This window comes from Lithobates pipiens, unplaced genomic scaffold (genome assembly GCF_037356315.1).
Source record: "Lithobates pipiens isolate NorthernLeopardFrog02 unplaced genomic scaffold, aLitPip1_a1.2 Scaffold_22, whole genome shotgun sequence".
Classification (NCBI taxonomy): domain Eukaryota; kingdom Metazoa; phylum Chordata; class Amphibia; order Anura; family Ranidae; genus Lithobates; species Lithobates pipiens.
This window is the reverse complement of record NW_027507784.1, coordinates 11,934,303-12,006,391: the sequence shown is the minus strand read 5'-3', so window position 1 is coordinate 12,006,391 and position 72,089 is coordinate 11,934,303. Positions and strand designations below refer to the sequence as shown.

The following is a 72,089-nucleotide window of genomic DNA, read 5'->3' as shown; positions in this document are numbered from 1 at the left end:
CTGTAGGTCCAAGAAATATCTCCTAAACCTACACGGTTTAGGAGATATTTGCTGATAGACAGTGGCGCGCAGGCGCACTGAGCGCACCACTCTCAACGGCGATATGCCACGAGTGGCGGCTCCCGTGCGCATGCGCGGGAGTGACGTCATCGCGGCTTCGCCGAATGACAGCGGCGGAGCAGCGAGACTCACCAAGAAGATGGACTACAGGGGACAGTGGTGACATCGCTGGCTCCTGTTTCAGATAAGTGACACATAATGGAGTACTATGCGATGCGATGCAATGCAATGCATAGTAGTCCATTATGCTTTACCTTTGCAGGGAATGAAAGAGGAAGTAAACTCATCAGGGTTTACTTCCTCTTTAAGGAATATATTCTGGTGGTTAGATTCACTTTATTCCCCTTCATTCGACTTCAACTTTCTCACTGTGGTATTCCCAATCTATTGCTCAATATATCTCCTAGCTAGAGGCCTCCTATTTTCACTTTCCATTCCTCACTCTTCTCCACTTTGTTTAGGAGTCACATCTGGTCCATTATTATTCATACATACATTCTAATTATTATTATGGTTATATTCATAGAGACATCAATTATTTTTATTCCTAGATGCTCCGGGTTGACGAATCACACACTATCACTAATTGCTACATGGGGACCAACCCCACCACTATATACCACACCCATTGTCCTTGTAAATATTGGGTGGACATCTATTCATCTTCCTGTCCCCCTCCCCCTATACTTTTTTTTCAGTCAGAGTGGGGCTTATTACACATATATTTATTTCTATAGATACTTCTGTCGCAACGACTCCTGATGAGTGGACATATCCACGAAACGCGTTGAGCCTCATTGATGCCACAACTATATTATGCCTGAAACTTTATCTACCTAGCCATTACTCATGTCTGACGCTGTGCCTGATTTTTTTTTTTTTCATGTTTAAAGTTTTTATTGACATTTCAAGGAAAAGACACCAGGCTAACAGTAATCAATGAGAAACAACGATAGTGAGACACTTGGTTACAGTACATATACACGGTCGGTTGGAAATGAGAGCTGAACAAATAGCGTTGGTAATATGGTGATATGGGATTCTGTGAGACAAAGGGAGGAAAGGGCTCCATGGGATCAAGTAGGTATGGTTCAGAGGGTGTCAGGGCTGGCTTAGCCCTTCCTCCTCTGGGCTGGCCGCTCAGCTGTCGGCTAATTGCCAGCTCTCTTCTCTTTCCACAGTTACCAGCTGTTCCCGATGATGCTCGTCTGACCTGCCTATTTAAAGCCTTCCAGCTCACTTTTTCCTTTATCTTCACATTGGTCACAAGGAACCATCTCCTGCTGTTTGTTTCTAAGACTGGCTTGCTGACATTCCTCCTGGCTTCTTATCCTGCTTGCGGTTGCTCTCCTTGGATCCCTGACTTCTGACCTGGCTGATTACCCGATCTGGTTAACGAACTTTGGACTGGCTGACTACCCGATCTGGCTACTGGACTCTGGCTATGCTTGACTATGCTTATTTCTATTTACCTTTTATTTTTATTAATAAACAAGTGTGATTTGATTGTACAGGAGGAGTTTCCTCTGACCTGTCCCAGGCGAGATCAGTTCCAAAGCATGAGTTTGTCCTTCGTGGTATGGGTATATTGGGTACAAGAGGTTCCATACTGTGTATATTGTCAGAAGAATGACTGATCATCCTTAAGTTGTCCACATTGATCGGTTTCTAATGGAAGGTCGCTCTAGATTCAACCGTGGTATATGAGAGCGAGGGGTCCTAAGCCTGCGGACTCATTGAGGTTAACACTAGTTTGGAGGGAGGCACTGGCATCCTAATAGAGGAAAAACAAGGAAGATACCAAATAGATATCAAAAGGTCAGACTTTTAAGGCATGGAAGCAAATAAGAAAGTAGCAAAAATAGTTTATCAAAGAATATACAAACTCATAACAATGTTCAAAATAATATAAAAATCATATAAAATTATACAATTTGTACTTTGAGCCCCTGTACGTCGATTCTACGCGTTTTGCCGTAAAGGCTTCCTCAGGACACGGAATAAAGGGTTCAAAGACATAGCAAGAGAGAGAAAAAATAAATCTCACTATCTGAAATGAGATATATCAGAGTTAAAATTCAAAACAATGCATATATATATATATATACAGTATATATATACTTTCCATTGTATGTCACATTTATAAAGCATGTGCTCAACTATCCAGGAAGCAGAGAGGCAAACATAATCAAAAACGATGGAAGAACAAAATTTGAAAATACCTTCAACTAGGCTGCGCCTCAAGTACAAATGTCATAGCAACACGGACAAATCCAAATGTGTACATCCTAATAGAGTAGAAAGAATAAGGGGGGGAAATGGAAGGAGAGGGGAGAAAAGGGGTAGGGGTTCCATGGCACGGCAGGAGGGCTCCCATCGAGGAGCTCTGCCAACTCATGAGATGAAAAGGAAAAGTGGATAATGCGCCAGAAGCAGGGGATAGGGCCTAAGTTGGTGAGATGTGTTAACAAGGCATAAGTAAGGACTCGTCAAAGTCTGGGGGAAGATAATGTTTTACCCAAGGGATCCATAGCTTCTTAAATTTCTTGACCTTATCTTTTTCGATAGCAGTCATTTTAGCAAAGATAAGGGCCCTATTCATTCTGTGTTGCTTCAGCCACAACCAATGTTTGCGTTTTCCATGCTTTAGCAATAGTCTGTTTGGCAAGTGGTGAGTTGGGTCAGTAGTTTTAATTGATTGTGAGAGAGTTCTATTGGCTTTAAATTTAAGAGGGCGGTAGCCAGGTCCATTGTGACTGCCATCTCAAGAGCTTTGGAAGCCATCTTGAAGATTTCTCTCCAGAAAACTTGAGCTATTAAGCACTGCCACCAGATATGCATGTGGGTGCCAAAGGCTGCGCAGCCTCAGAAACAATTTCCCAGATACGTCAGAACATACTTTGCAATTTTGGCAGAAACTAACTACCAGCGTGCTAGGACCTTGAAGTTGGCTTTGACTGCTGAGCAGTTAATGGAGGAAGATTTGGTATTTAGCCATATAGCAAACCAGTGAGCAGTTTCGAAAGTGCGTCCCAGATCTTGGGCCCATTTAGTAGTGTATTCAGGTGGGGGGTTGTCAGAGTTGTTAATTATATTTTGATACAAGGTCAATATGAGACCTCTGATGTGTGGGTCGCTTTTTCAAATGCGTTCAAATTGAGTAAGTTGAGTTAACTGAGAACCCGTTCTAAGATATGGGGTATAGAAGTTTTTAATTTGCAGATATTGGTGCAGTTCCATACTGTGGAGTCTGAAGGTCTCACATAAGGTGGGAAATGTCAAAAATCCATTGTGAGAGGTTAGGTGGTTTAATCTGAAGATATTAGCTGCGGACCATGCTGTGAATGCTATCGGGGACTCCCAAGCTGGATAGAAAGCTGGGTTTCTGAGAAAGGACAAGAGAGGATTATGTGGGGACTGGAGTTTGTGAGTGTTCCTAAATTTGTGCCATATGGATAGGGAATGTTTAGTGATAGGATTGGCAATTCCTGTTCTATCGTTAGGTTGAAGCCAAAGCATGTTCGCTACCAAGAAAGGGTCACAGTCCTCTGAATCAGTCGCAACCCATAGTGGTGTTTCGGTGGTTGTGTGGTACTTGGGGAGTTAGGCCAACTGTGCAGTGTTGTAATAGGCAGAGAAAGTGGGTATGCCTAAGCTTTTGGAATGCAAGGTTTTTTGTTCCCCCATATGTAAGTCATTACTCTTCTTTGCACTAGTCGTAAGAAGTAGGCCGGTAGTGGAATGGGGAAGACTCTAAATAAATAGAGAAATTTCAGTAGGATCATAATTTTCGTGGCATTGATTTGTCCCAACAAGGATAATGCCAAGGTAGACCATTGTGACATAAGTGTAGCAGCGTGTCTCAGTAAAGGCAAATAGTTTGCCAAGAAGACATCAGCTATTGAAGTCATCATTTGTATCCCTAAGTAAGGGAATTGGTGGGGTACCCAATTGAATGGTAAGGAGGCTTTAGCTTGCTGGGGTTCTGAGCATGATATGGAGATGTTGAGTGCATTTGATTTCTGAGGATTAATTTGTAAGTTGGAGATTTAGCTAAACTTGTTCAATATCAATAAAAGATTAGGGGTAGAGGTGTGATGATGCATCTTGAATATGAGGATGTCGTCCGCAATGAGGGAGAGTTTATTGTGGTGGCCTCCTAGGTCTATACCCTTGACATCAGGGTCTGTCCTGATCAGTTGAGCCAGTGGTTCTATAAGGAAGGCAAATAGCAATGGGGAAAGGGGGCAGCCCTGTCTGGTGCCTCTTTTGATGTCGAACATCGCAGATTTATAGCCTGCATACTTAATGTAGGCTCCGGGCTCGTTATATAAAGAGGCAACCCAAGTTAGGAAATGGTCCCCAAAGCCCCACTTCTGCAAAGTAAAATGTAAGTATGTCCATGCCACTATATCGAAGGCTTTTCTGATGTCAAGGGGTAGAAGGTAGTTAGGTATTCGCCTAGTTTTAGCGCCATGGGCTAGTAAGATGGCGCGTCTGATATTGTCAGAGGCTTGGCATGCCGGCATGAAGCCTGTTTGGTCCTGATATATCAGTTGTCCTATAATGGGATTCAGACGGGTCCCAAGTATTTTGCGGCTAGCAACTTAATGTCTAAGTTGAGGAGGGAAGTGGGCCAATAGTTTGACCAGGTGGAGAGGTCCAATTTAGGTTTGGACAACATGGTTATTATGGAGGTCAAAGTTTCGTTTCTAAAGGAATGCCCAATCAGCAGTGAATTGAAGGCCTTAGTTAATATGGGGGTCAGAATGGGTGAAAAATTCCTGTAATAGGCTGCTGAGAACCCATCAGGTCCTGGACGCTTGTTGGGTTTCAATGCTTTAATGGCGGTCAAGACCTCAAAGTCTGTGATCGGGCTTTCCAATAGATCGAGTTGTTCTTGTTGGAGAGATGGGAGGGTAATGCGGGAGAAGAGGGTTTCCAGAATTGGACTGGAAAACCTCTAAAATCTTAACAAGGTTGCTGGTATAGATGTGATTGGCCATTTTTAGACGTATGGTCGATCTGGGGTGTTGGATTGGCCTCAGAGTGCGTGCCATGGGGGTGTCAGGTTTGTTGGCCTTAAGGTAGTTTTGATGTTGTCTTTTGCAATAGATTTTCTCAGCGGAGTCAGTGAAGAACAGGTCAAAGTCTAATTTGGCCCTCTCTAAACATGGATTAGTATTAGGGTTGGGGGAGGCTTGAAATGCTATATGGCATGCATTAAAGTTGGTTTCAAGTTGATGGAATCAGAGTCATCTGTCACGTTGGTGGTGATATAGTCTTTAAGGGCCACTTCAATATCCATTCGATGTATCAAAGGATGTGTTTGAGACAGTCACAAGTGGACATGGACGATGAGGCCAGCGGAGTGTTACAGCTGAAAAGACATAGGCAGGGGTCTGTGAGTAGGACTATTTGCTGGATCTTGTCAATAAACTTTAATATCTGGTTCCAGAAGGTAGCAATCTCTTGACAGGTCCAAAGTCTGTGGAGAGAGGGGTCTACAGTGCTTTGTCGAAATGGGAAATATGCTAGATGAGCAATTTTGGATTGACAACAGACTTGTACTTGGAGGCCTGGTGTGTGATGAGATTGCAATAAATCTCTGAAATGGCCTCTGGTTAGCAGGGCATCGATAAAGGATTGTTGGCAGGGGTTTGACGTGGGAACCTCTGTCAGGTTTTTGCACCATGCCAATTACCCTCTTTCTCCCCATGTCCTGCCCCTGGTATAGTAAAAGTTTGCCTATACTGTGACTAGTATGGTACCAATTCCCCCTACCTTTTTTGTCCCTGGTATGATGAAGCGGCAGCCCCGCTCTTTAACAACCAATAATTGCCAGCATTCTGCTCTTAATATTTCAGATGTTAGCGGGGAAATCCCGCTGACAGCTGAACTGAGCCAGAAGGTATCGTTTTTGGGTATTGGTGCATTTGCAAGAATACTGATACCCATGCAAATGCTTAGTATCGGTATCTTTTCAAACCTCCTAAAAATAATAAATACTGTGAGCCTCATGGGTCTGAAAGTAAATACGTTTCTCCTTAACCTCCCTGGTGGTATTCCCGAGTTTGGCTTGGGGTGAGAGTTCAGTACCAAAAGCGGTAACCCCAAGCCAGACTCGGTATCGCATCGCAGGGTCCATGTAGAGGTTACTTACCTTGTACCCTGGATCCTGCGATGTCTCCCCGCTGTGATCTGCGAGCCGCCGTGTCTCGCTCGATTCACAGAGCCAAGCTCCGTTCTCCTTGCGAGCATTGCGACACACAGGGACGGAGTTTGGCGCCAAATTCAAAAAGTAAAAAACACAGTATAGATACAGTACTGTAATATGTAAGATTACAGTATACTGTATCAAATAATTACACTTCCCCTTTGTCCCTAGTGGTTTCTCCAGTGCCTTTTCCTGCAGTTTTATATTATAAATACTGTTCTTTCTGCCAGGAAACTGGAGATTGTCCATAGCAACCAAAAAATGTCTGTTTACGTCTAAAGCAGTTTTAGACCAGCTAGAAAACAGCGATTATAAATTAGAATCACTTGCAGAATTGAGCGATAGTAATTTGTGGGGAAATCCGTGATCAAACACTAAAAGTAATGACAGCGACAATTTTGCAAATGAGCACATTTTAGAGTTTTTGATTTGATTACATTATTGAATAATTTTTATTATTATTATATTATAATTTATGATTTTGTGTTTCAAACTTTATCATACCTGGGATGTCTGCTAGGCTTTGCTTTAAGTGAGTTATTTCTAAGAATTACAGGCCTACAATATGCAGCACTGACCCCCGAAGGAGCGGCTGATTTGATTTGGGCTTATCGTTTACCTCCTCCACCTTGTAGCTCGTGGTTCTTGTCTAGGGGGTTCCTGAGGTTGATGGCCCAATAACTGCGGAGACCGACACTTGAATTCCTTTTTGGAATTTTTATTTGCTTAAAACGTTGAACAGAAACACAGTCTCTCAGTTGGAAATAGAGGGCAGGCATGTACTTGTCATAGGGATTATAGGGAGTTTCCCGGTGGGCCGATGGCTTAGTGGGCCGGTTTCAGTGACAACCAGTGGCATCGCTGGGGGGACGGGACTTTTGGGGCTATAGCCCCAAATCTGGGGCCCATAGCCCCGAGTCAGTCCAGGAGTCCCCAACCACAGGGTCCCGGCCCACTACCTGCCCTCTTTCTTGTGACCCTGATGTAAGGAGGGGCTCTCTGGGGACCCTGATGTAAGCCGGAAGCTCTCTGGGGAATCTGATGTAAGGGGTTGGCTCTCTAGGGACCCTGATGTAAGGGGAAGGCTATATGGGGACCCTGATGTAAGGGGAGGCTCTCTGGGGACCCTGATGTAAGAGGAGGCTCTCTGGGGACCCAGATGTAAGGAGGGGCTCTCTGGGGACCCTGATGTAAGGGGGCTCTCTAGGGGCTTTTTTGCGCAATTGCGTACAGTTTATTTACTGTTTTTTGCGTGTTTCCAAAATTAAGTGGGCCGGTCTGCATGAAGTCCAGGGCCAATTTTTTGTCCAAGTCCAGCCCTGATAGAGGGTATAGGCATGGAATAGCTCAGGCACTTTGAAACTGCTGGCACTTAATAAAAGTCTCTCTTTAGGTAATCCAGGGAGTAGACACTGGATATTTCCACTGTCGGATAAGTCCTGGTTTTAGGGACTTAGCAGCCGACACATGAATCAAACTTAGCAAAGTCTCTGCCACAGACTTGGTTGCAAACTTTTAGGTGAACATAGAAAAGTCTCTCACAGGAATTTAAGTGTAACAGAAGGATAGGAATAGGAACCTTCTTGTGATACCAGTATCTTGCAGCCGGTCCGGCGATACCGTAAGAAATGTGGATTCAATTAGTGTCCATACAGTTCAACATCCAGGCTCTTACCGAGCAGCCAGCCTTGTGCGTGACCCTCTTCGGAAGAGTCCTCCCTGGTTGCAAGACGAGTTGCTGGGCCTCTCCAAAACCCGAGACAGCACCGGACCACTTTAGAATCCTCCTTCCAGTTACTGTGCCTCGGGCTAACCAGTTCCGAGACTCGGAAATGGATGGATCCGCACCCCAGGCCATGAGGGCCTCTGGGGGCTGGTCAGGAGGACCAGGACCATGGAGTCAGAACATACTTCTGTACCGGAACCCAGAACCACGTGACTTCAGCACCTTAAGTACCATCTCCTGGAATACACAGCGAGACAACGCACCCACTGATTGGCTCCAAGAGAGAGATTGGTACCCAATGCATCCAACCAGACTGCGTTCTAATGCCTGTCATAGGTGTTAACTGCACCTATGACCAGGCAGAACAACTATAGTCTTGGGAAAAAACTCAATTTACAGACATAGCGCATACTCTTCAGGAGTACCGGCGCAATAAATATAAAACGCCAAATTTCCATGCAAAATAATTGTACCGCTTTCAGCATCAAAAATCTGAAATAATCGTACCGCCAGGGAGGTTAACCATTGCCGAAAGCAAAAAAAAAAAAAATGCTAGTCTTTGTAATAAGTGTAGTAGTACTCCCATAGAAGCCGCAGGAATATTGTCCAGGTTTCCCAAAAGTTCTGCACCACAGCCAGGCACACAACAGGTCCATTCACATAGTTCTTCAAGGACCAGCCTAGAGGATGTTATTTTTGTTGTTTTTATTTTTTGGAGAACTTTGAGGGAAGTGATGGCATACTCAAGAAACAAGAACTATGTACAACTCAGTAGTTGGTATATCTTTTTAAACAAGATATAATGAAGTCCAGGCTTGTAACAAACTGTAGTACCGTATATACTCGAGTATAGGTGGACTCGAATATAAGCCGAGGCCCCTAATTTACCACAAAAAAACTGGGAAAACTTATTGACTCGTGTATAAGCCGAGGGCGAGACATGCGTCCATCACTGTTTCCATCACTGTGTCCATCCCTGTGTCCATCACTGTGTCCATCACTGTGTCCATCCCTGTGTCCATCCCTGTGTCCATCCCTGTGTCCATCACTGTGTCCATCACTGTGTCCATCCCTGTGTCCATCACTGTGTCCATCCCTGTGTCCATCACTGTGTCCATCACTGTGTCCATCCCTGTGTCCATCACTGTGTCCATCCCTGTGTCCATCACTGTGTCCATCCCTGTGTCCATCACTGTGTCCATCACTGTGTCCATCCCTGTGTCCATCACTGTGTCCATCCCTGTGTCCATCACTGTGTCCATCACTGTGTCCATCCCTGTGTCCATCACTGTGTCCATCACTGTGTCCATCCCTGTGTCCATCACTGTGTCCATCCCTGTGTCCATCACTGTGTCCATCACTGTGTCCATCCCTGTGTCCATCACTGTGTCCATCCCTGTGTCCATCACTGTGTCCATCACTGTGTCCATCCCTGTGTCCATCACTGTGTCCATCACTGTGTCCATCCCTGTGTCCATCACTGTGTCCATCCCTGTGTCCATCCCTGTGTCCATCACTGTGTCCATCCCTGTGTCCATCACTATGTCCATCCCTGTGTCCATCACTGTGTCCATCCCTGTGTCCATCACTGTGTCCATCCCTGTGTCCATCACTGTGTCCATCACTGTGTCCATCCCTGTGTCCATCCCTGTGTCCATCCCTGTGTCCATCACTGTGTCCATCCCTGTGTCCATCCCTGTGTCCATCACTGTGTCCATCCCTGTGTCCATCACTGTGTCCATCACTGTGTCCATCCCTGTGTCCATCACTGTGTCCATCACTGTGTCCATCCCTGTGTCCATTGCAGCCTACCTGTGTCCTGTGCATGCCTCCGTGTGCCAATCTGCAGCCTCTTTGTCCTTCTGCAGCCTCTGTGTCCTTCTGCAGCCTCTGTGTGCCATTTTGCACCGATCTGCATAAATAAAAAACATACGGCGGCCATGCCAGGATTGAAAAGCCGCACCTCTCCTCGTCTGTGACAAGACGGCGGCCATTCCACTGTTCAAAAGCCGCACCTCTGTCTGTGATAGGCGGAACACTCAATTTCCCAGCAGTCTGTTGTCCGCCTATCACGGACATCCTCTCATCCTCGTCCGTAGTATGAGGATGAGCGGATGTCCGTGATAGGCGGACCACTGACTGCTGGGAAATTGAGTGTTCCGCCTATCACAGACAGGGAGGCGCGGCTTTTGAACAGTGGAATGGCCGCCGTCTGTCTGCACGACACGCTGATCGGGTAGGCAGACGGCGGTGACTCGAGTATAAGCCGAGGGGGGCACTTTCAGCCCTAAAAAAAGGGGCTGAAAATCTCGGCTTATACTCGAGTATATACGGTAAGTAGTAGTAGTTAGAGCCACAAAAGGCAAAATTCCTTTAAGTAGAAGATTATCTGGACAAAGCTCTTCAGGACACCAGCTGAACTACAGACCCACTGCCGGCTTTACAGCACCAAAGAATTAGCAAAAGCACAAGGCCCCCAAGATCTCTCAGTATCTGTATACTCACAAGGCCCAAGGACAGATGGTAGCCTCCTTCCAAACTTCCAAGTGGCACCTTCCCGTGATACCAGACGGACCTTTAGCAGACAGCTCCCCTCAGTAAGCTTCTTCTTAGCACCTGGGTCTCAGCATTCATCCTCTCAGGCCGCCCACCTGAGGCCTCTTCAGCAGCAGGTGCTTGACCCTTGTATAATAGATGGGCTACTATCCCCTTATTGTAACCAATATATCTCAACCACTGCTACGTCCCCATAACCCCCCAGAAATTGAGACCACACCAATCTGGAGTAAATAATTGGCTGTAGCAGCCAATTAACTTTATTATTAAATATTCAAATAAATTAACATCAATAAACCTGTAATATCAGTTAAATGATAGTGTTTTATTCCTGCGCTACCACTGGTGATCTATCAAATGTCAGGGGCTGCTGCTACTACCGGAATGGATCACACCGTATCCACTTAATATGAAACTAAAGATATGTTGGTATTGCGCTGCCCCTATATTAAAGAGGAGGGCCGGTTATACGAAAAAAAAAAAAAAAGTCAGCAGCTGCAAACACTGCAGCTGCTGACTTAATCAACACACTCACCTGTCCAGGGCGCCCGCGATGTCGGCCGCCCGAGGCCGACCAGTCCCTCGGCTCTCGGGTCCCGGCGCCGCCATTCCTTGTAAGGGAAACAGGCAGTGGAGTCTTACGGCTTCACTGCCCGTTTCCTACTGCGCATGCGCGAGTCCCGCAGCTACTGCGCATGCGCGAGTCCCGCAGCGCTTTCTGAATGGGACGCGCTGTGTTCTGGAACACACAGTTCCCAGTTCCCAGAACACAGCGCGACCCATTACCCAGAAGACGCCGCGACGAAGACAGAAGACAGAAGATCTCCGCGGAGGAGGAAGAGGAAGATTAGGAGAAAGTGCCATTTCTGGTAAGTAAAAAAAAATAATTTTTTTCATTTTTTTTTTTTTTTATATTTTTTTGTAATTTTTAATATTTTTTTTGTTTTCAGGGTGGCCCTCCACTTTAAATAACCCTCCGAGGGTGATAAGTATAATGCCTAGTTACATAAATCAATAGTGTAATATAAAAATAAATATATATATAAATGTCTACTGAATAATATCAAAAAGTGCAAAGTGCTACATTAAATAAAATAAAATAAACACACCACAGAGGTGATAGAATCCAAATAAATGAAAATCAAGTGAACTAAGGTAAGTAACTAAAAACAGTCTCTTAAAAAAAATTACTATTTTGATAAAGTGCAGAGAAAATGCAAAAAAAAAAAAGAAAATGCAAATGCTCTACAGAGTCAATTGAAAACCTCCACGGAAACACAACTGCTTCAATTGAGCGCAAAGCCAAAAAAACAGTGAATTGATCATAAAGTGCCAAGTGCGTCTTATAAATGTGCAAATAAGTAAACACTCTCCGGAGGTGATATAAGTGAACCACCCTAATAATAAAACAAATGATATACAAGAAAATAAGAAAGAGTATACCTAGACCAAAAAGAGGGTACCCTCTCCTGATCACATGGAAATAAACTTTAGAATAAACAAAAAAATATATATAGTAGTAAACGCACTACAGAGCCGGCTGTAACATACGTTATATCAGAATGAATCCGGCCTCTATAGATTAAATATACATATTGCAATCCATCAAAAAGAAAAAGATATAAATATTCAAGTCCATAAATAAACAACGGTCTCCTTTAAGTGCAAGTGCTTTGTGCAAACTTGTGCAAATTCAACTGAGGTGCGGATCTCCCAGTGCTTAAAGCGGGAGTCCGCCGGGACTCCGCGTTTTTTTTTTTTTTTTAAAAAGCCAGCAGCTACAAATACTGCAGCTGCTGACTTTTAAAATAGTGACACTTACCTGTCCAGCGTGCCCGCGATGTCGGCACCCGAAGCTGATCTCTCGATCTTCTCTCGGGTGCTGCCGCCGCCATCTTGGGTATGGGAATCAGGAAATGGAGCCTTTCGGCTTCATTTCCCGGGCTCCCTACTGCGCATGCGCGACTCGCGCTGCGCAATAAGGACGGTCCCCGATGCCTCTGGGATCTGTGTGTTTCCCAGCAGGCAGCGGGGCACTTGCGGAAAGGGGCGTAATCTACGCCCCTTTCCGCAGAGAGCTATCCCGGAAGTGGGTGCAGATACCTGTACTGTACAGGTATCTGCACCCCCCTCCCCCCTGAAAGGTGCCAATTGTGGCGCCGGAGGGGGGGAGGGTACTGATGAGCGGAAGGTCCACTTTAGGGTGGAGCTCAGCTTTAATCCCGCTGTGATCACACTTTAGTGGGCAGTGGCCCCTTACCTATAGCAAGGAGGGATTCGCATAAAGGTATATAGATTTCTTTATATGTCTTCTCTCCTGGTAAATTCGGTCACCTTCTCCTTTAAATTTTGGTATTTAAAAATCCCCATAGGCGACGCTTCCAATTTTTTTACTGGTTACATATTTTGGGTTACAGAGGGCTAGAATTATTGCTCTCGCTCTAACGTTCGCGGCGATACCTCACATGTGTGGTTTGAACACCGTTTTCATATGTGGGCGGGACTTACGTATGCGTTCGCTTCTGTGTGTGAGCACACGGGGACAGGGGTGCTTTAAATTTTTTATTTTTATTTTTTTATTAATTTTTTTTTTATTTTTTTAGTTTTACACTTAAAAAAATAAAAAATAAAAAATTGATGACTTTTATTCCTATTACAAGGAATGTAAACATCCCTTGTAATAGGAATATGGCACGATCAGACCTATTTACAGCGAGATATGGGGGGGTCAATAAGACCCCCATATCTCACCTCTAGGCTGGGAAGAATAAAAAAACAAAAAACAAAAAAAAAAAACGATCCTGGCTTCCTAGCCAGATCGACGCCGTTAATTTGAATACCGAGGCCGGGCGTGACGTCATAACATCGCGCCCGGCCTCCGAACGATCATAGAGACTCCGGGGACGATCTAGTCCGCCGGAAATCTCTATGGTTACTTGCTGGGGCCGGCGGATCCTGTGACCGACTCACCGAGGGAAACGGTGAGTCGGTAGAAGCACCGGAGGGCGGCGGGAGGGGGGGGCGTCGCCCGTAAGAACGATGAAGCGGCGGAACAGCCGCTATGATCGTTCTTATGGTGTAGAGAATCGCCGGCTGAAAATGGCAATATCTGAATGATGTCTGTGGCCTGGGGCATCATTTAGATATAACCACTGAAAGCCCATGACGTCAATAGACGTAGTGTGGGAACCAAGTGGTTAATAACAACAACAAACCCCGCAAAGATTAGGGAGGTAGGGTGGGAAGCTCGCTCCTCGTGACCAGACTGAGCTTGTGGAGGAAGCCACTCCCCCCCTCTAACTGCCTAATTCTCCGCCCTCTCAGCTCTGTTCCCATCCCCTCGTGACCAAAGCCTGACTCTTAACCCCCTAGTTAAAGAGAAAGTAAACCCTGATGGGTTTACTTCCTCTTTGATTCCCTGCAAAGGCAAAGCATAATGGACTACTATGCATCGCATCGCATCGCATCGCATCGCATAGTAGTCCATTATGTGTCACTTACCTGACACAGGAGCCAGCGAAGTCACCGCTGTCCCCTGTAGTCCGGCGCATCCATCTTCTCAGTGGGGTCTCGCAGCTCCGCCGCTGTCATTCGGCGGAGCCGTGATGACGTCACTCCCGCGCATGCTTACGGGAGCCGACACGCGCGGCAGCTCCATTATTGGAAATGCCAAGCTCAGTGCGCCTGCGCGCCGCTGTCTACGGCGCATGCGCCGTACACAGCATCGCCTGTCTTCGGGCAAATATCTCCTAAACCGTGTAGGTTTAGGAGATATTTCTTGGACCTACAGGTAAGCCTTAATCTAGGCTTACCTGTAGGTCAAAGGGGTTTGTAAAGGTTTACAACCACTTTAACTCCATCATGCCCGCCCTGCGCTTAGTATTTTCTTTACTTTTTGCTCCGGGCTCTCTGGAGAGGGATCAGGCTGAACTGATCCACTCTGCGAGAAGACCCAGAGCTCTGTTTGCTCCCAGAAATATATGCAGTCTCCTAGCATGCCTTTAGAGCCTACCTCTCTGGGATAGGCCAGGGCTGCATCTGTATTCATGCTGCCATCTGCATAGCTCCACACCTATCATCCAGAAATGTTGTTAGTTACCTGGACACAGAGGGGGATATCAAGCACACTGGCAGCAGAAGAGCACACAGAGCAGACCTAGCTAAACAATCATAGCTCACCAACTAGAGTGAGCCAAACCGTGCTTTTACCTTACCAACTCACGACCACACTGACTTCAGTAAATGTATCTATCAACTAACACTTATCGAACTATCCTAGCACCTACCTAGGAGGGTGCTACATAAGTGTCAGAATATTTTAGAAGCCAGTTCTTATGAATAACAAATCATTTATACAGGGCTTTTTTTATCTCAGAGAATAGGTGCAGGAACTCAACCATGCCCGCCACACTCACATACCTGCCAAATGGCATCGAATAATAGCTCTTCCCTCTGCATACAACCCCTTCCCTCCACTGCCCTCATTTTCTCCCCCCTCCTTAAGATCTTCACCATCTGTCATATATCTCCCCCCTCCTTAAAATCTCCACCATCTGTCATATGTCTTACCTTTGTTACAATATTAAGCTGAAGCACCTATCTGGCTGTAGTACCTCCCAGCAGACTATACTATACTACAATCAGTTGCAAGGGAGATTATGCAGTAGGAGCATCAACAACTGGTCACCAGGGAAAAAATGGAGACCGCAGAGGGTGCCGCCTACCACGCACCCTTTCCTGCCCATGACTGCACTGAACCCTGAGCACCTGTTCTGTATCTCCCTTGTCCCTGTCTGGCACTCAGGATCTGACCTGTGGGAGCTACTGGGAGATAAGCTATCACTTGTAAATGCAGAAGCTGCACTTCAGTGTTACCGAGTGATAGTGGTGAGCAGGGAGCAGAAGACTTGAGCCAGAGGTGGTGGAACTGAGTTCCCCCTAGTTCCTGCTGAAAAAAATCCCTGCATTTATATAAAAGTGTATAACATGGAACTGATCATAGCATTTGAAAGTTTTAACTTTAACTAGGCAATAAGGAAATAAGGTGTGGATATTGCTGTATGTACTTAACTGCTGTAAACAAGTGTAAAATGTTGATCTCATGGGCAGTAAACTCATCAGGACCTGGACTCTATAACAGCAGCACGTAGTGCAAGAAATTCATTTGTAGAGAGAACGTACCATCCGATATGGACATAGAGAAGCTCAGAAGTTCTATTACCAGTTTTAGCTTGGACAAATGTAATAAGGGCAATCAGGGCTTCAGCAGAATCCTCATCCAGCTCTTCGGCTTTTTAGGTCATGGGAAATCCGCTTTCATTAACACTTGTATCTACGTCCTGGAGGATGGGGAATATGATAACTGGGCCAAAGCTAAAGAGGAAGATGGAGGCAGTACAACTGAGCGAATCCCATACAAGCTCACACAAAACATCACACTGGTGGATAATCGAGGATTGGGAAAAATGGACGGTTACGAGACCGGAGAGATCTTCGCTCAGCTTGGTGAGTGCCAGAATCATGCAAACAGGGTTGCCAACCACCAGTAAATTTACTGACAGTTTGTAAAAAAAAATAGATTTTTTTTTTTACAACTGCCAGTAAATATCAGGGGCTGATAATTTCATGCTGTGTTGACTTTTTAAGTGTAAATCAAGCAAATGACTTTGTTATAGGTATTGTCGGTGTTTCCATATCATGGTTATACTGTTCAAATATTCACTGTTAGTTTTCAATAGGAGTTCTGTAATGTCTCAGGTTGCCAGTAGGGATGAGCTTTGCGTTCGAGTCGAACATACGTTCGACTCGAACATTGGCTGTTCGCCCGTTCGGCGAATTCCGAACGTTATGGGCCGTTCGCGCCAAATTCGTGTGGCGCTCACGGCCCACAATGCACTGCGTCATCGCAGTACATTGCTGGCTCATGATTGGCCAAGCATGCACTGTGACCCCGCATGCTTGGCCAATCACAGCGCCAGCAGCGAGGAGAGCCATGATTGGCCAGAGGCAGGATGCCTGTGGCCAATCATAGCTCAGGCTGTGTAGTACACGCCCCACACTATATAAGGCCGCCAGCGCGGCGGCCTAGTGTAGTGTGTTGGCGTCTGAAGCAGTTAGTGGGTGTTCTGTGTACCTTCAACACAGTACACACCGATCGTTATCGGACGATTTTCGATCTTGCTCTTCTGTAGTGGTTGTTGTCTGCTTGCCCTGACCGCAGTATACACCGCTATATTCACCTCACCTATATAGCTAGTGATCTATCTTTTATAATAGAGCTTGCAGTCAGTAGTGTTAGGAGATAGTGCGTGGTGTCTGCGTGCTCTGTACCCAGTACATACCGCTATATCCACCTACATAGCTCTTCTCTATTTGAGACCACTTGCCATCTGCAGGAGTTATTGGAAGTTGTGTGTGCCTCCAGCACAGCACAGTATACATCTGTATATACCCCTTTATCTCTGGTGTTCTATAATAAAGGCATCTGCAGGAGTTAGTGGGTGTTGTGTGCCTCTAGCACAATATACACTACCCAACTGCTTTTTTACCCAACTCCCTTCAGGCCATTACCATGTCTGGAAGGCCAGCAAGGAGAGGCAGACAGGCGCGAGCCGATAAAAGAGGGCAAGCAGGCTCTGTGTCTAGAGGCAACAGTGCTGGTCGTGGACGCGGTGCATTGTCATCAGCACGTGGCCATGGGACACGCTTGTCCTTCTTTTCGGCAGCTGGACATGTTGAACCGCAACATGCCAACGACTTGGTAGAGTGGATGACCAAGCCCTCTCCATCCTCCTCATCCTCTCTCACCCAGGCTCAGGGTACTAGCAAAGCAGCTGCCAACGCATTATCTTCCCTCCTCTCAATGTCATCATCAGTGACTCCTTCCCTAGACCCACCACGTCCTCCTGAGGAGTCTCCTGAACTCTTTGAGCACAGTATTGGATACATGCTCCAGGAGGATGCCCAGTGTTTTGTAGCCTCTGATGATGACACTCAGCTAGAGGAAGGCAGTAGCGTGAGCGCAGAGAGAGGGGATGCTCAAGAAGGACAGCAATCTGGCAGTCATGTTCCACAAGCTGCAACATACTGCCAGGTTTGCTACAGCGATGAAGAGGGAGGGGATGATGAGGGCACTGACTCCACGTGGGTGCCTGGTAGGAGAGAGGAGGAGGAGGCACATGTCCAACGAGGCAGGATGCCCTCCGGGGGCCAGCTTAGGGGCAGCACACCGACTGAATCACACCGCAGAGCTCTGCCTGTGCAGGGCGCTGCCTCTGCGCGTTATTCTAAAAGTTCTTTGGTGTGGGCCTTTTTTGAGACGAGTGCATCAGATCGCACCGCTGCTATTTGCAACATATGTCTCAAGCGTATCTCGCGTGGCCAAAACATCAGCCGCTTGGGCACCACGTGCTTGACCAGACATATGTTGACCTGCCATGCAGCTCGTTGGCAAGCGTACCTCAAAGACCCACACCAAAGAACAAAGCGGACCTCTCCTTGCTCCTCATCAGCTGGCATCTCCAACCCCACTAGACCTTCAGTCCTCTCTGAAACCTGCTCTGAGAGGAATGAAGGTGTAGAATTAGGTGTGTCACAGCCAAGTGCTTCCGGGCACTCTGCTAGCAGTACACCCATGTCCGATTATAGCAGGCAAATGTCCCTGCCCCAGCTGCTGGACCGGTGAAAGAAGTTCACTCCCAGCCATCCACATGCCCAGCGGTTGAATGCTAGCTTGGCTAAATTGCTAGCACTTCAACTGCTGCCTTTTCAGTTGATAGACTCGGCCCCCTTCCGTGAGTTTGTACAATGTGCGGTTCCTCAGTGGCAGGTCCCCAAACGCCACTTTTTCTCACGGAAGGCGATTCCGGCTCTCTACCGGCATGTGGAAGGCAATGTCCTTGCCTCGCTGGACAGGGCGGTCAGCGGTAAGGTGCATATTACCACTGACTCATGGTCCAGCAGGCATGGACAGGGACGTTACCTGTCTTTCACGGCCCATTGGGTCACTCTTCTGGCAGCTGGGAAGGATGCAGGACAAGGTGCAGTAGTGTTGGAGGTTGTTCCGCCACCACGCCTCCAAAATGCTACTATTGGTTGTGATACACCTCTCTCCTCCACCCCCTCCTCTTCTTCTTCCTCCATGGCCTCTTCCAGAGCTCTGTCCTCAGAACCAGCGGTGCTCCGTAGGCGTTCCAGGGGCTACGCAAGTATGCAGGCAAAACGATGCCATGCCGTGCTTGCGCTGGTTTGTTTGGGGGACAGGAGCCACACTGGGGCGGATGTTTTGTCAGCTCTGCAGGGGCAGGCCGAGAGGTGGTTGACGCCACGCCAGCTTAAGCCAGGAATGGTGGTTTGTGACAATGGCACCAACCTCATCTCTGCCCTCCGACAGGGACAACTGACCCATGTGCCCTGTGTAGCTCACGTCCTTAACCTGGTGGTGCAGCGGTTCTTGGGCAGGTACCCCGACTTACAGGATGTCCTGAAGCAGGCCAGGAAAGTCTGTGTGCATTTCCGCCGATCATTTAATGCCTGTGCTCGGCTGGCTGAGCTCCAAAAGGAGTTGAACCTGCCCAAGAACCGCCTTATATGTGACATGCCCACCAGGTGGAACTCAACGTTGGCCATGCTGCAGCGGCTGCACATGCAGCAGAGGGCCATCAATGAGTACCTGTGCGACTACGGCACCAGGACAGGGTCAAGGAAGCTCGGTTTTTTCTCACCACGCCAGTGGGGCATGATCAGGGATGCATGCACTGTCCTGTCACTGTTTGAGGAGGCCACAAGGATGGTGAGCAGTGACAGTGCATGCATCAGTGACACTGTACCTCTTGTCCACCTCTTGGAGCATACGCTGCGTGGAATAATGGACAGGGCACTTGAGGCAGAACAGAGGCAGGAAGAGGAGAACTTCCTTGCCTCTCAAGGCCCCCTTTATCCAGACAGTGTTCCTGCTGTGCCACCCTTCACACAGGAAGAGGATGAGGAGGAGGAAGAGGAGGAGGAGGATGATTGTGTCAGCATGGTGGTGGAGGCTGGCACTCAGCATCAGCAGCAGCAGCAGCAGCAGTCTTGTAGGGATGATTTACAGTCCCAAGAAACACGTGGACTTGTACGTGGCTGGGAGGAGGTAGCTGCGGATCATGTTGTCCTTAGTGACCCAGAGGACTCCGGACCGAATGCCTCAGCTAACCTATGCTGCATGGCCTCCCTGATCCTGCAAAGCCTGCGGAAGGATCCTCGTATTCTTCGGATCAAGGAGAGGGACCATTACTGGCTGGCCACTCTCCTTGATCCACGGTACAAGGGTAAGGTTGCCGACCTTATCTTGCCATCGTAGAGGGAGCAGAGGATGAGACATCTCCGGGAGGCCTTGCAGAAAGGTCTGTGCAACGCGTTCCCAGAGACTGGGAGGTTACAAACTCTTGGTCCTGGACAACGTGTTGCTGAGGCATCGGTCAGAAGGAGCGGTGGAGAAGGTGGCCGTCTGACTGATGCTTTCAGACAATTTTTTAGTCCGCAGCCCCAAGGTATGATCGGTTCCAGCAACCATCGCCAGCGTCTGATTTACATGGTGCAGGAATACCTAGGGGCAAGGTCAGACTTGGACACCTTTCCCACCAAAAATCCTCTGGCTTACTGGGTCTTGAGGATGGATCACTGGCCAGAGCTTGCACAGTATGCAATTGAGCTACTGGCCTGTCCTGCATCCAGCGTTCTTTCGGAACGCACCTTCAGTGCTGCTGGTGGCTTTGTTACCGATCAGAGGGTGCGCCTGTCCACCGAATCAGTTGATCGACTGACCTTCATCAAGATGAATCAGTCTTGGATCACCCACATTTACCAAGCACCTGAAGCTGATGTAACAGAATAATTTTTTGGGAAATATCACATCCCTTCAAGACTGCCTATGCTGATGCTGAGTGACTGTCCTGTTATGTTGATTGTCTATCCTCTTCCTCCTCCGCTGATATGTTGGAAGAACATTTCTTGTTCTGGGTGATGCCTAAGGCCCAATTTTTCTGCCCCTGTTTAACAGGGGCGTTTAAGTCCAATTTTTGATGCAATGCTTTGCAGCAGGGCTAATTCCTGCAATAAAACTAGAGTATATGGGAGAGGTTGCAGTGTGGTGGCACCAGCACCAGTGCCTAAGGCCCAATTTTTCTGCCCCTGTTTAACAGGGGCATTTAATTACAATTTTTGATGCAATGCTTTGCAGCAGGGCTAATTCCTGCAATAAAACTAGAGTATATGGAAGAGGTTGCAGTGTGGTGGCATCAGCACCAGTGCCTAAGGCCCAATTTTTCTGCCCCTGTTTAACAGGGGCGTTTAATTGCAATTTTTGATGCAATGCTTTGCAGCAGGGCTAATTCCTGCAATAAAACTAGAGTATATGGGAGAGGTTGCAGTGTGGTGGCACCAGCACCAGTGCCTAAGGCCCAATTTTTGCTGCCCCTGTTTAACAGGGGCGTTTAATTACAGTTTTTGATGCAATGCTTTGCAGCAGGGCTAATTCCTGCAATAAAACTAGAGTATCTGGGAGAGGTTGCAGTGTGGTGGCAACAGCACCAGTGCCTAAGTCCCAATTTTTCTGCCCCTGTTTAACAGGGACATGTAATTACAATTCTTGATATAATCGTTCACAGCAGGGTGCTCCAGCGCCCACCAAGAGTCACTTTGAGGGCTTACAATGTTGTAGCAAAACCAACACCTCATTCCGCCATTTCTGCAGAGCATATAGGGCAGGCCCCTACTTTAAAACATCTCCTACTTGCAAACGGAAGGAGACAACAGCAAGTGAGATGAAAAAAGATGGACGACAAAACAAATTATACAGGGGTGATAACCCTTCCCTATGTTTTCCAAAAAGCTTAAAAATAGTTTTTTTGACTGGAGCTACACTTTAAAAATGTACCAGTTGAAAATTACAAACAGATTCAACTTAACACAACAAACCTACACAGTCCCTGTCTTGTTTGCACTGCCTGTATACTGCTGTTCTGAGTATATAGGGCCTGGGGGCCACACGCATTTCCTTTTTTTAATATGGGTACAGGGTTCCCCTTAATATGCGTACAAGACCCAAATAGGCTGGTAATGGGCAGGAAGGGCTACCCATGCCATTTTTCTCAATGATTTTCAACCATATTGCAGGAACCAGATATAACATTAAAACCGCAAGCAGCTTTAAATTGTGTTATTTCCGTTTAATGTCATTTTGTGCAGGGACTGTTCTAAACACGGGAAACACGTGGCACTTCACAGGCATACTACAGACACCCCCCAGGCACCATATTTAAAGTAATATTTCACTTTTTTTTCACTTTAATCGTCATTAAAATCAGTGCTCCCGCCAAAACGGCCATTTTTAAAAACATTTTAGGCATTGACCCATGTCCCCTGGGGCAGGAGCCAGGTCCCCAAACCCTTTTTAGGACAGTATCTTGCATATTAGCCATTAAAATTAGCACTTTTAATTTCGAACGTTCGAGTCCCATAGACTTCAATGGGGTTCTAACGTTCGTACGAATTTGGGGTCCGTTCGAAAGTTCTGGTGCGAACCGAACCGGGGGGTGTAACCTGATATAAGAGCATTGTACACAATGGATTCACCAGTAGGGAGGACATGCTGCCATAACCAGATGGGGCAATTCCATTACATTAATCACCTCCACACTCCCTTGCTTGGCTCTCTTAAACGCTAAGTCACTTTTGAGAACAAAAAGGAGAAATGTACACGGCTGGATATGTAACAACTCAGAAGTTAAGCCCTTAAACAATTTCACTGAAAGGTAATATAGATACAGTATGTTAAGATTATAGAGAAGGATCGAGAAGAGACAGAGTAGAGCTGTGCATTGCTATTATCTTTCCGGCAGCCTCAGCCTTGCTTTGTTGAACGTCCCTTATGGCAGCGCCTAGCTCCCCATTCCATTATAGACAATAGTTTGCCTATTATCTTTAGAAAAGTCCCAGATTTATAATCAAGATTCACCCTCCCTTCCCTGCAGACCTTAATGGGGTTCGCAGCTAAGTTTTGGTTTTGAAAATTTCAAACAGCATTTGATGAACCCCCCCAAAATCTAAATAAATGTTGTGTTAACAGATCTATTTATATCTATCAATGTATCTATCTATATCTATCTATCTATCTATCTATCTATCTATCTATCTATCTATCTATCTATCTGTAGCACTTACCCCCGAAGGAGCTGCTGATGAATGTATAATCCTGTACTCTGCCTATCAACCCCAAGAACAACCCCTTTGGCACACCTGCATGGTAATATGAGAGTCCATTCACACAGGGGCAACTTTGGATCCGACTTGAAGTCCTCCCAAGTTGTCTCAAGTTGCGCAACATGATGAAATCAATGTAAGTGAATGGAGACATCTTAATGTACACTACTGAAGTCACTCTGACTTCAGAAAAGGTTCCTGTACGACTTCAATCCGACTTCTAGGCGACTTGTACCCATTGATGTCAATGGAAGTTGCCTCCAAGTCGGATCTCCTGTCTTAACTGAAGCAACTTTCCAGGAAGTAAAAAAAGTTTTCTAGGTAAACCCCTCCCCCCCACAGAGCTGATTATTATGTGATTGGCCACTGGCAAAGTCCCCTGTCCTGGAGGCAACTTCAAGTTGCCTTGTAAGTTGCCCCAAGTCGCGCTGTGATTCACACTCAAGTCGTGTCCAAGTTACCTCCCAAAGTCTTGGTGGAAGTCGCGTTTCCCCTGTGTGAATGGAGTCTGAGTGTAAGCCCTTGTACACAGGGTCGGACATTCCGACAACCAAATCCGTCGGATTTTGTCCGACGGATTTTGTCCGAAACTGTTGCATACACACGATCAGACAAAGTTGTCAGAAAATCCGATCGTTCGTAACGTGATGACGTTATTTCGTTAGGACGGGACTACGTTCAGGCTAGTAGCCAATAGCTTTGGTGTAGGAATTTGATCTGAGCATGCGTGGCACTTTGTCCGATCGGAATTCCCTACACATGATCGGATCATGTTGTCGGAAAATTTTATAGCCCAGCTGGAAAACTTGGTCCACACACTGTCGGATTATCGGACAACACGGTCCTATCGGACATTGTCCATCGGAATGTCCGACCGTGTGTACAAGGGCTAAGACCCAGCAGTAAAGAGAAACACAGTAATAACACACTGTACTGTATATTTACTCTCACCTTGGTACTCGTCACTTCACCAGCTGTAGTAATAGATAGAATCTCACACAGGTTACCAATTAACCACCTGAAAGTTTACTGAGGTAAAAGTTTAACACAATTAACACTGTGATAACTCAGTCATTAAATGGCAATATAGCAGTCAATGTAAATGTGAGCCTGTATTCAAGGATCACCATAGATAGCGTATGCAAACAGGTGCACAGTGGGACAGGTACCCAATACCAATCAGCAGCTATATTGGGCACCTTCCCACTGTATCCTCTGAGCACACACACACACACATACCAATTCTGCCTCACAATGCTATGAACATACAATAGCACAATACAATATAACTTTGTATCATATACTCAAGGGCTCCCCCTAGGTTGCAATACACTGTTCACTCTGCAAACCGAAGTTGTGCTGTTTTATAGCAAATGACAAAGTCTCTTGTCTTCTTCCTCTTGAGCTAGCTCATGGTATTATAATAGAAGTGACATGCTAGCAACCGAGTGCGTGCACACGTAAGACACCTGTAGAATGTCTTCCTTAATGAGAGATGCAACTCAGCATTTACTTTGCAGTACAGGGAAAGCAAACCCTGAAGATCCACTATACAGGCATACCCCACTTTAAGTACGCAATAGGGGTTTATTTACTAAAGCTGGAAAGTACAAAATCAGGCTCACTACTGCATAGAAACCAATGAGCTTCCAGGTTTTATTACCAAAGCTTAATTGAACAAGCTGGGGTTGGAAGCTCATTGGTTTGTATGTAGAAGTGAGCCTGATTTAGCACTTTCCAGCTTTAGTAAATAAACCCCCATTGTGTACTTAAAAGTGGGGTAGGACTACAGATCCCACCAACAGTCTGGAACTAATTCAAACAGCAACAGTGCATTACACCAATCTGAGCAAGTGCCCGCTCACCACATCAGGCCCAAATGCTTGTTAGACTCTGCTCTTGATATCTCAGTCCAGATCTAAACTGGCGCCATCACACCGCACTGCTCCTTCAGATGGCCAGTGCCTGTAATGCAGGAAAACTTTGGAAATCCTGGTTCCTCTGGTCCATCTGCACATTGGTCCAGCTGACTGTGCTCCGGAACTCCTCATGCCCTGTACACACGGTCGGACATTCCGACAACAAAATCCGTCAGAATTTTTCAGATTTTGGCCCAAACTTGTCTTGCATACACGGTCGCACAAAGTTCGAATCGAATCCGAACGTTCAGAACGCGGTGACGTAAAACACGTACGACGGGACTATAAACGGGCAAATAGCTTTTGTCTCATAATTTATTCTGAGCATGCGTGGCACTTTGTCCGTCGGAATTGTCTACACACGATTTAAAATGATCGTATTTTGTTGTCAGAGAATTTTAGATACTGCTCTCAAAATTTGTGTGTCGGAAATTCTGATGGAAAAAGTCTGATGGAGCCCACACATGATCGGATTTTCTGAAACGCAGACCGATTCTCCTGCTCAATCAGCAGGGCAGTTCACAAGGATCCCTCTGGGGCGGGCAATCTGCTCTCCTCTGTAGGCTCCAGGCGCTCCCAGCCCTGGGCCCACACACAGCCCCTCTGTTGTTTTTTGAATGGCGTCCGGAGAGAGAGAAACGTGCCACGCCTGTCCCTTTTATTTGCTTACCCAGAAGGCTGTTCTGTGGCTTGGCCTTGTGGGTAAGTGAACTGGGCATTGTGGGTAGGTAGTTCCTTGACTGAGCCAAACACATGAGTCACTTGAATGTTGAACTACAAATCCCACAGTTCATTGCAACGCTGCTTTACAGAAACCAAGAAAAGCCTTAATATCATTTAAAAGAAAGGACGCTAGAGGGAGCCAAACTCTTATTTAAACAACATCACATTATTTAGCATTATAACTTGGTAACAACACCGGTGCTACATATCTATCTATCTATCTATCTATCTATCTATCTATCTATCTATCTATCTATCTATCTATCTATCTATCTATCTATCTATCTATCTATCTATCTATCTATCTCTATCTATCTATCATCTCTCAGACTCTCATACTTTTTTTCAGGTAATCTGATACCTCTGGGTAAAGTTGAATGGCCCAAAAACTTTGAGCTTGTTGATCGGATAACTAGTGCAGAAAAAACAATGACAACATCTGACTTCATATTTCCGGTATTTGTACACAGGTAAGAGAGTTATATTAATAAAGATATGTAACACAGCACTTTAAGGTAATAGATTAATAAAGATATAGAGTCCTTCAAAGTCTAAATTATGGTAATCAGGATCCAAAAAGGCACCTCAGATGTGCATACAATATTGCACATCGGTGACGTGAAAGATTCCTCCACCTAGACCACAGCACACAGAGCCTCTTACCGTCAGTTGTGGACCACCTAATAATAAGTAGTGAACAGCACTCTATTAAGCAGCAAACATGGGCACATCTCCAGACAGCCTCCAAAAAGTTATGGATCCTCGGATCCTCTGATTTGATCGCTCCAGTGTAGGTGAAGAAATCTTTTACATCGCCGTTTTCATTATTGTATGCATATCTGAGGTGCCTTTTTGGCTCCTGATTATCATCGTTTGGACTTTGAAGGACTCTATATCGTTATCTATTACCTTAAAGCTCTGCATTACATATTTTTACATATTACATATTACATATTACATATATTATATATATTACATATTAAATATTACATTTTTTTTTTGCACTGATTATACTGTATGCTGCTCCAACATATTCTCTAGAGCAGTGTTTCAATTTTTTTCGATTCGAAGCATAATCTCGAGGCAACCCACTCTAAAATGTGTAGCACTCTCTAGTGTGTGCTAGGAGTAGTGTAGGGTTGGTTATTGTAGGTAAATTTATTGTAGGTAATTTTAGTTAGCTCAGGGCTAAGCCTGAGCTGTTGAATCTGGGTCAGAGTTCAGTGAGTTAGGCTGGATGACTTATCCTGACAGCTCCCCTGGTTCTTCCCCATTTATGAAACATTGGAGAATGTTCTAGAGCTAGTGGGCAGGAGGTTAGGAGGAGCTGCCATTGATATTTATAAGACATAGCCCTTGTACACACGGTCGGAGATTCCGACGGAATGTGTCCTATCGGACCGAGACAGGGTAAGTGCCCAGTAGGGGCGAAGGGGGATCTCATTGGCAGCATTGGATGGCACAGTGGCAGCATTGGATGGGACAGTGACAGCATTTGATGGCACTCATTTGATGGCAAAGTGGCATTACTGGGAGCGTTTGATGGCACAGTGACAGCATTGGATGGCACAGTGGGAGCATTTTATGGCACAGTGGCAGCACTGGGAGCATTTGATGGCACAGTGGCAACATTGGATGGCACGGTGGCAATGTTTGATGGCACAGTGGCACCGTTTGATGGTTACAGTGGCTGCAACTGAGCGGCACAGTGGCTGCGTTTGATGGCACAGTGGAGGTATTTGATGGGCACAGTGGCTGCATTTGATGGCACAGTGGCTGCATTCGATGGCACAATAGTACCGTTTGATGGGCACAGGCACAGTGGCTGCGTTTAATGGCACAGTGGCTGCTTTTGATGGCACAGTCGCGGTATTTGATGGCACAGTGAGGCTGCAATTGATGTTTTTTTTTTGTTTTTTTTTTATTTATTTATTTGCGCCCCCCCAAAAATTTTGAGCAATAGCTGCCACTGAGTAAATGTGTGCAGATTAAGCCTTTGTTTTTGGAGCTTGGAAATTTCTTTGGTTTTGATTTGCATGCGTCGCCCCTTCCAGGGCGCCTTGCTGCAAAGGCCACCTATAGGTGGGGGCAGTGGCCACTTGTTTACCCTGCTGTCTCTGTATGCTAGAGTATAGATGGGTGATGTCAGCAAATCTTATTTTGCAGCAAAATTATTGACTGCACAGTCATTCGGTTGTTTAGGTGCAGATTTCCTGTAAAAAAAAAAAGTCTTTATTTTGAGGGGTTGCATGTCTTTTTTGGTTTTACTTATTTCATTTCATGTTCTTTGTTTTTGTGTTTTTGTGTTTTCTTTATATCATAAAAAAGGTCATTTAATGAAGTAGACCACAGGAAGCATTGAAGGAGCATTGTTAAAAATCCCCCCCCAAAAAAATCTTCGCTTTGCTTTTCTCGGCTACTCTAATACATTCAACCAAAATTGCAACATTTTGCTGAAATCTATCAATTTTTAATAAAAATGTTAGAGTAATTAAAACTTTCAGTGTTGCCAATTCTTTGTGCTAACCAATCCCAACAACTGCTGAAGCCCATCATTATCACCCCTAGGAGGTCCAGCGCAGTGTTTGCTAGCAGTGTTAGCCATACTGCTTAATAGTATTGCACATAACTGCACATTTCTAAAAAATTCTCAATCATTTCCCCCCTGTTTCTCTTGCTATTGTCAATTGTATTTGCCAAATTATCAATAATCTCTTGCCTCCTACATATCACATATGTGTGGCAGTAAAGAGGGTTGGGTTTTAATGCCCGCACCCCTCACATATGTGCTCATGGATGGCCAAGGTATATGTGCTTGAGAGCACACTCACAGTGCACCCCCTGCACAGTGCCCAGCTAATACAAAAAATATAATACCTGCACTGATATACATATATATTATTATTTTTTTTTTTGTTCTCGTTTTCTTCTCTTCCCTTCTTAGTGTCCAAAGCACAATCGAAAACGAGAAACAAGAAGATATAAAGAAAGTGCTGCAGACATCCACACGCCTAACAGGTATAAGGTCTGGTTAAGTATAAGGGGCTATTGCTTTTCCAAATAGGAGGTGCACATTCTAAATACAATTATTTATACAAACTTCAATAAGTGGAGAAAAAAGGAAGAGGAAATCTGCGCTACAGTGTATACTTAACGAAAATGTGTGATGCAGCAATTCTAATATATACCCAAAGTGAAATATACATATAAAAACAAAGAAAAAGAAGAGAACTGCGCAATCCCTAATACTTCTATTAGGATGTAAACCACTCTACCTTAAAGAAGTGTATCTTGTGATCTATTATTCTAACACACCAAACTAATGACTAAATAAACCATAAGGCATTACTTATAACTAAATACAGTAAACATATATATTGCCCCTCATAGGTTATGAACCAAAAGGAAAAAATGTACAATTCTAAGTCAGCGATTCAAAAACAAGAAACATATAAAGTAGAATCAAACAGTACTGAAAATGTATGTGATAACATAAAGTCCATTAAAAGTCCAACTGGAGAAACACCCTGTGTAGAAGGGATCTATTCAATCGTAAAACTTTTCAATCAACGTGAAGTAAAACCAGGTGCACCTCCACCAGACAAGTAATAATAGCCCCTTACCAGACGTCCCGGTAGGGAGCGCTTAATCACAAAATGGGTCTGAAGATGGATCAAACTTGAGCCCTCCAAATGGAACACTTTTACGTAGGACAGGTTAGGAGATACGCCAGTCATAAACCATCCAGCAGGGGAAAACGCTGTTTGAAGCGGGACTCAGATGTGTAGCATTGTAGGATCAAGGAAGGTTCACCATAGGGAGGAAAAAATGCTCCAAATAGTGTAAAATCATTTATTAAAACAAAAATATAAAACAAGAGATGCACTTACAAACATAAAAGAACATCGGGCATATCATCAAACTGGGCAAGCGTCGGCCGATCGCGAACACCAATCGATATCCCTTCTGGTACCAGTTCACATGAGGCAAGTCAGCGTGTCACGCCACCCAACGCGTTTCGTGAAAAATTCACGTCGTCTGGGGTATGGGTGACACGCCATATTGCCTCCATTATCTAGTGAATGTTGGAACAAGCCACCTCCTCCATTGTGTGAGAGCCTGTTTCACTTCCGGGATCAAAGGACCAGGCCTCACTCTCATATCCAATAGAGTGATAGCCTGTTTCACTTCCGGGATCAAAGGACCAGGCCTCACTCTCATATCCAATAGAGTGAGAGCCTGTTTCACTTCCGGGATCAAAGGACCAGGCCTCACTCTCATATCCAATAGTGTGAGAGCCTGTTTCACTTCCGGGATCAAAGGACCAGGCCTCACTCTCATATCCAATAGAGTGAGAGCCTGTTTCACTTCCGGGATCAAAGGACCAGGCCTCACTCTCATATCCAATAGAGTGCGAGCCTATTTCACTTCCGGGATCAAAGAACCAGGCCTCACTCTCATATCCAATAGGGTGCAAGGTCAGAGAGCCAAGGCGGCGGAAATGATCCATGCAATCACCCGCCCCTCCCTGTTTACGACTGTAAAATGACGCTCCTTACAACGGCGTGACAACACGCCGTACGTAACGAGCGGATGACGCCACATCGTACGTCACGAGCGGATGACAACACGTCATACGTAGCGAGCAGATGGACGGCGCACATCACCCACTACAAGGAAATATGTGCGCTCCATCTGATGCCAAGTCTCACTTTCAATACAATGTACGTAACTAGCGGATGACAACACACCGTACGTAGCGGGCGGATGGGCGGCGCACATCACCCCCTGCAGGGAAGTGTGTGCGTTTCATCTGGTGCCATGTCTCGCTTTCAATACAGTGTAGTCGTGGCTCCAGACCTCCATAGCAAATAAATCTTCCTCCATATCACGAAGGAGGAAGAATAAAGAATTATATATATATATATACCTCAAATAAAATTAAATTAAAAAGGGAGGAGGGGACTAGTCCAACCACAAAATTAAAAATTATTAACTAACACTTAATAATCAAAAATGGATAAAACATACAAGGCACTTTGTAATACATGGCTAACTCAATATGTGGTTAAACACTTCATAATATTAAGATAGCGGTATTAACTAAGCTACAAAGTTCACCCACAGCAAAAAGTGAAAGGGGCATACACAACTGTATTATGTAGAACTCAATACATTATGAGAAAAAAGATGAGAAAAAAGATATTTCTCTCTCAAAATGGAAAGAATGGGAGCTTACAAGAAAAACCATCAAACGCTACATTGAGGTAGAAAAATCCACAAATATCCAGATCCCACAATGTCTGATGGAAAAAGTCATAAATGCTTTACGTCTGTGCCTAGAACACTGGCAGGAACAACACGTTAAGCATTATTAATAAACGCATTAACGTCTGTATCTGTGTTCATACCGTAAGGGGTGTAAGTTTTTAGTCTATGGATCCACGACATCTCCAGCCGTGAGATCTCTCTGACCAGAGCTCCCCCCCTCCAGTGGGGTTTGTACTTATCAATCCCCATGTACAAAGTGTTAGACGGATCCCTTCCATGTTTCTCGTCATAATGTCTAGAAAGGGGATGTTTGTCAAAACCCCGTTTAATGTTGGCGATATGCTCATTCAATCTGACCTTGAGGGCTCTCTTAGTTCTCCCCACGTACTGAAGCCCACAAGGACATTGGATGAGATAAACCACTGCTTCTGACGAGCATGTGATGAACGGCTCCACTGTATACCTTCTCTGGGTGCTGGTGGAGACGAATTCAAGGATTTTAGAATTTTTGTTCTTATTGTAGGAGCACACCTGACAATTCCTACACCTATAGAACCCTTTAAGGTTCTGAAAGAAGCATCTGTCCTTCACAGGGGGGTTCTGTACACTAGGAGCAATCATATTGCCTAGTGAAGAGACTCCTTTAAAAATTACTCTAGGGACTTCCGGTAGGATAGTTCCAAGAGTTTGGTCATTGGTCAAAATATGCCAGTGTCTACGGATCAGCTGTTTAACCTTCTGATGTTGCATCGAGAAGGTAGTAACGAAGGGTAATAAAGACTGATTGGCATCGGCCTCACTCTCCCTATCTGCCAGCAAGGTAGATCTGTCTCTCTCCCGTGCTTTTGTATAAGCCTCGGTCAACAGGTCTGCCGCGTAGCCTTTCTCCGAAAACCGCTGAGATAGTAACTTGGCTTGCTCATCAAACTTATTGGTATCAGAACAGTTTCTCCTTATGCGTAGGTACTGTCCCAAGGGGACCGACCTTAACCAGGAGTCCAAGTGACAGCTGCCCATAGGAATATAAGAATTCCTATCTGTGGATTTGAAGAAGGTGGAGGTAACAAAACTCTCACTATTAACCTTGATGTTTAAATCTAGAAAGTTCACACCTTCCTGGCTGGCTTCATAGCTAAATTTGATGCCTCTCGAGTTGTTATTTAGCCCTTCCATAAAGGCATGGAGTTCGTGTTCGTCACCATCCCACAGGAGGAGGACGTCATCAATATATCGTGCCCACAGCACTATCTCTGGTCGTCTGGGAGAATCGATGACATCCTCCTCCCATTTGGCCATAAATAAGTTAGCCAAACTGGGGGCATATTTGGCCCCCATGGCAACCCCTTTGTCTTGACGATAAAACTGGTTGTCGAACCAGAAATAATTGTGCTTGGCTGCAAAATCTAAAAGGGCCAAAATGAAATCAATCTGGATCTGTGTTAAACCAGAGTCTCGCTCCAAATAAACCCTGACGGCTTCAAAACCCAATTCATGGGGAATAATGGTGTAAAGTGATGTGACGTCGGCTGTCACGAGCCATAAGCCTGGGGTTGGTTTGTAGGAGTTTAACATATTAAGGATTTGCTTGGTATCCCTCACGTATGATGGGATTTTCTTCACAAGTGGCTGAAGAAAAAAGTCTATATACCTGCCCACCCTGGACGTCACCGAGTCTATACCGCTAACAATAGGGCGACCAGGGGGGCAGGTAGTACTCTTATGTAGCTTCAGGAGATAATAGATAACTGGGGTTCTAGGGGCCATAGGTATAAGGAAAGATTTTTCCTTGTCCGTAAGAATCCCTCTACGGAAGCCCTCATCTACAATCCCTGTTAATTCCTTTTTGTATTTAATCACTGGATCCCTGCTGAGCAGGGAATAAGTCTCCCTGTCATCAGTAATGCGATGCAACTCTTTGAGATAGTCGCACCTGTCCAGGATGGCAATGCCGCCCCCTTTATCTGCAGGTCTGATGACAAGGGACTTATTGTTGCAGAGGGAATCCAAACCCTTCTGCAGATCACCCCGAAGTTTGCATTTCTTTACTTTCATCCCATCCAAATCCTTAAGTACTAGATCCCTAAAGACTTTGATACTAGGAGCCAGTGTCCCTGGGGGATTGAAAAGGGATGCATTGGCAAGGCCGGAATGTTGAAAGACCGGACTCGACCTATTATTCTCCTGAATGGGGTTACCCAACATGTACCGCTTGATGTTTAATCTGCGTACAAACTTGTGTATGTCCATGTAGGTCTGAAATTTGCTCAGACATCTTGGTGGAGCAAATTTCAGACCCTTATCCAAAAGCCGTTTTTCGGGGTCAGAAAGTGCCTGGGTGCTGAGATTAAAAATACCCTCCCCTAATGCCTTTTTCGTTTTAGCTGCTTGTATCCGCCTCCCCCCTCTGACTCCCCTCTTGGTTCTATAGGCCTTTTTAGGCCTCTGTGGTCCCTGGGAAAATCCCACCCACGATTATTAATGGAGTCATGACTGGGTTGGGAGGGCCTAAACACTGCACTTTGATCTACCCTCCGTGATCCAATCGGGTATGGTGCTTGCTGGGGATTATCCTCTCTCTGGCTCCCCATGTATGGGGCTTCAAAGTCTGCCAACGGGAAGAAACGGTTTTGAGTTGGAACTTCCCAAGGTTGATTTCTCCTATTGGAGTATACCGACCTCTCTTGGTCAAACCCTTGAATGGAGTCCCATACTGGATAACTGCCAGGTCCTTGAGTTAGGGTAGGTCTCTGATGACCTCCCTGATATGGGCCCTTATTGTACTTTTTCTTGTTTTTGTTATTGTATCTCCCATTTACGGGTCCCCTCCCCGGGGAAGCCCACGGGGGTCTTGGAGATGCCAGAGACAAAGAGGTATTACCTCGTAGCTGCCATGGACCTGTGCCCGAATGGGCCTGATTGCTCGGTGTGACTCTGACTCCCTGTACCCATTCTGTGGGATAATGCACTATGTTGTCCCTTGGGACTGCCTCAGGAGGACCCCTCTGAGTATTATTAGGAGCATTGGGAGGAAGAGTATCCATCTGTTCTCTTTCCATGGCTAATTTCTTCTGCCATAGAAAGATGATCCCAGACTGGTAATCCTCCTTGTCCCTGATGAACTTCTTTTTCTTCTTGAGCTTTTGCTCTTTCTCCTCTTTCTCAAGAGTTTTAAGGAGGTTCTTAGAACACTCCTTATACTCTTCAGTAGTGCTCAGAGGAACTAGTGATTCCTTGATTAGTTTGATTTCTTCATCAAGGTGGGCTAATTTCTCGCTCTTTTTTTGAGCTAGAAATCGTAAAAGACAGAGCCCTGAATCATTAAAAAACTTTTGCCACCCTTCCATGTCGGACTCATCCCTGTGTGGGCTCAGCTCCCACCTGAGACTCCTGGGGACCATGCCCTCTCTGAGATATGTCTCAAAGAAAGCAAAGTCCCACTGGGCATGTAATTCGGAGGTGGTGAGATTTTTTAGTCTGGTGAATACACCTTTCATATCTGAACCCGCAGATATGGGTGTAGAATCAAAAACCCCAGCTATCACCCTCTTATTTCTAAACTCAAAGATGTCCATAGTGTAGGACTGAACCTATCTACTGAAGCCGCAAGATTATTATTTGGAAAAGAGCAGAGAAAAAAGGAAGAGGAAATCTGCGCTACAGTGTATACTTAACGAAAATGTGTGATGCAGCAATTCTAATATATACCCAAAGTGAAATATACATATAAAAACAAAGAAAAAGAAGAGAACTGCGCAATCCCTAATACTTCTATTAGGATGTAAACCACTCTACCTTAAAGAAGTGTATCTTGTGATCTATTATTCTAACACACCAAACTAATGACTAAATAAACCATAAGGCATTACTTATAACTAAATACAGTAAACATATATATTGCCCCTCATAGGTTATGAACCAAAAGGAAAAAATGTACAATTCTAAGTCAGCGATTCAAAAACAAGAAACATATAAAGTAGAATCAAACAGTACTGAAAATGTATGTGATAACATAAAGTCCATTAAAAGTCCAACTGGAGAAACACCCTGTGTAGAAGGGATCTATTCAATCGTAAAACTTACACCCCTTACGGTATGAACACAGATACAGACGTTAATGCGTTTATTAATAATGCTTAACGTGTTGTTCCTGCCAGTGTTCTAGGCACAGACGTAAAGCATTTATGACTTTTTCCATCAGACATTGTGGGATCTGGATATTTGTGGATTTTTCTACCTCAATGTAGCGTTTGATGGTTTTTCTTGTAAGCTCCCATTCTTTCCATTTTGAGAGAGAAATATCTTTTTTCTCATCTTTTTTCTCATAATGTATTGAGTTCTACATAATACAGTTGTGTATGCCCCTTTCACTTTTTGCTGTGGGTGAACTTTGTAGCTTAGTTAATACCGCTATCTTAATATTATGAAGTGTTTAACCACATATTGAGTTAGCCATGTATTACAAAGTGCCTTGTATGTTTTATCCATTTTTGATTTTTAAGTGTTAGTTAATCATTTTTAATTTTGTGGTTGGACTAGTCCCCTCCTCCCTTTTTAATTTAATTTTATTTGAGGTATATATATATATAATTCTTTATTCTTCCTCCTTCGTGATATGGAGGAAGATTTATTTGCTATGGAGGTCTGGAGCCACGACTACACTGTATTGAAAGCGAGACATGGCACCAGATGAAACGCACACACTTCCCTGCAGGGGGTGATGTGCGCCGCCCATCCGCCCGCTACGTACGGTGTGTTGTCATCCGCTCGTTACGTACATTGTATTGAAAGCGAGACTTGGCATCAGATGGAGCGCACATATTTCCTTGTAGTGGGTGATGTGCGCCGTCCATCTGCTCGCTACGTATGACGTGTTGTCATCCGCTCGTGACGTACGATGTGGCGTCATCCGCTCGTTACGTACGGCGTGTTGTCACGCCGTTGTAAGGAGCGTCGTTTTACAGTCGTAAACAGGGAGGGGCGGGTGATTGCATGGATCATTTCCGCCGCCTTGGCTCTCTGACCTTGCACCCTATTGGATATGAGAGTGAGGCCTGGTTCTTTGATCCCGGAAGTGAAATAGGCTCGCACTCTATTGGATATGAGAGTGAGGCCTGGTCCTTTGATCCCGGAAGTGAAACAGGCTCTCACTCTATTGGATATGAGAGTGAGGCCTGGTCCTTTGATCCCGGAAGTGAAACAGGCTCTCACTCTATTGGATATGAGAGTGAGGCCTGGTCCTTTGATCCCGGAAGTGAAACAGGCTCTCACTCTATTGGATATGAGAGTGAGGCCTGGTCCTTTGATCCCGGAAGTGAAACAGGCTCTCACTCTATTGGATATGAGAGTGAGGCCTGGTCCTTTGATCCCGGAAGTGAAACAGGCTCTCACTCTATTGGATATGAGAGTGAGGCCTGGTCCTTTGATCCCGGAAGTGAAACAGGCTCTCACACAATGGAGGAGGTGGCTTGTTCCAACATTCACTATATAATGGAGGCAATATGGCGTGTCACCCATACCCCAGACGATGTGAATTTTTCACGAAACGCGTTGGGTGGCGTGACACGCTGACTTGCCTCATGTGAACTGGTACCAGAAGGGATATCGATTGGTGTTCGCGATCGGCCGACGCTTGCCCAGTTTGATGATATGCCCGATGTTCTTTCATGTTTGTAAGTGCATCTCTTGTTTTATATTTTTGTTTTAATAAATGATTTTACACTATTTGGAGCATTTTTTCCTCCCTATGGTGAACCTTCCTTGATCCTACAATGCTACACATCTGAGTCCCGCTTCAAACAGCGTTTTCCCCTGCTGGATGGTTTATGACTGGCGTATCTCCTAACCTGTCCTACGTAAAAGTGTTCCATTTGGAGGGCTCAAGTTTGATCCATCTTCAGACCCATTTTGTGATTAAGCGCTCCCTACCGGGACGTCTGGTAAGGGGCTATTATTACTTGTCTGGTGGAGGTGCACCTGGTTTTACTTCACGTTGATTGAAAAGTTTTACGATTGAATAGATCCCTTCTACACAGGGTGTTTCTCCAGTTGGACTTTTAATGGACTTTATGTTATCACATACATTTTCAGTACTGTTTGATTCTACTTTATATGTTTCTTGTTTTTGAATCGCTGACTTAGAATTGTACATTTTTTCCTTTTGGTTCATAACCTATGAGGGGCAATATATATGTTTACTGTATTTAGTTATAAGTAATGCCTTATGGTTTATTTAGTCATTAGTTTGGTGTGTTAGAATAATAGATCACAAGATACACTTCTTTAAGGTAGAGTGGTTTACATCCTAATAGAAGTATTAGGGATTGCGCAGTTCTCTTCTTTTTCTAAACTTCAATAAGTGATGTAATGTAAGAGACCAATGCTTCTCTCCACCACCAGAGTGTCCTGCAGTCTAATATGCATGTCACGTCTTCTCACATACATGTCTAAAGGGGTACAGAGTGTTGGGCAGGTGCAACGTGGTTTGGTGGGCAGTAAGCACACAGAGTCCCGATTTGTAAATAACTATACAATTAGTTCAACGGTTCAAACAGGCCTGTAGGGAAGGCTCACCCTGCCAGTGCCACTTACAGCCATGCAACAGAGAGACAATGGTCTGGAGACTCGGGAATGCCGACAGCGTCTGCCATGAGGAGCGGAGTGCGGCTTGGCCGGTCCAACCCAAAGGGGAAGCTTCCTGAGAAGGCAGACATAGTCCCTACTCTCTACCTACTTCATGGGAACCTTTTCCTATCACTAGCTTGGTCCCTGACACTTGGGGAACCTGCCCCAGAACTAGCAACTTGCATAAAGCACACACAAATCCGGGGGTCAGGCTTAAAGGAGTTACATAGTTACATAGTTAGTAAGGTTGAATAAAGACACCAGTCCATCCAGTTCAACCTGAGCATCTACAATTGTCCCTATCCCTGTACATTGCACACTCAGGTCTATCCTCAAGGAGCCCACAATCCAAGGTCCCCATTCATATACTAGGGCCAATTTTGGCCAGAAGCCAATTAACCTACCTGCATGTCTTTGGAGTTGTAAGGCGCATTCTATGCATTAAGGTAAAAAAAACCTTCTGTGTTTAGCAGCCACCTCCCCCCAGCACCCCCCTAATTATTTACCTGAGCTCCATTTCTCTCCAGCGATGTCCACGAATGTCTAAGCTGCCCGGGACACTCCTCCTGAGTGGCCGAGACACAGAAGCGGTGCCATTGGCTCCCGCAGATGTCAATCAAAGTCAGTCAGCCAATCACGGGAAGAGAGGGGATGGGACTCCATGTCTGAATGGACACACGGAGCTGTGACTTTTCTCCTACGCCCCCATAGAGAGCTGCTGGCTATGGGGGCACTCGATAGGAGGGAGGGGGCCAGGAACAGCAAAGAGGGACCTGAGTAGGGAAAATCAGAAATGCTTTGTGCAAAAACTGCACCGAGGAGGTAAGTATAACATGTTTTTTTATGTTTATTTATTTTTACTTTACTTACTTTAAATAGACTCTGCCTGACCCAAGAAGACCACCAGGGTCACATAGGACATGAGCATCCAATTGGATCACTGCCCTGTGTGACTGAGGAAGTCACAGAGAAACCCAGTATCCCTGAACTTTTATTCTATCTGCATTGCCGCTGCAGCCGAGCGCCACCTGCAGGGAAGAATCCAGACTGCATCTGCCTCCACCTGCATACATTATCTGATTTTCCATTAAAGAGAATTGAACTCAAATGTGCACTGGGTGTTGGCTCCCCTGCGTGAATCGCCACAGCTATAAGACGGCCACTTTAAGGGGTATAGGGTGGTGCGACTGCCCTGTGACGTCAGAGCCGATACACGTGCCCCGCGACCGCAATGTCTGCCAGCAACCCGCAATCGATCTGGGGCTGAAGTGGTTAACGATATAGTGTTCTGAATAAGGGGTGTGATATGTGTCAGTGACAGATTCTAAAAGGCACCAACATCCCTGGATATGAAGAGAATACAGAGGGTTTTTTTGAGGGGATATTTCAGGGAGCCATAGACATAGTAGAACCAACAAAGTTTATATATATATAAAAAAAAAATGATTTTGAAATGATAAAAAGTAGATTTTAATAGACAAATAAACCAAAACCTTAACTTTGGACTTATTACACATGGAATAGTTTTCTTTTTGCTTTTTCTTTTCACATAATCTGCGACGGTTTAATATCAACCCTGACATGTTTCGCCACCAAGGGCTTCCTCGTGGTATACAATAATGCTAATCCAAACACAATTATTAATAAGTGAATATTGCTGTTTTCCATGTTAGTCATATCATTGCTTACCCACAAAGTCCTCCTAATTCCTCTGGACAAGAGCAAGAATTTGTATTGGATCATTTCCATCCCTCCCTCTACTTGCTTTCACGAGCGGTGGGCCGTTGTGGGCAGTTGCGTGGTTGCTACTCTGTCTGATTGTGACCATTGATGGGGCATATCATCTGCTTCAGCATCTCCCCTCCCACAATGCGATGCACCCTGACCTTTGTAGTATTATGATCATGGACTTTGGCGCATGCATGTCCGCACTCAGCTGATGACGTCAGATGCCGGCCAAGTGGAGGATATATAAAACTGGCCTAGCTAGAAAACACATGGCTGGTATTCCGAGGGTGGCCACATATTATCATAACACTTTGCAAGGTAAATATCTCATACTTAGCAGTGAACTTATCTCCCTAACTAGGACTTATCTCTGTCTGTAGCTCTTTGCAACTGCTTGTTCTATTAAGATATAGTTATTGTTGATGTTGACTGCTGCCGCCTAAAAATCTTCAATTGATTAGTCAATTTGCAGCAGTTGTGTCAGCAAATTATTTAATCACTGATATATTTTTTCTCTTTTCAGTTCTTGATATTTTAGACTAAATATATGCACGGTCTCTATTCAGCACTGTTTGCATACATAAATATGTGCTATATACCTTATCCAACTTTATTTACAGCTGTGCTTTAGTGAGTTGTGTGCTTCATTTACAGCACACACTCAGGCACATATTTACCTGTATTTTTACTGTTAATTCCTCTGTTTTTCCAGCATCAGCTGGTCTACCCTGTATGATTTGGTGTTTAAATTTGGCACCCTCTGACAACAACAACTTGTGTTGTAAGTATAGTCTTCTAAGGCCCCATACACACGGTCGGATTTTCAGACGGAAAATGTGCGATCGGATCACGTTGTCGGAAAATCCGACCGTGTGCGGGCTCCATCTGACTTTTTCCGTCTGATTTTTCGACGCACAAAATTTGAGAGCAGGATCTAGAATTTTCCGACAACAAGATCCGATCGCATAAATTCCGATTGTGTGTAGACAATTCCGACGGACAAAGTGCCACGCATGCTCAGAATAAATGAATGCCGCGTACACGCGGTCGGAATTCCGGCCAGAAAAAGACAGATGAGATGAGCTTTTCATCGGAAAATGCGACCATGTGTGCGCTCCATCGGAATTTAGCTGTCTGAATTTCCGCCAGCCAAAAATTGATAGCATGTTCTCAATTTTCCCTATGGAAAAACTTTCTATCGGTAATTCCGATCATGTGCATGCAATTTCGACATGCCAAAAATCACGCATGCTCAGATTCAAATACGAGACAGAAGCTATTGGCTACTGGCTATTGAACTTCCTTTTTCTAGTCACGTCGTACGGGTTGTACGTCACCACGTTATAAATGATCGGAATTTGATGTGACCGTGTGTAGGCAAGACAGCTTGAGCCGAATTCCATTAGAATTCCATCGGGAAAACCATCAGAGCTTTTTTCGGTGAGAATTCCGATCGTGTGTACGCGGCATAAGAGACAAAAGCTATTGGCTACTGGCCCGTTTATAGTCCTGACATACGTGTTTGACGTCGCCTGGTTCAGAACGATCGGCTTTTCCGACAACTTTGTGCGATCGTGTGCATACAACACAAGTTTCGGCCAAAATCGGTAGAAAAAAATCAGACAGATTTTGTGGTCGGAGTGTCCCACCGTGTGTACAGGACATTAGGGATATGTGTCCTTGGTGTGTCATATCTTCTTTGTTGGTGAAGAGGTGCACAGACAGCAAAATAAATGTTATAGGGGTGATAACCTTTCCCTATGTTTTCCAAAAAGCTTAAAAATAGATTTTTTTGACTGGAGCTACACTTTAAAAATGTACCAGTTGAAAATGACAAACAGATTCTACTTAACAACACCTGTATTCTTCTGTTCTAAAAGTATATAGGGCCTGGGGGCCACGCCTTTACTTTTTTAAATTTGGGTGCGGGGTTCCCCTTAATATCCATACAAGACCCAAAGGGCCTGGTAATGGATGGGGGGGGGGGTACCCATGCCGTTTGTCTCTCTGATTTTCATCCATATTGCCGGGATCAGACATTACATTAAAGCCACAAGCAGTTTTAAATGACTTTTATTCCTTTAAAAATGTCATTTTGTGCAGGGACTGTTCTAATCACGAGAAACACGTGCCCCTTTACAGGCATGCTATAGACACCCCCCAGGTATGATATATAAAGGAATATTTCAATTCTTTTTCATTTTAAGCATCATTAAAATCACTGCTCCCGAAAAAACGGGCGTTTTAAAAACTTTTTTTTGCATTGATACATGTCCCCTGGGGCAGGACCCAGGTCCCCAAACCCTTTTTAGGACAACATCTTGCATATTAGCCATTAAAATTTGCACTTTTTATTTCCCGGGTTCTGGGGGGTGTTTGGTTTACCCCTAGTCTATTGGTGTGTGGGAGGACACCTCAGATTGGACACCCTGACTGCAAACTTCCAAAGTAAGACTTGGTTTTCCACTGTTCTGAGCCATACAAACTTTGATCCAAAAATAAAACTATTCTATATTGGTTTCTGTGTCTCAATGGGCAAACACTACTTTTACATCAGCAGTGTGAGTACCCATTCTAATTATTCATAGCCATTAGGGATGAGCCGAACACCCCCCGGTTTGGTTCGCACCACAACTTTCGAACGGACTGGAAAGCTTGTGCAAACTTTAGAACCCCATTGATGTCTATGGGACTCGAACGTTTGAAATAAAAAGTGCTAATTTTAATGGCTAATATGCAAGATATTGTCCTAAAAAGGGTTTGGGGACCTGGCTCCTGCCCCAGGGGACATGGGTCAATGTCTAAAATGTTTTAAAAAATGGACGTTTTTTCAGGAGCACTGGTTTTGATGACGATTAAAGTGAAAAAAAAAGTGAAATATTCCTTTAAATATCATGGCTGGGGGGTGTCTATAGTATGCCTGTGAAGTGGCACGTGTTTCTCGTGTTTAGAACAGTCCCTGCACAAAATTACATTTAACGTAAAATTAGTTATTTAAAAATGCTTGCAGTTTTAATGTAATATCTGGTTCCGGCAATATGGATGAAAATCTTTGAGAAAAACAACATAGGTAGCCCTCCCCGCCCATTACCAGCCCCTTTTGGTCTTGTACAGATATTAAGGGGAACCCCGTACCCATATTAAAAAAAGGAAAGGTGTGGGGCCCCCAGGCCGTATATACTCAGAACAGGAGTATACAGGCGATGCAAACAAGACAGGGACTGTGTAGGTTTGTTGTATTAAGTAGAATCTGTTTGTAATTTTAAACTGGTACATTTTTAAAGTGGAGCTCCAGTCAAAAAATCTATTTTTAAGCTTTTTTGAAAACATAGGGAAGGGTTATCACCCCTGTATAATTTGTTTTGCCGTCCGTCTTTTTTCCTCTCACTTCCTGTTGTCTCCTTCCGTTTGCAAGTAGGAGACGTTGGTAAGTTGGATGTTTGAAAGTAGGGGCCTGCCCTATATGCTCTGCAGAAATGGTGTTGGTGTTGCCACAACACTGTAAGCCCTCAAAGTGACTCTTGGTGGGCGCTGGAGCACCCTAAACGATTATATCAAGAATTGTAATTACATACCATTGTTGAACAGTGGTAGAAAAATTGGGCCTTTGGTGGTTGTGGTGCTGGTGCCACAACACTATAAGTCCTCACAGTTACTCTCGTTGGGGACAGGAACGGGCCCTGCTGTGAAATATTATATCAAGAATTGTAATTACATGCCCTTGTTAAACAGGGGCGGAAAAATTGGGCCTTAGGCACTGCTTGCTGGTGCCACAACACTGCAAGCTCTCCCATATACTCTATTTGGAGTGCAGGAATGAGCCCTGCTGCAAAGCATTGCATCAAAAATTTTAATTACCTGCCCCTGTTAAACAGGGGCTTAAAAATTGGGCCTTAGGCACTGGTGCTGGTGCCACGACACTGCAAGCTCTCCCATATACTCTATTTGGAGTGCAGGAATGAGCCCTGCTGCAAAGCATTGCATCGAAAATTGTATTACCTGCCCCTGTTAAACAGGGGCTGAAAAATGGGGCTGGTGGCACTGGTGCTGGTGCCACAATACTGCAACCTCTCCCATATACTCTAGTTGGAGAGCAGGAATGAGCCCTGCTGCAAAGCATTGCATCAAAAGTTGTAATTACACACTCCTGTTAAACAGGGGCTGAAAAATTGGGCTGGTTGCATCACCCAGAACCAAAAATGTTCTTTCAAGATATCAGTGGAGGAGGAAGAGGATAGACTGTCAACATAACAGGACAGTCACTCAGCATCAGCATAGGCAGTCTTGAAGGGATGTGATATTTTTAAAAAAATGATTCGGTTACATCAGCTTCAGGTGCTTGGTAGCAGGTGGTGATCCAAGACTGATTCATCTTTATGAAGGTCAGTCGATCAACCCAGTCGGTGGACAGGTGCACCCTGTGATCGGTTACAAAGCCACCAGCAGCACTGAAGGTGCTTTCCGGAAGAACACTGAATGCAGGACAGGTCAGTAGCTCAATTGCATATTGTGCAAGCTCTGGCCAGTGATCCATCCTCAAGACCCAGTAAGCCATAGGATTTTCGGTGGGAAAGGTGTCAAAGTCTGACCTTGCCCCTAGGTATTCCTGCACCATGTAAATCAGACGCTGGCGATGGTTGCTGGAACCGATCATACCTTGGGGCTGCGGACTAAAAAATTGTCTGAAAGCATCGGTCAAACGGCCACCTTCTGACCGAAGCCTCAGCAACACGTCCAGGACCAGGAGTTTGTAACCTCCCAGTCTCTGGGAACACGTTGCACAGACCTTTCTGCAAGGCCTCCCAGAGATGTCTCATCCTCTGCTCCCTCTGCGACGGCAAGATAAGGTCCGCAACCTTACCCTTGTACCGTGGATAAAGGAGAGTGGCCAGCCAGTAATGGTCCCTCTCCTTGATCCGAAGAATACAAGGATGCTTCCGCAGGTTTTGCAGGATCAGGGAGGCCATGCAGCATAGGTTAGCTGAGGCATTCAGTCCTGAGTCCTTTGGGTCACTAAGAACAACATGATCCGCATTCACCTCCTCCCAGCCACGTAGAAGTCCACAGGTTTCTTGGGACTGTAAATCATCCCTATAAGACTCCTGCTGCTGATGCTGAGTGCCAGGCTCCACCTCCATGCTGACACAATCCTCCTCCTCCTTCTCTTCCTCTTCCTGTGTGATGGGTGGCACAGCAGGAACACTGTCTGGATAAAGGGGGCCTTGAGAGGCAAGGAAGTCCTCCTCTTCCTGCCTCTGTTCTGCCTCAAGTGCCCTGTCCATTATTCCATGCAGCGTATGCTCCAACAGGTGGACAAGAGGTACAGTGTCACTGATGCATGCACTGTCACTGCTCACCATCCTTGTGGCCTCCTCAAACGGTGACAGGACAGTGCATGCATCCCTGATCATGCCCCACTGGCGTGGTGAGAAAAAACCAAGCTCCCCTGACCCTGTCCTGGTGCCGTAGTTGCACAGGTACTCATTGACGGCCCTCTGCTGCGTGTGTAGCCGCTGCAGCATGGCCAACGTTGAGTTCCACCTGATGGGCATGTCACATATAAGGCGGTTCTTGGGCAGGTTCAACTCCTTTTGGAGCTCAGCCAGCCAAGCACTGGCATTAAATGATCGGCGGAAATGCACACAGACTTTCCTGGCCTGCTTCAGGACATCCTGTAAGCCCGGGTACCTGCCCAAGAACTGCTGCACCACCAGGTTAGGGATGTGAGCCACACAGGGCACATGGGTCAGTTGTCCCTGTCGGAGGGCAGAGAGGAGGTTGGTGCCATTGTCGTAAACTACCATTCCTGGCTTAAGCTGGTGTGGCGTCAACCACCTCTCGGCCTGCCCCTGCAGAGCTGACAAAATATCTGCCCCGGTGTGGCTCCTGTTCCCCAAACAAACCAGCGCAAGCACGGCATGGCATTGTTTTGCCTGCATACTTGCATAGCCCTTTGAACGCCTACAGAGCACTGCTGGTTTCCGAGGACAGAGCACTGGAAGAGGCCATGGAGGAAGAAGAAGAGGAGGGGGTTGAGGAGAGAGGTGTGTCACAACCAATAGTAGCATTTTGGAGGCGTGGTGGCGGAACAACCTTCAACACTACTGCACCTTGTCCTGCATCCTTCCCAGCTGCCAGAAGAGTGACCCAATGGGCCGTGAAAGACAGGTAATGTCCCTGTCCATGCCTGCTGAACCATGAGTCAGCAGTAATATGCACCTTACCGCTGACCGCCCTGTCTAGCGAGGCAAGGACATTGCCTTCCACATGTCGGTAGAGAGCCGGAACCGCCTTCCGTGAGAAAAAGTGGTGTTTGGGGACCTGCCACTAAGGAATCGCACATTGCACAAACTGAAGGGGGCCGAGTCTACCAACTGAAAAGGCAGCAGTTGAAGTGCTAGCAATTTAGCCAAGCTAGCATTCAACCACTGAAAATGTGGATGGGTGGGAGTGAACTTCTTTCTACGGTCCAGCAGCTGGGGCAGGGAAATTTGCCTGCTACAATCGGACGTGGGTGTACTGCTAGCAGAGTGCCCGCAAGTACTTGGCTGTGGCACACCTAATTCTACACCTCCATTCCTTTCAGTGCAGGTTTCAGAGAGGACTGAAGGTCTAGTGGGGTTGGAGATCCCAGCTGATGAGGAGCAAGGAGAGGTCCGCTTTGTTCTTTGGTGTGGGTCTTTGAGGCAATGAGCTGCATGGTAGGTCAAAATATGTTTGGTCAAGCATGTGGTGCCCAAGTGGCTGATGTTTCGGCCATGCGAGATATGCTTGAGACATATGCTGCAAATAGCAGCAGTGCGATCTGATGCACTAGTCTCAAAAAAGGCCCACACCAAAGAACTTTTAGAGTAACACGCAGAGGCAGCGCCCTGCACAGGCGGAGCTCTGTGGTGTGATTCAGTCGGTTTGCTGCCCCTAAGCTGGCCCCTGGAGGGCATTCTGACTCGTTGGAGATGTGCCTCCTCCTCCTCATCCCCTCCCTCTTCATCACTGGAGCAAACCTAGCAGTATGCTGCAGTTTGTGGAACATGACTGCCAGATTGCTGTCCTTCTTGAACATCCCCTCTCTCTGCGCTCACGCTACTGCCTTCCTCTAGCTGAGTATCATCATCAGAGCCTTCAAAACACTGGGCATCCTCCTGGAGCATGTACCCAACACTGTGTTTGAACAGTTTGTAGGACTCCTCAGGAGGACATGGCTGGTCTAGGGAAGGAGTGACTGATGATGACATTGAGACGAGGGAAGAGGATGCGTTGGCAGCTGCTTTGCTAGTACCCTGAGCCTGGGTGAGAGAGGATGAGGAGGATGAAGAGGGCTTGGTCATCCATTCTACCAAGCTCAACACATCCAGCTGCCAAAAATAAGGACAAGCGTGTCCCATGGCCACGTGCTGATGACGATGCACCGCATCCAAGACCAGCACTGTTTTCTCTAGACACAGAGCCTGCTTGCCCTCTTTTATTGGCTCGTGCCTGTCTGCCTCTCCTTGTTGGCCTTTCAGACATGGTAATGGCCTGCAGGGATATGGGAAAACCAGCAATTGGGTAGTGTCATTTGTGCTGGAGGCACACAACACCCACTACCTCTTGCAGGTGCCTGTATTATAGAACACCAGCAATAAAGGGTAGATACAGGTGTATACTGTGCTGTGCTGGAGGCAGACAACAGCCACTAACTCTTGCAGATGGCTCTATTTGAGAACAGAAATAAAGGGTAGATACAGGTGTATACTGCGCTGGAGGCACACAACACCAACTAACTCCTGCAGATGGCTGTATTAGAGAACACCAGCAATAAAGGGTAGATACAGGTGTATATTGTGCTGTGCTGGAGGCATACAACACCCACTAATTTCTGCAGATGGCTGTATTAGAGAACACAAGCAATAGAGGGTAGATAGAGGTGCATATTGTGCTGTTCTAGAGGCACACAACACCCACTAATTCCTGCAGCTGGCTCTATTAGAGAACAGCAATAAAGGCAGAAACAGGTGTATACTGCGCTGGAGGCACACAACACCCACTAGCTCCTGCAGATGGCTCTATTTGAGAATAGAAATAAAGGGTAGATACAGGTGTATACTGCGCTGGAGGCACACAACACCAACTAAGTCCTGCAGATGGCTGTATTAGAGAACACCAGCAATAAAGGGTAGATACAGGTGTATATTGTGCTGTGCTGGAGGCACACAACACCCACTAATTTCTGCAGATGGCTGTATTAGAGAACACCAGCAATAGAGGGTAGATACAGGTGTATATTGTGCTGTGCTGGAGACACACAACACCCACTAACTCCTGCAGATGCCTTTATTATAGAACACCAGCAATAAAGGGTAGATACAGGTGTATATTGTGCTGTGCTGGAGGCACACAACACCCACTAATTCCTGTAGATGGCTATATTAGAGAACAGCAATAAAGGTAGATACAAGTGTATACTGCGCTGGAGGCACACAACACAAACCAACTCCTGCAGATGGCTGTATTAGAGAAAACCAGCAATAAAGGGTAGATGCAGGTGTATATTGTGCTGTACTGGAGGCACACAACACCCACTAACTCCTGCAGATGCCTTTATTATAGAACACCAGCAATTAAAGGGTAGATACAGGTGTATACTGTGCTGTGCTGGAGGCACGAAACACCCACTAACTCCTGCAGATGGCTCTATTTGAGAACAGCAATAAAGGGTAGATACAGGTGTATACTGTGCTGGAGGCACACACCACCCACTAACTCCTGCAGATGGCTGTATTAGAGAACATCAGTAATACAGGGTAGATACAGGTGCATATTGTGCTGTGCTGGAGGCACACAACGCCCACTAATTCCTGCAGATGGCAGTATTAGAGAACACCAGCAATAAAGGGTAGATACAGGTGTATATTGTGCCGTGCTGGAAGCACACAACACCCACTAATTCCTGCAGATGGCTCTATTAGAGAACAGCAATAAAAGTAGATACAGGTGTATACTGTGCTGGAGACACACAACACCCACTAACTCCTGCAGATGGCTGTATCAGAGAACACCAGCAATAAAGGGTAGATATAGGTGTATATCATGCTGTACTGGAGGCACACAACACCCACTAACTCCTGCAGATGCCTTTATTATAGAAGGCCAGCAATAAAGGGTAGATACAGGTGTATACTGTGCTGTGCTGGAGGCACACAACACCCACTAACTACTAAAGATGCCTTTATTATAGAACACCAGCAATAAAGGGTAGATACAGGTGTATACAGTGCTGTGCTGGAGGCATGCAACACCTACTAATGCCTGCAGATGGCTTTATTTGAGAACAGCAAAAAAGGGTAGATACAGGTGTATACTGCGCTGGAGGCACACAACACCCACTAACTCCTGCAGATGGCTGTATTAGTGAACACCAGCAATAAAGGGTAGATACAGGTGTATATTGTGCTGTTCTAGAGGCACACAATACCCATTAACTCCTGCAGATGCCTTTATTATAGAACACCAGCAATTAAAGGGTAGATACAGGTGTATACTGTGCTGTGCTGGAGGCACGAAACACCCACTAACTCCTGCAGATGCCTTTATTGTAGAACACCAGCAATAAAAGGTAGATACAGGTGTATACTGTGCTGTTCTGGAGGCACACAACACCCACTAGCTCCTGCAGATGGCTCTATTAGAAAACAGCAATAAAGGGTAGATACAGGTGTATACTGCGCTGGAGGCACACAACACCCACTAACTCCTGCAGATGGCTGTATTACAGAACACAGCAATAAAGGGTAGATACTGGTGTGTATATTGTGCTGTGCTAGAGGAGTCTCCTCTTCCAGACTCGGCATCTCAAGTGGATATAGTCTGCTCCTTTAAATACCTTGAAGTTGTGGTGACTAGTGACACTGGAGACTACATTAGGCTGAATCTCAAACCTCTCCTACAGAAATTTAAGCATAAGTGTGCTAGTTGGTGTAAACTACCTTTATCAGTTACGGGCAGGGCCAATCTGGTATGGGCTCCCCAATTGTTATACATCCTGCATAATGCCCCAGTGTGAATACCACACTACTGGTTTGACTGCATAGACTCCCAATATAGAGCACTAATATGGAAAAATTAAGCAACCCGTATTAAATTAACTACCCTACAATATCCTAAGGACTTGGTTGGGATGGCCATCCCTCACTCCTTTAAGTGTTTCTTAGCTGTATGGTTGCAACACCTTCTGGGTGGGACCTGCTGGGAATATTGGACCCTTCCAGGACCTTGCTGGTTAAATTCCTGGAGGACTATTCGGCAATGTCTCAACTGGAAATGGGACTCCTGGAGGTGTCACTGGATGGGCCAATGGTGCAGTTAATTGTGAAGCAGATGAATCAGATGTTGGCCTTATTGATGAGGATAGTTGGGCACAAATCCTGGCTGCTGATCTGTTGGTATCCATATCTGCAACACAGAAACTATGTCACACCAATGGACACAAGCTAACGATATTATGATTAGGGAAAAGCATGCTTATCAACATAGGAATGCCAGTGGTAAATTTACCAGAATATGGCAGGAGTGTCTAGAAACCCCTGCGGTACCCCTTCTCAATTGGCCATGGATAGATGGTTACAGATGTGCGAGAATTGTTTTAGATCTCCTGGATAACCGAGAGGTGACATCGGGTGGACATGATGATGAGGAGGGCGGCCTAGCATACACTTATGTGACTTGTTTGAGGGACGGCACACAATCTATAGATTTATAAGTTTGTTTTGATTTGCTTTCTGTTTATGTTTTCTGAAATATGCACATAATGAACTCTATTCTGAAGTTGTAGAATATATACCTTGATAAGACATACTAATTCTGCATATTGGTTCGATTTCTGGAATATATGTCATTGATGTACTGTATATCTTACCAGGGGCTTGTTTCTAATCCAGTTGTTAGTACCCTTGTACCTTTCTTCTTTGACCTTTTATACAATAAAAACTTTTTGCTGATTAAAAAAAACAAAACAAAGCAGCCCCCAATTCATAACAGGCCTTTTAAGTCTGGTATACATTTTAAGGAGGAACTAAACACACACAAAAAAAAAATTCACACCCTCATCTGAGCATGCAAATGAGCAGGCCAAGAAAGGGGGTGATAAGAATGCACCCCTCCTTTTGAACTGGCCATATATAGGGGTTACCTTGCTAGAGGGGACGCCCTGGCGAAGCACCTCTTCCCTACATCTCTGGCTCGGTGGCAGGGGCAACGGGAGGAGGTGGCTAGAGGGGGCTGAAGCCCCCGAATGTGACCCCGAAAAGCCCCAAGTCTATGGAATGCTGCATTCCATTGTTAGCCCCCTGCGCCAGGACCAATCTGATCGCGAGCGCGACTGAAAGTGTCCGAGTGCGGCTGTGGCCAAGTGCTGCCAAAGTGGCCAAGTGCCATAGCGGCGGAAAGTGGACGAGTGTGACCGAAAGTGGCCGAGTGCGGCTGAAAGTGGCCAAGTGTGGTCGAGTGCCATAGCAGGTCCTGCCTTCTGGAGCCTGCAGCGCCAATGCCAGGACCGCGGGTTGTGTGAGTGACATGACATCCATCTTAGCCTGCAGGCTAAAGAAGGCGGGAACGCTACATCTCCGCTCCCCGCTCGGGTGGGCGGCTCTCCTCCTCTCCTCCTTGGCTCGGCTCCTCTCTGATGAGTGACTGACTGCCTGCTGTGACCGCACACCATGGCTGAGCTGAGGTAGGTCAGACATTGTGTGTATGTATGTCATTGTCAGTGTATGTAGGTCAGTGTATGTAGGTCAGTCAGGTCACTGGTCAGTGTATGTAGGTCAGGTAGGTCAGTGTATGTAGGTCACTGGTCAGTGTATGTAGGTCAGGCAGGTCAGTGTATGTCAGGCACGTCAGTGTATGTAGGTCAGGCAGGTCACTGGTCAGTTGGTCAGTGTATGTAGGTCAGGTAGGTCAGTGTATGTAGGTCACTGGTCAGTGTATGTAGGTCAGGCAGGTCAGTGTATGTCAGGCACGTCAGTGTATGTAGGTCAGGCAGGTCACTGGTCAGTGTATGTAGGTCAGGTAGGTCAGTGAATGTAGGTCAGGTAGGACAGTGTATGTAGGTCACTAGTCAGTGTATGTAGGTCACTGGTCAGTGTATGTAGGTCACTGGTCAGTGTATGTAGGTCAGGTAGGTCAGTGTATGTAGGTCAGGCAGGTCACTGGTCAGTGTATGTAGGTCAGGTAGGACAGTGTATGTAGGTCACTGGTCAGTGTATGTAGGTCACTGGTCAGTGTATGTAGGTCAGGTAGGTCAGTGTATGTAGGTCACTGGTCAGTGTATGTAGGTCAGGTAGGACAGTGTATGTAGGTCACTGGTCAGTGTATGTAGGTCACTGGTCAGTGTATGTAGGTCACTGGTCAGTGTATGTAGGTCAGGTAGGTCAGTGTATGTATGTCAGGCACGTCAGTGTATGTAGGTAAGGTAGGACAGTGTATTTAGCTCAGGTGGGTCAGCGTATGTAGGTCAGGCAGGTCAGTGTATGTAGGTCAGTGTATGTAGGTCAGTGTATGTAGGTCAGGCAGGTCACTGGTCAGTGTATGTAGGTCAGGTAGATCAGTGTATGTAGGTCAGGCAGGTCAGTGTATGTCAGGCACGTCAGTGTATGTAGGCCAGGCAGGTCAGTGTATGTCAGGCACGTCAGTGTATGTAGGTCAGTCAGGTCACTGGTCAGTTGGTCAGGGTATGTAGGTCAGGTAGGTCAGTGTATGTAGGTCACTGGTCAGTGTATGTAGGACAGTGTATGTAGGTCAGGTAGGTCAGTGCATGTAGGACAGTGTATGTAGGACAGTGTAGGTAGGTCAGTGTATGTAGGTCATTGTATGTCAGGCACATCAGTGTATGTAGGTCAGGTAGGTCAATGTATGTAGGTTAGGTCAGGTAGGTCAGTGTATGGTCAGTGTCAGGCAGGTGCTTATAGTGGTTAGCATTGATGGGCACGGGTAAGTCACACAACCCCACCGCCCAGCCCAAAAAAAAAAGCCGCGCCACATACAACAACCCCCCCCCCCCCGGTTCCTGGACTTCGGGCTGAAGCCTCTGTTTTTTTTGCCACCTAGCAACGCCCCTGCTCAGTGCTTATGGGAATCTGTGGGCAGGGGGCTTATTGGAATCACAATGCCCCCTTTGACAGTAAGGGGTCAGCCAGATACCAGCCCCTCTATGTGAATGAATAAGGGGTACATAATACCCCCTACACATTCTCAAAAAGTGAAAAAAAAAAATATGTACACGCAGTTTTTGACCATCAATCATGTGGTCCAGTTATTCAAATCCCTGTCAGTCATGACCTCCAAACGCCTTTGTGACATTTCATCAACATGGGAAAAATCATATCTCTATGTTTGTTTTTCAGGTGTAAGCCCCATTGTTGTCCTCACCCACAAGAGCAGTGGAAATCTCATAGATACAGAGAAGGTTTTCCGAAACATGGGCGTGGATAAAATATTCTCATTTGAAAACTACACGAGAGAAGATCACATAAAGCTCAGGGAGAAACACAAGGAGGTGCTGAAGTTTCTACATGAAGTCATTAAAGATGTTCGTTTTAGAATGGAACACCAACCACAGGATCCAGTGAAAGAGATCCTCGAGAGAAAGATTTTTGTAATGAATTACATATACGAGTGTGGATTGAAAGCCCAACAGGAGAAGATTTTAAAGCAGAGAGCTGATAAACAAGTACAATTACAGAAGCAAAAGGAGAAGCAGGAAAATGAGATGAGAATGCAGAGAGAGAAGGAGAGACATGACCGGGACATGGAGCTAAACAGGAGAAAGGAGGAGCTGGAGGAGGAGAAAAAAAGACAACTAAAAATCCAGGAGGATGAACTAGAAAAAGCTAAAAATAAGAGACCTAAAAACAAAAAGAAAAAAAGATGTTGTAATTGTTTTTAAACTATTTGTCAATTTTCTAAGGGAGACACCCATGAAGATTTAGCACCACATCCCAAAATAATACAAAAAAGCACATGTAGAGGAGGAGCAAGGGATTTTGACGGTGCTTACAATATCAAAAAACAGGAAATAGAGCCATGTTAAAAATAAGGCCGCGTACACACGCGCGGACTGTTCGCCCAACTTTGTCCGTCCAACAGTTTCGGCAAACAGTCCGCTCAAACTTAGCATGGACGGACATGGCCACACACGACGGACGAACAGTTTGCTGAAACCGTACGCGATGACGTGAACGGCACGTACGACGGGACGAAAAATACGACGTCCTATACACTGCATTATAGCTTTCGGCGTGAAAATCCTTTCTGAGCATGCGCGGAACTTTGTTTGTCGAACAAGCCTACACACGAGTGGACTGTTCGTTGAAACAAGGTTTCAGCGGACAGTTTTACGGAATTTCCGAAAAACCTTGTCCGTCCAACTGTCCGCTGAAACTGTCCGCTGAAAGCCCACACACGAGCGGACTGTCCGCCCAAACACTGTTCAGCGGACAAAGTTGGGCGAACAGTCCGCCCGTGTGTACGCGGCCTAAATTATTTATTTAAATCACAGTTTAAAAAAAAAAAAAAAACATTCACTTAAAAAAAGTGCTGAGGTATTGACAAGAAGATTAACATTCGAGGTCCAAGTAACATAGTAACAAAGAGATTCATTGCACATTATTCCGACATGTTTCGCTGATACGCTTCCTCAGGGGATGTGCAAGCTACTACAAAAAAAAAAAAAAAAACAAGGAAAAAGGAAAACAGTAAAACTACTGAGAATGAAAAATACAAAAGTTAAGTACATAAATGAGTGAATATGAGTTTATTTCTATATATATATATATATATATATATATATATATATATATATATATATATATATATATATATATGACAGCGCATTAAGAAGCCAGATCAACAAACAAATACCCTCAACCAAATAACCAAATAGGGGGGGGAGGGGGGAACCTCTACTTGATGGATTTAACCTGCCGATCAAAAACCTCAAAGAACATATGTGCCCAAGGGGTCATAGAGAGGGGTAAAGATCAGGCTAAAAAAAAGGGGAAGAAAAAATAAAATAAATAAATAATAAAACAGAAAATATGTGGATAATGAGTTAATGAAATAAATATATATTATAAACTGCTAGCCGTCATATTTAAATAAGGGGCCCGCCTCCATAGCATACCATTTAAGTTATATTTACTTTTACTCTCCTCAACAGATATATAGGAGATACTGTTAAAGCAATTCATCCGAAAATTAATTTATATCTATATAAATGAAAAAAAAAAAAAAAAAAAAATCTACATTAATTAATGATATATATATAGAAAAATATACTCACTCAGTATATAAAAAATACTAAACTTGAGCAAGAAAACCAATTGTCAAAACTGCACAATGCGAACCAACCGGACTATTTGGGTCTAAAAATATGATATTGAAAAAAAGCCCATCGTTAAAAAGAGTGAAAGAAAAGGCAGAGGACATAGTAATATATAGATAATAAATTATGAAAAAAGAGCCGTCATGGTCCAATACAGAGCCATTGTGGTCCAATATAGAAGCCTACCATCACTAATTAAGGCAGAGAAGACCATTCGCAAAGTAAAACGTAATACTATGAAAAGAGGAGGGAGATCACATCGTTTGGACTTTAACCACTTCAATACCGGGGGGGGGCACTTAAACACCTTCATGCCCAGACCAATTTTGAGCTTTCAGCGCTATCGCACTTTGAATGACAATTGTGCGGTCATGCTACACTGTACCCAAATTCAATTTTTATCATTTTTTTCCCACTTTTGGTGGTATTTGATCACCTCCACGGTTTTTATTTTTTGCTAAACAAATAAAAAAATACTGAAAAATTTGAAAAAAATATGTTTTTTTTTGTTTCAGTTTCAAAGACTTTGTAAATAAGTTTTCTCCTTCACTGATGGGCACTGATGGGGCTACACTGATGAGCACTGATAAGGCGGCACTGATGGGCACCGATGAGGTGGCACCAATGAAGTGGCACTGATGAGGTGGCATTGATGGGCACTGATATGTGGCACTTATAGGCGGCACTGATGGGCGACACGGATGGGCACTGATAGATAGCACAAATTGGCACTGATAGCTGGCACGGATTGGCATGGATAGGCAGTACGGATGGGCATGGATAGGTGGTACAGATGGGCATGGATAGGCGGCACAGATTGGCATGAATAGGCGGCACAGATGGGCACGGATGGGGACTGATAGACGGCACGGACGGGCACTGATAGGCAGCACAGATGGGCACTGATAGGCGGCATTGTATTGCATTATACTGTACTAATGGATACCAATCAGTGCCAAACAGACTGACACCCCGCAACAACGATCGCCGCGCTGCACGCCCCCTCGCGGGCGCGCAGTGGCTCAAAATCCTGATCACGTCATATGACGTCCGGTCAGGATTTTGAAACCACTATGCCGCCATGTTTTTGTTAGAGGGCAGCCGGCAAGTGGTTAAAAAAATTAAAAAAAGGGGGCTTACCGATGGCTGGTGCAATGCAAAGCGTGGTGCAAACCCTCCGGTTGTGGCCGTGAGGGATAGCAATGAATTGGTCTGCCTTTAAACCCCCCTCCATCGAGCCGGCATCTGGCATCACCGGCTCGATGCGGACACACAGGCGCCATTGCGCATGCCACGGGGACAAGGGGGATAAAGAGACTACATTACCCATGAGCCAAAATGGCCGGAGGAGGAGACCGAGCCAGGATAGCGATAGTAACTTGCAAACCTGAAAACCTGACAGGCATACGTCAAAGTGGAATCAAATGTGACGGAATGGTTAAGGTCAGCACAGTGGTGTAGTGGTTAGCACTTTCACCTAGCAGAAATAGGGTTGCTGGTTCAAATCCTGACCACGACACTATCAGCCTGGAGTTTGCATGTTCTCCCTGTGCCTGCGTGGGTTTCCTCCGGGTACTCCGGTTTCCTCCCACACTCCGAAGACATGCTGGTAGGTTAATTAGACCCTGTCCAAAAAAATTGGCCATAGTATGTGTATGTCAATGTTGTATGTGTTGTGAGTGTGTCGGGACCCTACAGGTTAAAGGACCGCGTAAAAGCAGCAGATAGACACCGGTGGCAAGAAAGCACCCTGAGGCGATTCAGTTCGCATAGGTAGCACTATACAAGTCATTCATAGAATATCCCTGCCCGTCCAGTTGGAAACAATGGGGAAAGAAAAACGGGCATAGCGGCAAACAGGCAATGGGGAGACAGAGCACCTCCAATGCCCTGAGTGTCCGTATGACCCCCTCCATTGGCAGACATGTAACGAGGGAAGAAAAAGCAGGTGAGGTAGAACCCAAATGGGATAGAGGGAAGAGAGGTAGTGAACTAGGATGTTGTTTAAAAATGAATCAGGCTAACTATGGACCCCACAATAGTAGCCTAAAAAATAGATGCTGGATAGGTAATGCGCCAATAAGACAAAAATAAATCAATCATAAATAATATTATATACATATATTAATATAATTATTAAAAAGGGAGAACAGGGGGAGGGGAAACCACTGCATGGGAGCAGATGGGGAGGAAGGGACAGGCAACATAAGAATAGCAATTAAATTACAAAAACGACTTAAAGCTTTCATTGAACCCCGGAAAAGTAGTAGCCTTCAAAACGAAAATCCAACGTCTTGTCAACACTGCCCCCCCCTTGAGTCCAGAGGAACATGTTCCAGTGCCAAGAATTTAACAAAATTGGGGTTAAACGCATGGTGAAGGCTTACATGTCTACTTATTGCGGTATCCATCTTTTTATTAATAATAGGTTTAATATGGTCTCTAATCTGCTTAAAAAAAGGTCTCTTGGTTTTTCCAACATAGAAACCACCGCACAAGCATTGTGCCAAATAAGCGACCAGTGTCTGGCATATAACTCGAAATTTTAGAGAGTGCCAATTGCCATTAGGTCATTTGAACTTGGATTTACAGTCAACATATTGACAGACATCACAGTGTCCGCAAGGGAAAGTGCCTATATTAACTGACTTTATAACCTGATCCGTTTTATTGAAATGGCTGTGGACCAGTCGATCTTTTAGGGAGTGAACCCGTCTATACGTGATTTCAGGAAATTATTTTATATATTTGCTTACAATAGGGTCAGCCGAAAGGAGGGGCCAAAATCGCCTTAGGATTTTTCTAAATTCATCATGTTGATTTGAATAACGAGTTATAACTCTTACTGTATCACTTTTGTTGGGTAATTTGGAAGAAAAAATCAAAGCGCTTCTATCCTTAATTTTGACCTGATTGTAAGCTCTTTTCAGGCAAGCATGGCTATAACCGTGGGCTTTCAGTCTAACATAGAGATCTTTGGCAGCAGCCTGAAAATCAAGCTCCCTACTACATTTACGTTTCAGTCGTAAATATTAACTATAGGGTATGCTTCTTAAAAGTGGGGCTGGATGGAAACTCTTGGCGTGTACAATAGTATTGCCCGCTGTAGGTTTTCTAAATAAGGAAGAGTCTAATTTACCTTCTGCATTAATAGATATAACCAGATCAAGAAAATTGATGTCAGTTTGACTATATTGCATAGTAAACTTGAGATTGAAATTGTTAGTAGAACTCAAACTGAAAAACTGTTTAAGTTCACTCTCTGTACCTGACCAAAAAATGAGGACATCATCGATGTACCTATACCAAGAAACGATTCTGTCCAAATAATGGGCAAGATCCTCTCTTTAGAAGACGTCCTTCTCCCACCCCCAGGTACAAGTTGGCATACGATGGGGTGCATTTGGTCCCCATCGCAACCCCCTGCACCTGGAGGTAATGGTTTGAGTCGAATTGAAAAATGTTGTGTTTTAAGACATAATCCAATAGTTCAAGGACAAAATTACTGTATTTGGAAAAAGTGGGGCCTCTTTCATTCAGATGAGTCTGCACAACGTTGATGCCCCTATCATGGGGAATCACGTTGTAGAGACTCTCTGTGTCAATGGCTACTAGCCAAGAATTGGGAGGTAATTAGATCCCCTCAATCGTTCTCAATAGATCTATAGTATCTTTTATATAAGAGAACAGTGATGTCACATGCGGGTACAAATAGCTATCAATCAAAGAACTGCCATTTTCGGTGAGGCTGGAACAGCCCGAAATTATAGGACGTCCCGGAGGTTCAACTAGAGATTAATGTATTTTTGGTAGAGCGTAAAATGTGGGAATTTTTGGATCCTTAACATTCAGAAAACTCCATGTGGTCTTATCAATGATCCCTTGTTGATAGGCCTTAAATATAATTGAACGAAATTTAACACAAAAATTTTCAATCACAAAGTTAGATTAGAAGATTGTGTGGGCACGAAAGTAGAGTTTTCAATTGCCTTACATGCTTGTTGAGTAAAAGGGGGTTGTCTGTCGTTGGCATGTCAGTTAAAGTAACGCAGTGCCGTATCAACAAAAAAAAAATGGCCTGATCATGAAGAGGAGTAAATCCTTCCGGGCCTGAAGTGGTTAAAAAAAAGTAGGACCTCCAACTAGTAAGGAGTTAGAGAGATCCTTAAACAAGGGTGGGTAATTGGCCCAACATAAAGAGTCATAAAAATGGGTTATATTAATCCCGAAGTAGGGCAAGGAAGGGGGTCTAATGAAATGGTAATTTTCTCTAACTTGTTGGCATAGTTGTGGGTTAAACAGGAGTTTATGCTGGGTGCTTGCAAATTATATACCTTGGATGGAAGGGTTGGCATGAATTGTGGTAACAAGAGGATCAAGGGCTAGTATAAAAAGAATGGGGGGCACCCCTGCCAGGTACACTGGGGAGATTAGGAATGGATCAGAGATGAAAATTGCATACCTAATAGAAGCTCTGAGAGTAATCAGGATCTACACAACAATTTTTCTGCAACATTAACTGCCCAAATAGACAACAGTATGCAGATGGCACATATGGGTAGATAAAGCATAGCACATCTAGAGGTTCATGAGCAGTGCACAAATTAGATTAGATTAGTCATCGGGTGGCCCCACCTTCTTGTGAGGTCATTGACCAAAGCATGCTGGGGGAATGACATAATAAGTGGCGGGGTCACCCAATGACATCATCGGGTGACTCCTCCTCTTAGCTATTTAAGAAATGTCAGACGTGGGAGCAAGCAGTCGGCAGGAGCCTTCGATGAGACAGAATGATTTTTTTTTCCAGGTCCAACACCGTGATTGACAATAGATCTAGACCGGGGGGCTTTTTAATTTTTTTTTTTTAACAAAGGACTTGTCAGAAACTTGTTTAGTGTCTTTACTTACTTTTTTACACTTTTTTTGGTGAATGGGTAGGGCCAGGTCCAGAGTCTGACAAACCCCCCACCCACAGACCCCCAACAACCACCACCAGGATCAACGTGGGGACATGTTGAGGGCATGAGGCCTGGTATGGTTCATGAGGGGGGAGGTGCTCAATTGCCCCCCCCCATTTCCTGGCTTCCTGGCCCGCTTCTTCACAACCAGCTATTCTTCTCACAGAATTCGAATTGGTCAATAATTTTTCGACCGATCCCAATTTTAATTGTTCCCAAACTTTGGAATTTGTTAGAAAACGAATATAAGAAATTAAATTAACTGAATTTCAATGCATAGCCAACAATTCATTTAAATTTATATTCAGACCAAAATGAACTGCACATGTCTACTTACTGTCAAGTTGATCCAGCCTGTACTGATGCGGTGGTGACTATGGCAGCCAGGAACGGCAGTATCGTGAGTACCTGGTGGCCCTGCTGAGTGGAGTGATACACACACACATGTTTCTTTGGTAAGATAGCCCCCACAGCTAGCTTAGGTGTATAGAGTGGCAGTGGGAGGAATAGTGTCCCATCATTTTATTTATTTTTTTGGTGGGGGAGTGGATCTTGGGTGGGAGTTCCCACACTTTTTTCCCCAGGACTTGACCCCTGAGTGTACAGATACTGTTTGTAGAGTAGAGATACTGTATGTAGGGTACAGATACTGTATGCAGGGTACAGATACTGGATTTAGGGTACAGATACTGGATGCAGGGTACAGTTACTGGATGTAGGGTAGAGGATACTGGATGTAGGGTAGAGGATACTGGACGCAGGTACAGATACTGGATGCAGGGTACAGATACTAGATGCAGGGTACAGATACTGGATGTAGGGTAGAGGATACTGGACGCAGGATACAGATACTGGATGCAGGGTACAGATACTGGATGCAGGGTACAGATACTGGATGTAGGGTAGAGGATACCGGATTTAGGGTACAGATACTGGATGCAGGGTACAGATACTGGATGTAGGGTAGAGGATACTGGATGCAAGGTACAGATACTGGATGTAGGGTAGAGGATACTGGATGCAGGGTACAGATACTGGATGCAGGGTACAGATACTGGATGTAGGGTAGAGGATACTGGATGCAGGGTACAGATACTGGATGCAGGGTACAGATACTGGATGCAGGGTACAGATACTGAATGCAGGGTACAGATACTGGATGTAGGGTAGAGGATACTGGATGCAGGGTACAGATACTGGATGCAGGGCACAGATACTGGATGCAGGGTAGAGGATACTGGATGCAGGGTACAGATACTGGATGCAGGGTACAGATACTGGATGTAGGGTAGAGAATACTGGATGCAGGGTACAGATACTGGATGCAGGGTACAGATACTGGATGCAAGGTACAGATACTGGATGTAGGGTAGAGGATACTGGATGCAGGGTACAGATACTGGATGCAGGGTACATGATCAGGTGGGGAAGCAGCTCATAGGCACAGATATCAGTTAAGGGAGGGATTATATACATTTCCTGCAGCCAGAATCAGTTGGAACCTAATTTCCAAGATCAGATGGCTGCTGGGAGATACCCACCCACTGGCGGCCATCAGAACTGTGTGTTCAGCTCTGGGATCCACAATGCCACCAAAAAGAAAAGAGAGGGGGTGCCTCTGGGTGCAGATTTTTTCAAAAGTTTATTCACAGTTTTACAATAATAAAATTTGCACTCACATTTTGGAGGTTAAGAACGAGCATTGAGAAAGACACAGGAGGGGTCATCTGATTTTTCTGGTTCAATCCGTCAGCTAGTAGTCGGGTCTGCATACTGTATGTCATCTTGCATTTTTCTCCCAGCGTTATCCATTTGTCAGATGTTTCAGAGATGCCGGCTTGTGGTGGACGCAGAGGCGCCCCGCTCGTCTCTGCATTCCAAGCCTCATTCTGACTGTACATCCTCTGCGTCCACCACAAGCCGGCATCTCTGAAACATCTGACGAATGGATAACGCTGGGAGAAAAATGCAAGATGATATATGCGGACCCGACTACTAGCTGACGGATTGAACCAGAAAAATCAGATGACCCCTCCTGTGTCTTTCTCAATGCTCGTTCTTTTAACCTCCAAAATGTGAGTGCAAATTTTATTATTGTAAAACTGTGAATAAACTTTTGAAAAAATCTGCACCCAGAGGCGTCCCCTCTCTTTTCTTTTTCGTACTTTCAGCAATTTAGGAGCCTGGTTTCAGCTCCCTGAAGGTGGCAGCCCTGTATGTGGATCCTCTTTATAAATTAATTAAGACTTTTTATTCCCCCGGACTTGATTAAGTAGATGCAGAATTATTCTGCATTCATTATTTCATGCACTCATGTAGACAGTTCTCTCTCCGTGGGGGACATACTATTATTTTATGATTTTTGTGCCTTAACTTGTCTTATGTCCACAATGCCACCAGCAGGTGATCTAAGTCCTTACAGACTGCCAGAAAATAACCCTCCATCCAGTACACTGACAATCATGCAATATGAACAATTGTGATAAGCTTAGTGAACAGCCTAAAAAAACATGTAGATGTCAAACTCCCACGCTTATTTATGGCTTGTTGCAGGGCTGTCTTTAAGGCAGGGCAAAAGTGGCAGCTGCCCTGGGCCCTGTCATGTTTGTGGGGCCCAAAGCAGCTGCCTCATACTTGCCAACTATCCCGGGTTTAAATTCCCTTGTCCCTTGTTTAGTGTCAGTCCCGTGCTGTGTCCCGATATCTAAGTGTGAAGTGATGCTACTAATGCTGCCCAGCTCTGCCCTATTGCTGTGTGCAGAGGACTCACCTGCAGACCCTGTGTTTACATGTAAATAAAGGGCATTGATATGTAAATAGTGGCGGCCGGCAGCATTGATATGCATATCATGCTGCCCACTGGGGAGACAAAGGGGCATGCTTCAAAGTCCTGCCTGCAACTGTGGTCATTAAGCCTTAAATCTGCCTGTTCTGCAAATGTAAGCAAGTTGGTGGGGGGGGAGTGTGGGGTATGCAGAGGTAGGCAGAGAAGGAATTAGTTTGGGGTACACAGGTGAGAAAGGAGGGGATGTATGGTTGGTAAGGAAGGTGGGTGCAAGGGTGAGCAGAGGAGGTAGGTAGAGTTAAATGGGTGGGGTGGAGAGGATGGGGGAGGTTTGGGGTGCAGAGGTTAGCAGGGGTTTTAGGATGCAAAGGTGTACTGATAGGGTAGATAAAGATGTTGGTCATGTGTAGGGCAGCCCATTCATTTAAATAAGCTGCTCTATGCGCTACCAATGTGGAAAGTCCCAAACCCCTATTTCTAAATCACATGGTGCCAAGGCATATCTCAGCAAATGCGTGGGGGTGTCATTAACAATTAATGGCCCTGCTGTGTATCTGCTAAAGAGCATTTCTGTGGTGTTCGGAAAGTGATTTTGCGTTCCCCATTCCATGGTGTACAGACAGTGAGGAGCTGATGTGCTGTAACCTCTAGCAACCAACCAGTGAGCAGTAATGATGTGCAGTAACTTCTAGCAACCAATCAGTGAGCAGTAATGATGTGTAGTAACTTCTAGCAACCAATCAGTGAGCAGTATTGATGTACAGTAATCTCTATCAACCAATCAACAAGCAGAAATCATGTGCTGTAACCTCTAGTAACTAATCAGTGAGCTGTAATGTCTGCTGTAACCTTTAGCAACCAGTCAGTAAGCGGTAATGATGCAGTAACTTCTAGCAACCAATCAGTGACCAGTAATGATGTGCAGTAACTTCTAGCAACCAATCAGTGAGCAGTATTGATGTACAGTAATCTCTATCAACCAATCAACAAGCAGAAATCATGTGGTGTAACCTCTAGCAACTAATCAGTGCACTGCAATGTCTGCTGTAACCTCTAGCAACCAGTCAGTAAGCAGTAATGATGAACTGTAACCTCTGGCAACCACTGTCTGATCTGATTCGGTAAACTGATTTTGAGTCTAGCTGCTATTTATTGTATGGCTGGCAAGAAAATGTTTTCCCAGGGTCCAATCAATATTAAAGACGGCCCTATATAGAAATGTGCATAGCTTCGACACAGTTCTATTTTAAATTATTAAATTAAATTATTAAATTATTAAATAAACCTAAACTAGAAACTGAAGAATTACTATTTCTTAAGGAAAATCTAGAAATTGTATTTGTGCTGGAGCAGTATCCTGGAAATTCTATATTGTGTCTTGAATTTCTCATTAAAAATTATCATCTCACTTCCTGTTCCATAGCCTCCTAGCATGACTCAACATGACGGCGCACCAGTGCACAAAGCAAGGTCCATAAAGACATGGATGGGCGAGTTTGGAGTGCAGGAACTTGACTGGCCTGCACAGAGCCCTGACCTCAATCCGATAGAACACCTTTGGGTCGAATTAGAGTGGAGACTGCGATCCAGGCCTTCTCATCCGACATCAGTGCCTGACCTCACAAATGCGCTTCTGGAAGAATGGTGAAACTCGATATCCGTTTGATGACCCGTGATCGCGTTGTTCAGCAGCAGAACAGGGATCTGCCTTTGCAATCAAGGTGAATCTCCATTCTGCCAGATGACATATCAGAGATCTTCTGTCCCCAGTGATCAGGGAACAGTGATCTCTGTCATGTTCCTGCCAGCCCAACCCCCCTACGGTTAGAACACACCCAGGGAACACAGTTAACCCTTTGATCGCCCCCTTGCGTTAACCCCTTCCCAATTAAATAATGGTCCCCAAAAAGTGTAATTTGGGGTTATATTTGTCCGCCGCAATGTTGCAGTCCTGCTAAAAAAAACGCAGATCACCACCATTACCAGTAAAAAATAAATAAAAATAAATTAAAGTCCATAAATCTATCCCCTGGTTTGTAGACACAATAACTTTTGCACAAACCAACCAATATACGCTTATTGCCATGTTCTTTTTACCAGGAATATGTAGAAGAATACATATCGGCCTAAATTTATGAACTTTGTTTTTTTTTTTTTTGCATTTTGTTTGTTGGGATTTGTATTATAGCAAAAAGTAAAAAAATATTGTTGTTTTTTTTTTATTGACCTTTTTTTTTTATAGCGCAAAAAATAAAAAAAAACGCAGAGGTGATCGAATACCACCAAAAGAAAGCTCTATTTGTGGGGGAAAATAAAGCACATCAATTTTGTTTGGGTACAACATCGCATGACCGCGCAATTGTCAGTTAAAGCGCCGCGGTGCCGTATCGCAAAAAATGGACCGGTCAAGGAAGGGGGTAAATCCTTCCGGGGGTTGACCTGGTTAACCACTTCAATACCGGGCACTTAAACACCTTCCTGCCCAGACCAATTTTGAGCTTTCAGCTCTGTCGCACTTTGAATGACAATTGCGTGGTCATGCTACACTGTACCCAAATGAAATTTTTATCATTTTTTTCCCACAAATAGAGATTTCTTTTGGTGGTATTTGATCACCTCTACGGTTTTTATTTTTTGCGCTACAAATAAAAAAATACCGAAAATTTTGAAAAAAAAATGTTTTTTTTGTTTCAGTTTCAAAACTTTGTAAATAAGTACGTTTTCTCCTTCACTGATGGGCACTGATGGGGCTACACTGATGGGCACTGATAAGGCGGCACTGATGGGCACCAATGTGGCACCAATGAAGTGGCACTGATGAGGTGGCTTTGATGGACACTGATATGTGGCACTGATAGGCGGCACTGATAGGCGGCACTGATGGGCGACACGGATGGGCGACACGGATGGGCGACACGAACGGACACTGATAGGTGGCACAAATTGGTACTGATAGCTGGCACGGATTGGCATGGATGGGCGGCACAGATGGGCATGGATAGGCGGCACAGATGGGCATGGATAGGCGGCACAGATGGGCATGGGTGGGCACTGATAGGCGGCACAGGTGGGCACTCATAGGCGGCACAGGTGGGCACTCATAGGCGGCACAGGTGGGCACTCATAGGCGGCATTGGTGTTATACTATAGTAATGGATGCCAATCAGTGCCAAACAATAATGCATGCCAATCAGTGATGCCCATTGTGGGCACTGATTGGCATCCATTATGGGCACTGATTGGCATCCATTATGGGCACTGATTGGCATCCATTGTGCTGACTGGCATCCCTGGTGGTCTAGGGAGGATTACCTTTTCCCTGGTGGTCTGGTGGCGTCCCTGGTGGTCCAGTGTGGGCATCCTCGGGGGGGGGCTGTGCTGATAATCGATCAGCACAGACCCCCCCCCTGTCAGAGGAGCAGCCGATTGGCTCTCCTCTCCTCGCGTCTGACAGACGCGAGTGAGGGAAGGCCGATCACCGGCTCTTCCTATTTACACTGTGATCAGCCGTGATTGGACACGGCTGATCACGTGGTAAAGAGTCTCTGTCGGAGACTCTTTACCGAGATTGTAGTTGCCGGGTGTCAGACTGACACCCTGCAACAACGATCGCCGCGATGCGCGCCCCCGGGGGCGCGCAGCGGCTCATAATCCTGATCACGTCATATGAAGTCCGGTCAGGATTATGAAACCACTTTGCCGCCGTCAATTGCCTATAGGGCGGGCGGCAAGTGGTTAAACTAATTAAACTAATCTAACTAAACAAAATTAGTTAAATAACTAATTGAAACAAAACAGCTTTGGCTACATACAGTATATACCGTTGAGCGATGTATTCAAATGAATACAGAGCCTGCTAGGATTGGTGTAACAACCTCTGTCAATCCGAGAAGGCTACATAGAGTAGCCTACCCAGATTGGCTTTGAGAGTCAGAGAGGCGCGGACTGATGATGTTACAGCCTCTGCCAATCCAAGCAGGCTTTGTATTCATTAATAGAATACATCGCTCGCTGCGATTGGCTCCAGCAAGCAGGAAGAAGGATATGGCGCCAGCTCCAGCAAGAAGGAAGAAATATGAAGCGTCGTAAGGGGGGCCGTCTTATACGGTAAGTACAGGCAAAAATGCTTTAACAACTGTAAAATTAGGGGGTTGTCTAATACGCCCGGTCGCCTTATACACTGGGAAATACAGTATTTATTAGTGGGACTGCTTTAGCAGTCCCACTATTGTTATTTGTTTTTTAATTTATTAATCTATTTATTATTATTATTTCATAGGTTTTTTGACTATGCGTAACTTTTGCATACTTTCAGCTATTAAAGCCATTCAACTTTTTAAATGTTCAGCTCTTTCAGCTGATTATGGGACCTCTTCAACTTTTATTTCTACTATTTATACTTTTTAAAATATTAAGCTTTTAAACACTTTTTTTTAACATTGAAATCAATGAGAGCATGCTTAAAATCCTTAAAATCTTCTTCTGCTACCAAACGTTTTAAGCTCCTTCATACTTTCACCTACAGACGCCAAACAAACTTTAAAATGTTCACAAAATATTCAGCTATCTGGCTATATCTTTTCAGTTTGATATCTTTTACAGTTTTTGTGTAAAAGCTGTTTAAAGAGGAAGTAAACCCTGATGGGTTTACTTCCTCTTTCATTCCCTGCAAAGGCAAAGCATAATGGACTACTATGCATCGCATAGTAGTCCATTATGTGTCACTTACCTGACACAGGAGCCAGAGATGTCACCGCTGTCCCCTGTAGTCCGGCGCATCCATCTTCTCGGTGGGGTCTCGCAGCTCCGCCGCTGTCATTCGGCGAAGCCGCGATGACGTCACTCCCGCGCATGCGCACGGGAGCCGACACGCGCGGCATCTTCGTTGTTGACGATGCCGCGTTCAGTGCGCCTGCGCGCCGCCGTAGATAGCGGTGCATGTCTTCAGGCAAATATCTCCTAAACTGTATAGGTTTAGGAGATATTTCTTGGACCTACTGGTAAGCCTTAATCTAGGCTTACCTGTAGGTCAAAGTGTGTTGTAAGGGTTTACAACCACTTTAAGTTTAGTGATCATTTCAGAAAATTTCATTACATTTAGGGCATCCAGGCTTTTGTTGTCTGTTTTGTTTCCGCAGTTACCAAAGTTTCTTATACACAGTGACGGGCGGTGGGGGAGAGCACAGACACACCATGTACTGATTTATAATAGAGGAATATGATGGGGCAGTTTTGATGGGGCAATATGATGGGACAGTTTTGACTGGGCAGTTTTGATGCTATTCAGCATTCCCACGCATTTTCTCCAGGAAATGCATTTTCTAGTTATCTGCTAAAACCCTACAGGGGGCAAAAAAAATCATAAGAAAAAATCTATTTGAAAATGTTTCTATTACTATTAGAATGAGGGGTGTATGGACAGGTCTAATCTGATGCAGGAAAAAGTTGTCTCTATTCATCTCTCACAGAATGCAGGAAGGGATATATAAACATTTAGTTGTAGGTTGCGGAGTGACTGGTTCTCTTGTAGAAAGGCCTGTAGGAGGATCTCCTGACATGATAACTTTAGAGAGTTTAATCTTTGTACTTTTGTCTTCAGGCAATAAGGAACCAAGTTCAGGAAAGTGCTATAAATACTCTATCAGTTGAAAACGAGCAAAAGGTTCTTTTTCTGGTTTGAAAAGCTAGAAACAAATAAGAACATTGGGATTTTCTTCTGCTGCAGAGAGAAGAAGACATAATTGCGGGAGGTAGACATGGATATGGACGAGCTCAGACAGGCCATTAATAATTTTAGCTTTGATAGATGTAAAGGGGGCAACCAGGGCTTCAATAGAATCCTCATCCAGCTGTTCGGGTTGATGGGACATGGAAGGTCCACATTTATTAACACCTGTATATACGTGTGGCAAGATGGTGAATATCAGAGCTGGGCAAAGGCAAATGCATCTGCAGGAGCTGTTACCATGGAGAGACTAGAATATAAACTCACAAACAACATCTCACTGGTGGATAATCGAGGACTGAACAGATATACGATTGGAGAGATCTACGCTCAGTTCGGTAAGTGAGAATAATCTAGATGCTTTCAATGTCCATGGAATTGAAAACTAGAATAGTTGAATACTGAGGGCCAGAGGCTTCACTAGAGGGTGGCCACTGGGGCCCATAGCCCAGAGTCTCTAGCAGGGGCAGATCCAGGGGGGGGGCAACGGGGCAATTGCACCCCCTGAGAAAATAGTGAGCGGGTGAGCCAGTGGGTGAGCGAGCGGATGGGCAATCATGCCGACGTGCTGGCGAGTGACTGAGCAAGCAGACAGGGGTTGTCAGGAAGCCACTGCTCATCTGAATATGTGACTGAAGGGACGTTGCGTCGCGGCCATCTTGGTACTCCCGCACTCGTCGACAGTAAGCCTAGTGTAAGTCGGCAAATGGACATCTTTATACACCCACCTTTTCCCAGGTATTTTTAAAAGTAAACTCAACTTATATTTCACTAAATAAATTGAGTTTACTGTTAAAAATAACTGTTAAAAGCAAGACTCCGGTGGGTGTATAAAGATGTCCGCTTGCTGACTTCTAACTCTAGGCTTACTGCAGACAAGTGGGGGTGTACCAAGATGGCCGCGACGCAACGTCCCTTCAGTCACATATTCAGATGAGCAGTGGCTTCCTGACAACACCAGTCTGCTTGCTCAGCCGCAAGTGACAATTCACATCTGGTGGCAGGGGATATGGCAAGTGACAATCTGCATTTGGTGGCAGCCAATGGTGGCAAGTGACATGCTGCATCTGGTGGCAGGCGACGTAGCAAGTGACACGCTGCATCTGGTGGCAGGCGACGTAGCAAGAGACACGCTGCATCTGGTGGCAGGCGATGTGGCAAGTGACATGCTGCATCTGGTGGCAGGCGACGTAGCAAGTGACACGCTGCATCTGGTGGCAGGCGACGTAGCAAGAGACACGCTGCATCTGGTGGCAGGCGACGTAGCAAGTGACATGCTGCATCTGGTGGCAGGCGACGTAGCAAGTGACACGCTGCATCTGGTGGCAGGCGACGTAGCAAGAGACACGCTGCATCTGGTGGCAGGCGATGTGGCAAGTGACATGCTGCATCTGGTGGCAGGCAACGTAGCAAGTGACATGCTGCATCTGGTGGCAGGTGACACAGCAAGTGACACGCTGCATCTGGTGGCAGGCGACGTGAAAAGTGACATTCTCATGGCTCCCACTGATTCTACATTATGGTGAGCTGAACTATTTAATTTTATATTACAATGTAATAATAGAAATAATGCGCTTCAATCATCCGGACACTATATTAATCATGGCGCTGTGATGATTGAAGTTCTAACACCAGCCATTGCCCCAGCAAATTGCCGCAAAATTTCCTGGCAGTGCCCCTCCCGAGACTAGGCTCTGGATCCGCCCCTGGTCTCTAGGGCAGGGGTCAGCAACCCGTGGCTGCGGGCAGCCTGCCACCACTAAATATGGGCACCTGGACCGCGGACATCTTTGCTGCTGTCCTCTTCATTGGACAGCAGTGAGTGGTCAGTATCACAGGGCTGGATGGAGGCGGGAACTGTTTGAGTTAACTTTTTACAGTAAACAGCAGGTGATTGGTTGCCAGGTGATCCTAACAACCAGTCACCAGCTTGTTAATGTGAAAGGTTTATTTCAGTAGTTCCCTCCCCATTCAGCTCTGTGATACTGATCTCTGCTGCTCTGCTTGCTGTACACCTGTGTAAGATAGGAGAGCTCTACGTACACAGTGTGTGTTTGTGGGAGGGGGGGTGCAGAGGGCACTACAGTGGGGGTGCAGAGGACAGAGGGCACTACAGTGAGGGGGGTGCAGAGGACAGGGGGCACTACAGTGAGGGGGTGCAGAAGACAGGGGGCACTACAGTGAGGGGGTGCAGCGGACAGAGGTTACAATAGTCGGGGTGCAGCGGACAGAGGACACTACAATGAGGGTGTAGAGGACATTATGTTGGGGGTTGCAGGGGACAGAGAACACTACAGTTGGGGGGGTCCAGTGCTGTGCACTGGTGAGGCTGCCTTGCTGGGCACTGGTGAGGTTAAATTGCTGGGCACAGGTGAGGCTGTGTTCCTGGGCACAGATGAGGCTGCACGAATGGGCACAGCCGAGCTCTGCACACTTTATGTAGCGCACTTTTGAGCCCTGGGGCTCTTTGGGGAACCTGATGTAAGCAAGAGGCTCTCTGGGGACCCTGATGTAAGGGGGGAGCTCTCTGGAGACCCTGATGTAATTTGGGGGGCTCTCTGGGGACCCTGATGTAATGGGGGGGTTCTCTGGGGACCCTAATGTAAAGGGGGATCCACACTCAGTTATGTAACAGTATTTTTATATATATATATATATATATATATATATACAGTATCTCACAAAAGTGAGTACATCCCTCAGTCACATTTTTGAAAATATTTTATTATATATTTTCATGTGACAGCACTGTAGAAATGACACTTTGCTACAATGTAAAGTAGTGAGTGTACAGCTTGTATAACAGTGTAAATTTTCTGTCCTCTCAAAATAACTCAACACACTGTTTTGGCTTGCATCAAAGATGTCGTCTGGTTGCACAACTCCATGGTGATCCTGACACTTCAACACCCGGTGGGTCATAAACACTGTAGGCACTGGAGACTCAATGAGTCAATTTTGAGTGATCTGATCAGAGCAACGGAAATCGAAAATAATATCCAAAATTATTTCCTCACTAACGACACGCCAGAAACTTGCCCCTCATGCCTTTTAGGCGGCACACAAGGCCATCATTAGAGGTCAACTGATTCAAATAGCCTCCCAAATTAACAAGGCTAACAAAGCAGACTTAGAAAAGTTAGAGCAGGAGTTTGCAGCCTTAACTAAAAAACATAAGGCCAACCCAAGAGCTGTTCCCACAACTGAGCTGGAAGCAGCCCATATGGTATTGAACCTTGCCCTAACCACAAAGGCTGAAAAATGGTTGTGTTAGAATAGATCCCGGTTGTATTGTCATGGTGACAATATAGGTTCTTTGCTCACAGGCAGGCTTTCACGGAAATTTAGCACCCACGGCCCTCCCCAAAATTAAAATTCACAGCGGCACTCTGTCCCAGAACCCCTAACGTATCATGGAAGAATTCCATAGCTTCTATAAATCCCTATACAGCGGAGAGAACACCCCTTCTCGAAATGTCGTAGCTCGTTTCCTTGACAACATCCAGATCCCCAGATTTGAAGACAGACACCACCTGAAACTAGACACTATCTCCACAGAGGAAGTGTGCGTGGTCATAAAAAATTTAAAATTACATTCGGCGCCTGGCCCGCATGGCTTCTCAGTACCCTATTACAAATCATTCTCCACCACACTCGCTCCCGATATGGCTCGCATTTCTAATGCTCTTAGACGGGGGGGCCAATTAGACACCTCAATTAACGCAGCCTATATTACAGTCCTACCCAAACCAGACAAAGATGCCAGCTCAGTTAGCAACTATAGGCCGATATCTCTTAATAACAATGATTTAACGATTCTGACTAAAATCCTTGCAGACCATCTAGCTTCCTTCATTAGCCTATACATTAACAAGGACCAAGTAATCGGGTTTTATCCTGGGGAGACAGGGTCCTGATAAGACTCGGCACGCGTTTGACATAATATCCCTCCTCAATTCTAATTGGGACAAGGGCTCTCCCAGGCAGGGCTGTTTGCTTTCCCTGGACCTCCAAAAAGCATTTGATTCTGTGGCCATACATCTTCTCCACTTTAAAACAATGGGGTTTTGGGGAATAATTCCTTAATGTCATGCATGCCCTTTATTCATCCCCCTCGGCTCAGGTGCGTCTGCAGGGATTTTACTCAGAATCTTTCCCCACATGTAGAGGCACAAGACAGGGATGCCCACTCTATCCGTTGATTT

At 45.3% G+C, this 72,089-nt stretch overlaps 1 protein-coding gene across 1 annotated transcript; it reads left to right on the top strand.

The window, feature by feature from the left end:
* Positions 1-15,605: 15,605 nt before the first annotated feature.
* Positions 15,606-54,196, top strand: LOC144000376 (uncharacterized). Its single transcript, XM_077494178.1, has 4 exons — positions 15,606-16,064; positions 25,791-25,911; positions 28,386-28,459; positions 52,438-54,196. The coding sequence occupies exons 1-4, from the start codon at positions 15,749-15,751 to the stop codon at positions 52,977-52,979; spliced, it is 1,053 nt and encodes a 350-aa protein (XP_077350304.1). The 5' UTR covers positions 15,606-15,748; the 3' UTR covers positions 52,980-54,196.
* Positions 54,197-72,089: the final 17,893 nt, after the last annotated feature.

What these genes read in the sequence shown, in the direction of transcription:
- LOC144000376 (XM_077494178.1), top strand. Translation starts at nt 15,749, where the DNA reads ATGGACATAGAGAAGCTCAGAAGTTCTATTACCAGTTTTAGCTTGGAC. An exon ending in AGAGATCTTCGCTCAGCTTG is followed by an intron (nt 16,065 to 25,790) that starts GTGAGTGCCAGA and finishes ACTTTTTTTCAG; the next exon opens with GTAATCTGATACCTCTGGGT. An exon ending in TTTCCGGTATTTGTACACAG is followed by an intron (nt 25,912 to 28,385) that starts GTAAGAGAGTTA and finishes TTCCCTTCTTAG; the next exon opens with TGTCCAAAGCACAATCGAAA.